Below are 72,089 nucleotides of genomic sequence, written 5' to 3' on the forward strand. Positions count from 1 at the left end.
TTTCCCAGTATTCGAGTTAGGATCTATAAGATCCCGTCCCATAGGTATGTCAGTTTGGGACATGACCACCATATCTGTGACATTGTTCCCCTTTACTCACATTGCCTTCAACATAATGGTGATACCGATGGAAATATTTTGTTAATTAGCCAGTGTATAGTACCACTGGTACCGTATTTTCTACGAGTTCTCTTTAGCTATTGTACCTATAGATACCTTTGATGTTGCCTCCCATACAGTAGAGGCAACGTTTATTCTAACATTTGCCGTAAACTAGCCGGGTTACATTCTGGGTATGTGCTGGGTATGTGCTGGGTATGTTCTGGGCTAGTTTGAGGCACGTTTAAGGCATTTCTGCATTGACTAACGACCCATAGGATTAACACAGCAGGGATCCCTGGCAGTCCAATTCAGTTTGAATGGGACTGCCAGGGACCCCCGCTGTTAATCTGATAGGCCATTAATCAATGCAGAAATGCTGGGGCTAGTTTAAGGAAAGTTTAAGGCTTGTATTCAGAATGTACCTGGGTGTTTCCTGGGTTTTTTGGGGAATTGCCACTGGTTTTTGTTCGAATAAGAGTTGCCTCTACTGTATATCTCCCCAGTCCTCTACATCTCGGGCAGATCCTAACTTTCTCTCCCAGGCCAGCATGTGTGATTCTTTTGCTTCTCCACCTTCTGTAACTTGCATTCTGCATAGGGTTTGAAGTGATACCTTTTCCTTGTTCTCCTTCCTGACACATTAGTTCAAAGTGAGTCATGTCACCTTGGGGTTTAAGTTTAGTTATGAAGTGTCGCAATTATAGGAACTGTAGGAATTCAGAATTAGGGAGCATAAACTGGTCGCTTAACAAGCTAAATGATTTCATATCTTGTTTGTCTCTACGATCACACACACTGAGTATAGGCCTGCTTTCTCCCATAGTACATCTGCTAATCTGATACTGCCTGTTACGTTAGCTTCTATTTGTACCCATATTTAACCCTTCTCATCCCATGCCAGCACATTAGTTGATCTAGTTGTGCTGCCTCGTAATATTTGTTTAAATTTGGTAGTGCGAGACCTCCCAAGGCTGTAGGGCATTGTAGAATTAGTTGCTTTACCCCGTCCCTGGGTTTTTTATTATTCCATTATTTTGCGGCATTTTGATTATTTCCACGTTGGGTATTGGGAGAGTGTGAAAATAATATAAGTTTAGGCTGAATGTTCTTTCTGATTGCCGTAATACAACCTATCCAGGATACCATGTTATCTTTCCATTCCAGCAACAGTTGGCAATTTTTTAAAACATGTGTATGGGTAGTTTGCGCTATATAGAGAGTCGTAGGATGTGGTTATATGTATTCCTAAGTTTTTCATCAATTCCTCCTTCCATTTAAAATTCAATTCGTTTTTTGGTGTGGTTTGGGATGTTCATAGTGAGTGTTTTAGAATTATTTGTTTTTACATTTGAGAGTGCTCCAAATTGTTCTCCCAGAAGATATTTCGTATGGAGATCAAAAGGTTCAGTTAGTGTGAGTACTACTATTTTGAATTATTTTGTGCCTAGATTCCTGTGATATTTATATTTTGACATATCCTGGCTGCTAGCGATTCAATTACCATATCGAAGATTAACGGGATAGGGGGCACCCTTGTCTGGTACCATTTTTTTTATAGAGATCGACGTGGACATATAGCCTCCCACTCTCACTACCGCTGTCAGGTTGGTGTATAGAGCTTTAACTCCTGTCCGGAATGTATTGCCAAAGCTTACAGCTTTAAAGGTCTCGAACATGTAGGACCAGAGGATTCTGTCAAACGCTTTCTTGGTGTCCAGGCTCAAAACCACTGTTGGTGGGGTTTTTTTTGCATTTGCTTCTTCGATAAGGTCTATTATCCATCTAGTGTTATCTAGTGCGGTCTTTTGGGTACAAAGCCTACTTGATCTTGGTGTATGATTTGTGGTAACAACGCATTGAGCCTGGATGTCAGCATCTTCCCGTAAAGCTAGATAACTAAGTTTAATAAGGATATTGGCCGATAGCCTTTGCAGTTGGTGCTGTCCCTACCATCCTTAAATATTACAACAATACTTGCTTTAGTTATAGTTTCAGTGCATGTGGTACCTTCCATAAAGAGGTTGAATACCTTAAAAAGGTCGGGATGAGGCTTGCTTCAAATTTGTTGAATTTGTTGGATAGTCCGTCTGGTCCTGGTGATTTATTATTCTTAATTGTTTTAATTGCTTTTGTTTACTTCTTCAGGTTCGATTGGTTAGTCTAGGATTTGTATCGCTTCAGGGGTTCGTTTCTCTATGCCGTTATGCTTTATGTATGCCACTAGGGATGGGCATTTCTGCAGATTAAACTCTGAGGGTACTTTTAGATTGTATAGTGAGAAGTATTCCTCAAAGCTTTTGCATATTTTTGGGGAGGGTCAGAAGTTAGGGAGTTATCTTTATTTCAAATCTTTTGAATACTTTTGAATTTTTTGAGATTATTTCAGTTGGTGGCTTGGAGGGCGTCTGCTTTGTTGGCTTTAGAGTAATAGCACTGCTTGAGTCATCTAAACTCCCTCTCGGAGTAATAGGTTTAGTCCTCTCAGGTTTATAATTTGGGAGCATAGTTTCCTTTGTGAGTTTTTTGTGTGTTTCCTCTAATTTAGTTATTTTCTGAGTGAGTTCATCTATTCATTTGTTTCTCTTCTTCTTTTTTGTTTTTTTATGTGAGGCTATACTTATAAACGTTCCTCTGATAACCGCCTTCTGGGCTTCCCATACCATGGTATGTGGCATCTCAGGTGTATTATTTGTATTAAATTAGTTAATAATCTCCTCACCTATCTGGTCAATAACTTCTGGGTTTCAAAGCATGGTCTCATTGAGACGCCAATACATTTGGAGTTTGTCTGTAGAGATCTAAATGCAATTAAAGTGGGGCATGGTCAGATCACATGATTACGTGATATTTAGCACGAGTGATCGTACAAGGAATAATTCCGTGTAGTTGGGTTTTTAATTCTCCAGGTGCCTGATATGAATCGAGATTTGCAGAACATTCGAAAACTATTTGAGTTACGTGAATCCATATATTGGAACAATATACTCGAGACTCTAATAGCCGCCAACAGTCGAACCTCCTTACATCGAGGTACTTGGGCATGGATTTACTAATCTGCGATGTTCATATCACTGTGCGCTACTAATAAAAAAAAGTCATTTTTGCCGCTGTATTTACTAAAGGTTTACTCCTTAAATACGCAGTGATAACTCTCATTTGATCACAGCGATAAGTGTGGGCAAAAATTATGTATGCACCATCTCCTCCTTCTCTTACTGTGCACCCCACAACTGGGACAGTCTATTGTAGACTCTCACATCCACCACCAGTCTAAGTTCTTTCAAAACTAAAGCTGTCTCACATTTTAATCTGGTCTGTAACTGTTACATACGCCTATAACATATATTATCTTTAACTGTTCATGCAATGTCTTGTATATAATGTATACCCTATTCACTTATGTAACTATGTATATGTAACCATGTATTTGTCATCATAACTCTGTGCCCAGGACATACTTGAAAACGAGAGATAACTCTCAATGTATTACTTCCTGGTAACACATTTTTATAAATAATATTAGAGTTTGCATTACTTATATATATATTTTGTCAACAAAGGGGTCGTCTGTTCAGTTGAAGTGTTCCGCAACTATTATAATTCCCTTCCCAGTTTCGGATAGAATTTGTGTAATGTCTTCCAGGAATCACGCCTGTTCAGTATTAGGAGCGTAAATGTTGGCTAGCGACTTGTTGTTCTCGTACGGTGGCTATTAATATAACATATCTACCCTTTGTGTCTGTTTTGCAGGACTGGAGCTGGATTGGAAACAGTTCCGTGGATAAGTGTTGAGAAACGCTTATTGTTTAACAGCCGGGTATCATTGTTTTATGAGGCATTTCCTGTAGGAAGATGATCTGTCCCCTCATTTTCTGAATATCTGCTCATAAAGAATGTCTTGTGCATGGATTGTTAAGACCCTTCACGTTATACGTAATAAATCTGGTATTCATTTATATTTTGCATGTTTTCTTTGTGCAGTTTCTCTACAGAGTACTGTGTTTTTCCTTATGCGTGTCTGAGTACCTGGGGTAAAGAGGAGGGGGATAGGTAGGGGGTTTGAACCACAGCGATGAAAGTGAGAATGCATTGTTTTTACCCTTATATTGATTTGTGCCAAGAGCCTGGTCTGAGGTCTCACGATGCACTGCGGGTTTGGGGATGTTCACCTGTCAGGAGTTACCAGGCTGGCCCTCAAGGTCCCTAAGAGGACCGAGCCGTTTGGGGAGTGACTCTTTCTGAGTTTCTCAACCAACCTGAATCCAGGATCCCTGTTTGCTTGTTGGGGTACTTGTTGGGTCGGGAGGATGTTTTAGGTGCACATTCCCCCTCCATTATAAATGACTGCAATTGTAGCAATATGTAGGTGAGGTATAGGAGGTATAACATCATAAACATCATTCTAACAACCATAACGTCAGCATTAGTAACCACTCAAAAAGGATATGTTCCGTCTTGGTAGCCTTCGGTCTGGTGAGGAGATCTATTCTGACTCTCCTAAGGGAGGTGTCTTCTGTCTATTGGTTTCTCCCAGACCGTTTACAATGGGTTACATTCACCCACGGTAAGCTACTCAGGGCTCAGTTCAGTTCCTTATTCTAAACTTGCAAATTGTAAGTCGTTAACATGTTCTAGTTTCTTTTGACGTTTCCTCCTCAGTTGGAGGTCTAGAACTTGTCCCTCTCCGACTCGGGGTAATCCAGTACCTCTTGGGCGTTCTGCTTCTTTTCCATCCGTCAAAAGGTGTCTTGATGTGGGCTTGGTCTTCACCTTCCATTATCACCAGGCGAAATGGAAAGCCCCACTTGTATCTGATGTTATGGCTTCTTAGGGGTTGAGTTGCCGGCTGTAGGTCCTACCTCTTCACTAGTGTTATTAGTGCCAAGTCTGTGAAGATTTGGATCCTTCTTGCATGATTTCAGGCACGTCTGGTTTCACAGCGGCACTCAGAAGGCACCCTTTTTTAACCTATTACTCTAGGCAGTTCGTCATAGTCCCAGTAAGTTCCTTTATTTTATATTTATGATTAAGTTAGTACTATTGTTCATTCATTACACCTTCTGCACTTAATCACTAAAGAGTTATAGTGCTATATCGACTGGGATCTGTGTCTGTCTTTGCTGTATTCTTACAATTATCCCAGGTGAGCACCACTCTTATATACTCCTTCCATGTTTACTTTACAGGCAGAGCGAAGGTACCTGTCTAGAAGTAATGTAACCATAGGATAGTGACCTTATTTGGTGGGGCATTACCTGAAGCTCCTGCCTTGAGGATCCTCTCTATCAGCAGTAGTTCTTTGCTTTTGTCAGGGATAATAGCCCAGAACAGGGTAGTGGCATATTCTCGCAGCTGGGTCGAGTCTACCTACTCAGGGATCCCCTGTAGTCTAAGGTTATTTCTACGCGAGATCTGTTTTCTGAGTATTCTAGGCACTTTGTAACGTCACCACCTTATGGCGTAAATACCTTATCTCTGCGTCGGCCTCCTGCTGGTACTGTATTATCTCTTCTATTTTTATCTCAACAGCATCCGTTATACCATCCAAGATTCTGACATCTTTTTTTAACCTGTTTTATCTCCTGGTGGATGGAGCGCTTTATTTCCTGGAGGAGGTGTTCCAGATCTCTCCTATAAATTGGTGGCTCCTCATCTGAGCCGCCCTCTGAGTCCGCCTGCTTGCATTGTGAGCCGCAATTTTCTGACTCTGTGTGCCCCTCTCTCTCTTCCTAAGGCTACGGTCCCAGTCACTGCATGCACGCGCGCGTCAGAGCGCTTGGCGGTGCGTGCACCAGTTTCAGACTTGTGGTCTGTAGTTGCACGTCAGGAGGAGAGCAGATCATCGTGATGGGGTGCATGGTGGGTGCGTGGCCATGACCTCACGTGGCTGGTTCTTCCTCATTGGCTGAACCGCCACCGTGACGTGGCAAATGCTCAGTTGCCGCGCCAACAGACAAAAATCTTGTCTTTTGGCAAAGGTGGTCATGCATCATTCTGGGCGGTAGTGACTGGGGCCACCCCCATAGAGGGCCGTATCTTGTTCGCACCGCGCATGCCATTAGCAGTGCGGACGAAGCCTAAAGAAGGTTGAGACCTCATGCAAGGGGGTTTTCCGGGCTTCCGGGGTCATCTGCGGGTGTTCCCTTGTCTCTGGGAGTTGTATGATTCAAGGTTGCTGCCCGTTTGCCCGCCGCGTCAGCGTTTTGCTGCTCGTCTGTGCTGGAGCTCCTGGATTAGACGTCCCGCATGTGCCCCAAATTATCTTTTTTTTGAGACCCATCAAAACTTCACCAAATCAACAAAAAACTGCTTTTAGACCCTCACAATTAATCTATTCCAGGAACATAACCCCACTACTTCCAGGGCACCTGTAGGTTAACTATTTATTGTTGTGTGCCTCGTAGAGTCAGAGGAGCTAAAACCCACAACATTATCAATATGCTGTGCAGCCGTTTCCCAGTGCTGAAGAAGAACTCCGCCCCATTGAAATAAATGTGATTAAAATAATCCGCAGCATATTGAACGAGAGCCTGCATAAATTGGGTACTAAGGGCTAAGCTCGCCCGCTAACTCAGGGCTCATAACATGATGTTACCTAAAACAGTAACAAGAAATAGTGCGACAATGCAACAACCTGTGTACTGATATAGGACAAAAAACAATACTGTCCCACTCACGGGGTATCAGATCAAAGCAGAGAAACATATGTTGTATGCAGCTAGGACAGGGGTGTGGAACCTTTTTTCTGCCAAGGGCCATTTGGATATTTATAACATCGTTCGCGGGCCATACAGACACAGACAGGCAGGCACACGGCAGGCACACTGCAGGCATGCAGGCACACAGAACCCCGCCCCCCTACCTCTGGTAGTTGCTGCTGCTGCTGGGGGGATCGTGTAGGGCGGATGCTGGGGCAAGTGCGGCGGGAACTGCTGGAGAAGCATGGGGGAAGTGCGGGGAATGCTGTGGGGGGAGTACGGTGGCTGCTGGGGGATCGCTGAGGCCAGTACGGTGGCTGCTGGGGATCGTGTAGGGCTGCCCGCGCCTCACACCACCTCCTCCCTCCTCCCGATCAGACGCGCGGTGGCCATTTTTTTTTAATTAGCGCAACCCCGGTTATAGCAGTTGCCTTAGCAGGGCCAGACCAAATGATTTTGAGGGCCTTATACGGCCCTCGGGCCTGACGTTCCCCACCCCTGAGCTAGGACGATTGGGAAACATTTGACTACATCGGAGCAGCACTTATCCTTATGGCTGTGACTTACACATTTTTTTATTGTGGTTTATTTTCTACACAATGTTTCACAAAATACTTTTGTTGATTCACTTCCATTCTTCGAATAATAATTCTCTTTAAATATCACTTTGAATTCAAGTGAAATGTGCGCTTGAACTTTATCACTTGGCGTCTAAAACAGTATCAGACATATTTTCCCCGAGGCCAACGCACATACACAAAGATATTTATATGCAAAATTATCAGTCGTTGTATATCTCATTAGACTCTACTTAATGTCACATTATTGTAGCGCAACGTTGTGTTAGCTTCCAATAACGTGACTTATTCCCATCCAAGCCCTGAAGAGGGGCAGCAGGAGGAGTGGTAGTACCCATTGACTTATATATCGCCAAAAACGCTCCTCTATACAACATGTGGAGAGATACCTGTGAAAACACTTGAGGCATTTGGGAAATGTTCTAATTTGAATATACTTTGCATATTTTCCAGTTAACCCCAATGTATTCACAGGTATCCCTCTACATTATATACAGGAGTATTTTGCGAGGTATATAGGTCACTGGGTACTAAAATAGAAGATCTCCTCCCCTCCTCTACACCTTCTCCCCCTCCACACCACCTCCCGTGTCTGGATGAGAGTTACACCAATTTCCGATATGACTTAGCTAACATAAAGTTCAGTCCCTGCTCTAACAGCAGACTTTTTGTGGATAAGCAATGTTAGGGTAAATGCCTCTTTCTCCTCATTATCACTAATGGCTGTTGGTCAACACGACAACGCTCTTTATGGGAGAAACTATGACTTAATGTCACGTTTTGCGCTTTTGAGGTAATGTGGCAAGACTTAGTGTCACGCTGAGTTAGGATAACTCCCCTAACGGAGCTCTGTGAGTCCGGGACTCACATTGTATAAGGCTGATTTTCTATCTGGGGACTGGAGGCCTCAGTCTTCTGAATCTGACATCCATACTAACCATACTTTCCACCCCTGTGGAATTTGTTACTCCCCCCTCAACACACAGGACACCTACAAGCTCATATTGAACCCCCAAATCTAATACAGAGTGCTTTTCCTGGCAATGTACAGGTTAATAAGAGCTTCAATCAGACTTAGAACTGCGCAACTAATTTTGACAGATTTATTATAAATCATTCTTCCTGGTAATGCACAGGTTATTAATAATTTATATTAGTGTTAGGTATCCTTAAGATGTGGTCTGCCGTGTAGTGGTTCAAGGGCTTACAACACTTTGGCCAAAATGTTAAACTAAAAGACCATTTATTTAATAGATATCTATACATATATATTTAGGCACTGTACTGTGTATAAGTTTCATTGGATGTGCACTGAGCTCTGTCTGTGTTTCATGTTCTGTCTCTGGTTTTAAATATATATTGCCATGCTCAGTAGCACTCCTCTGTGACACTTATATGCTTATATATATATATGTTGTGGTTATTTTGGGGGTTCAATATGAGCTTGTAGGTGTCCTGTATGTTTTACAATTCTTGTTCAGCTGGTCGTAGCTGATTGGAGGGTGGCTCCTCCTACCTAGTTTGAAGCTCACCCCCTCCCACTTTTAAATGGTTAAAAGCTCACTCCATTGCATCTCCCACTCTCAGGGGAACTTTCTTGCTTGCAGTTTGATTATGACAAATCTAATACAGAGTGCTTTTCCTGGCAATGTACAGGTTAATAAGAGCTTCAATCAGACTTAGAACTATGCAACTAATTTTGACAGATTTATTATAAATCATTCTTCCTGGTAATGCACAGGTTATTAAGAATTTATATTAGTGTTAGGTACCCTTGAGATGTGGTCTGCCGTGTAGTGGCTCAAGGGCTTACAACACTTTGGCCAAAGAGTTAAACTAAAAGACCATTTTATTCAAAAGATATCTACTATACATATATATTTAGGCACTGCCCCATGTATAAGTTTCATTGGATGTGCACTGAGCTCTGTCTGTGTTTCATGTTCTGTCTCTGGTTTTAAATATATATCCCCCCTCAACACCTAAGGAGTTCATTGTATCAATGTTGGAAATATACACAATGAAGTCAACAATGCATCAACTTCCATTGACCTGTTACCCCACTTCTCACTTTATTGAATAGAGGGGTGCGGATATCAAACTCAAGAAATATCATTTTTGGCAATCATTCCATTTAAAATCTGTCAATCTTTGTTCCTATGGATGTTTCTATTCAGATTTTGATAGAAGAGACCCCGGAGAATTCTACTTTATCAAAGTGGCTCTTTTGTTTGGACTTCAAAATGTTTCCTGCAATAGATTGGCCAACTTTACCTTCATTAGTATACTTGCAGCTTGCCACCTGGAATATTCTAAAAATCAGCTCAGATATTAACAAGTTTTATAGATATTTTTTATTGTTCCGCATATTTGTCTTACGTCAAAAAAATTTCATTACCACGACAAGGCATCATTTTTTTAGTTAATGTTAAAGGAGCAGTTCCTCCTACTTTTTTTCACCCCTCATTTGTTTAATTTACAGGGTATGAACCGAGGTCCACCTGAGCCAAACGCCCCTATTTTCAGCTCCGGAGATGCTCCGGTTCCCGAGATACTTAACAGTGAAGTTACCAGGTTCAAATTGCCCTGATGGGGAAACAAAATGGCTGCTAAATCCCTGACCATTAGGAAGCTGCAACATCATCGGTGGTCGCTTCCTATTGGATAACCATTTACATCCCCTTTAAAAAGCAGGAAGTCACTTCACAAGTAAGTATCTCAGGAACTGGGACGTCCCCAGGGCTGAAAACAGTGTGGTTCAACTCTGGACGACCCACGCATCCAATCCTATAATAAAAATGGAGGTTAGTTAGGGCGGATTGTTCCTTTAAGGGGCAAAAGGAAAGGGAATTCTATGTTAACTACCTTGGTTCACATGCTTTGCAGAGGGTCCTACTATACACGAACGCAGAGATCGGAATCCGTTACAACAAAGAGGGGCCCACTTATTTGCAAACAATTTACAGATGGATAGTCTAGGAGAATTAAAATGTAGATTTAGGGATAAAGGTCGCTGTACTCTTTAGCTCGCAGTACTACCACTTTAACCCAAAAATGTACAGTGAGTAGAAGAGAAAAAGACACAAAAAAAGGAATAAAAATGCAGTAACCCCTTGGCTGCCTTGCTAAGCATTGGAACAAAAACAAGAGGAAAAAGTGCACAACTCATAGTGTAGTATGCAAAATAATATATTAGTGCACATGTTTCATAAGACAACACTTACTTCATCAGGGAGGTGTTGTCTTACGAAACGCGTTGGATGCCATACTTGAGTATTTTATATTTTGACTCCCTTTCCCCCTTCTGGCAATTTGCTAGCGCTCTGGTTCCTATGTGCAGAGTTTAAAGGGCTTTCCTAGTACGTCTACTACCCAGCGCTGCAGTGCTTGAAGTGACGTAGGTGGATTCTACCCTCTGCTTGAACAGCTGAACCTCGCTAACCGCCGACATGGGATATTTGCTCCGTTTATACAGTTTTGCTTACAATGGGACTCTGTTATGCTCCAAATATTACTATATTGTATGTTTAATACCTTGTAGCCTCGGTGCTGGGCTGTTAAACTGTGAGCCATCTTTTCGTGGCCTAGCAGCCAACTCATCACCTTCACCTTGGTTTAAGGTCATGTATCCAGTATTTAGTTGGCACACTGCTGTCACTTATTTACTCTTATTTCTGTACTCCTCGCTTACATTGACATTTTATACACGTTTTTATATTTACACGGCATTTTGTGCGCTGGGTATTTGTTTTTTTCACTACGTAATACATTACATGAAAATATCCTGTGCATTGTATACATGGAAATCATGGAATATTGAGCGTCCCATTTGTGTTCTCCCAAAACCCTCGACCCCCACTCCCCCCCCCCCCCCCAACGAACTCCTGGTGGCACAGAGAGAGCCCTCATCATATTACTTCTGTTTACGGCTAGCAGTGAGAGATGATGTCCCATCAGATGGGCCAATGCCCCACAGTCTGGGCTTGGGCCAGCTGAGCGCTTCCACCTGCAGCTGACTGATGCTGGCCGGGCTGATGTGCTGAGAGATGGGGCAGTGGGAGAGGAGGGAGAGGCGGGCAGACAGGAGACCCATCCGGACGCTAGTGTTTGTGTCCAATCCGGCAAGTACCCCCGACAGGAGACCGGCCATGAGACTGCAGGGGAGAAAGGAAGATCCACAGCATGAGTGCAAGCAGAAAACCCCAGCATTCAAACACATTTACACTACCCACTCACGGGTCAACTTATCAGTGGGAGAAACGTATCCACGGAAAGAAAGTGCGAATATGAGTTCGGTTTGCCGCTTTGCTCAATTTTCTGTGCCAGAAAAGTGTACAACACGCATGACCTGGCGGATTATAGACACAAATACAAGGTAAAAAAGAGACACGCAGAGAAGTAGTTTGATACATCACATTATAATCATGTAAACTCCTCCTACTGGCATTTAAATTCGCAAGCTGGGCACATGGCACAAAACCTGGAGCAAAGACCTTGATACACTGATGCCGACACCAGATAAAAATCTTGTCATCTGTTTAAATTTTGCTCCAAATTTGCCTTGATATATCACCCCCCCCAACAGGTCAGGTTTTCAGGATATCCCAGCTTCAGCACAGGTGGCTCAATCAGAGGCTCAGTCGAAGACAGAGCCTTTGATTGAGCCACCTGTGCTGAAGCAGGAACTGATTGAGCCACCTGTGCTGAAGCAGAGACTGATTGAGCCACCTGTGCTGAAGCAGAGACTGATTGAGCCACCTGTGCTAAAGAAGGGACTGATTGTGCTGAAGTATGGATTGATTGAGCTACATGTGCTAAAGCTGGGATATCGTGAAAACCTGACCTGTTGGGGGGATGGGGCTTGAGGACTGAAGTTGAGCCCTCCTGGGCTAGCACACAAAGGTGTTTTCCGGCTCTCTATCAATGATATAACCGCGCAGACTTCCCAGAATCCCAGGCTCACAGCATATCGTGCGGCTGAATTGTTTATTGACGGTTTGGAAATGTTTCCACAGTCACTGTAATAATGTCTTCTTAGCAGCAAACACACGCAAGATGATTTCAGGGATGTTTTGGAAAGATAATGAAAGGAAACCTCTTCTTGTTCTATTAACATGCAGTTGGCTAAGAGAACCGCAGAGAAAAACGGAAAACAAAACATAGTTTTGCCTGATAGCCCCTAATGTTACAGATAAGCGGTGGGAGCTGTCCCTTATCTAGGCCCCACAGCTACTTAAAGCAGCAATCTTCTTTACTGGCCTTAAAAGGGAAAAAAAGCCTTTCTTTTTACCACTGTCACGCACTTTTGAAGTTTCACTCTGGATATCCTTTGCCAACAAATTCTTCTCCCAGGGAAATGAACATGGCAGCTCCCACCGCACACATTAAGACAACTAGGGTTGCCAGGTGTCCAGTATTGAACCGGACTGTCCTGTATTTGGACACTCTGTCCAGTGAAAAATAAGAGGTACTGTAATACTGGACATGTATGTGTCCGGTATTACCTCCCTGGACATAGTGACCTGACGCAACTTTCACCATTGAGTCCAGTATTTTTGGAGAAGCCACCTGGCTACCCTAAAGACAACTTTAGGTTGCCATCGTAACTTCTGAAGCCGGAGATATAATAAACGGGGGCGAACCAGCAAAAACTAACATTTCTGGAGAAAATGAAAAGCAAAAAAACATAATAATAAATAGCTAGATCAGCACAATGTGACCGATTTGTTTGTTATGATTTCACTTTTGTTTTTTTTAGGGTGATTTCTGCTGGATGGGTTGGATGAGGATCCCATATAACCCTGTGTAGGATGCTCGATTGACTGGCCCCACCTTCGAACTTCCCCTCTACCCCTGTCCTTCAGGAATTTTCCAAATCCCTCCCACCATGGAAAATTAAACGTTTTTTTCTCCCCAGCAGGTGTTTCTTATTCCCTTTTATGTAAGAGGTTTTTCAAAGCTATAATGATGTCACTCCTCTCCCACTTCAATTGTTCTTAGGTCCCTATTTGAATCCTCTCACACACGCACTCTTAAGGCTGCACGTATAGTGCCCGCGACGCAACGCAACGTCGCTCCAAAACAAATTAATTGACTCTGTCGCAAGCGCTTATAGTAAGCGCAACGGAGCAACGAGTCACGGAGCAACGTCGCGTCTAAAAATTTGGAAGCCGGGTAAATTTGATTTTTTTAGAGACAGTCGCCACATGTGACTATATCTAAACCAATCAAATTGCGCGGCCCACCCCTTTTAGTGAAGTCACCGGCCTTGTCGCCAGCGACGTCGCTAAAAGTAAAATTACAACTTTCGCCAGTGGTGACGGGTGACATAATCGGTCGCGTCGCCAGCACTATAAGTGCAGCCTAATGCCTCTTCCTCTCTCCCATTTTCAACACAAACCCGCAGATTAAATGCAGTAACCAGCCCTTGGATGACCGCCTCTAACCCATCCCAGGCCTCCCAATCCTCATTGCTTTGTATTGTTACTGGTCACTGCAGCCCTCAAGCACTTAGCTGCAGTTCTAATTTCAAGGTTATGTGGCTCATCAAGGTCGATGTGTTGATCCATGTATGAACCCTGCCTAGTTTTCTTTGTAATATATCTTTTGAGTTTAGCTCATCTTAAATAGCTTTGTACAATTTCTACCACACAAACAAAAAACATACAAGCCAACATAATGCCTGTAATAAGAACTTGAATAACTTTATTTCATGTAGCGCTTTTCTCCCAATAGGAGTCAAAGCGCGTCACAATGACAGCATAGCGCGCGGTACGCAGCACATAGAAATGTTACAGACACAGTCCCTGCCAAAACAATAGAATATTTACTTTAAATATATGAACTTTTTTTATGGAAGATAATTACCCTGGGTTTTCAAGCAGTACTTGTTTTAATAACATATGTATACACTATTTTAATAGGCTTTAATTGCTACTATAGATATAACTTTCCTACACTCTCCACTCTCCACCCTCCTTATCTTTATGTATAATAAATAATAACTTTATTGCATACAGTATAGCGCTTTTCTCCTAGTTCTCTTAACTACAATAATGCGCGCGGTACGCAGAACATAGGAATGTTACAGGCACAGGTCCCTGCCCAGATGATCTTACAATCTATGATTTTGGTGCCTGCGGCACAGGGAAATAAATTGACTTGCCCATGGTCACAAGGAGCCGACATGGGGAATTGAACCAGGGTCCAGTCAGTCTTTACTCACTGAGCCGCTCCTTCTCCCCAGCCAGGAGTGGCGTTGAAGTACAGTAGCTGTATAGTATTAACTCTGATTGTGTTTGCAGACACAACACTGTATTTTGTTTTTCCAGTGAAGACGTTTTAAAATATAAACAAGTTATTCTGCACAGGCCCCGCCATTAGTTATAATATAACTGCTCATTCTAAAAATTAATTAAGCAGAAACATTAAGGGGTCATTTAAGGGCCTAGTGAATATGCTGTGGAGAGATCTTCCCTGAAGAGTGCAGCTCCTTTCAAAGAAATGGGGCTAAAATATTCTACAGTCTAACTCAAAAGGAGGTTTAATATGCCATAAAGTCCAACGTTCGGCATTCTAATACTGCCTTTATCAAGGTGAAGGCAGTATTAGACTGCCGAAATGTTGGACTTTATGGCATATTAAACCTCCTTTTGAGTTAGACCGTGTGCCTGCTTCTTCTTTGTACTGGAACATTTGGGACTACAGGAACTACTGGAGCTCCCCAGGACCAGCGCACCGGCAGCTAAGTACCCCACCTCTATTACCATTGATATTGAGTTCTTGTCTCATCCTCTGTCTGGCTAAAATATTCTACAGCATGGGGAAGACATAAACAGCATGTTATATTAGGGTCAATTATATCAAGGTTAACTGCTGCCCCCAGCTTTCAATATGTGGCTGGAACTAAGACGAGCTGTGGAGGTGTCACATGGCACACATAATATAATGGGATATATCAAATTCTGCATCTCATTTTCTCCCTCGTCTTTGCATTTTAAAAAAATGGTTTGAGGTGGTGTACATTTTATTAACCATTTTCTTACATATGGCTCAACCAGGAGGAATAAAATGGTGCAAATGCAAAGTTTTCTTTGAGTTGATATTCAGACTCCATATACATTATAATAATCGATAATGTATTAATAATGTAAAAATGTAAGTGGATTTTGATGAGAGCACTTGTTGGTAAGGCCTCCGACAGGGGGGAGGGGGAGGAGCCGGGACAAGTGTCCCGGGCCCATTGGCTATTGGGGAGCCCGAACAGTCGGTGCTGGATGTTGGGCCTGATCAGAGGTCAAGCCCAACTTCTGGGTCTGGCAACCGGGCCTCTGGCTGCTGTCGGGCCCACGCTCTCCCCTGTTCCTGCGGGTGGTGGGGGCATTTTGTGTGGGAAGAGGGGTATTGCATTTTGTGTTTGGGAAGGGAAGGGGGGTATTGTATTTTATGAGTGACAAGGGAGGTGCAGGGATTGTGGGTGATAATTACTGTGGGGGAGGGGGATGTGTGTGACGAGGAGGAGGAGGGTATCAGTGTGAGGAGGGGGGTTGAGGAAGCAGGATTGAGTGAGAGGTTGGTAATTAAGTGATAGTGGAGGGGGGAAGTGTGAGAGAGGGGGTGGACTGAGGGAGGTGGGGGACAACAGAGAGTGGAAGGGGGGACATAGGAGGGAGAGTGAGCGAAGTAGAGAGGTGGGAGAGTGAGAGAAATAGGGGAGAGGGGGGGGGAAAGAGGAGGTGGCTCGCGAGGAGGTGTGAAAGAGGATGGGGGCTCACAAGACCATCGACACAGAGGGGCCCCAGTCGAAGCTCTAAGTCCTAGGCCCTGGGAAATCTGGCAGCAGCCCTGCTTGTGGGTACCTGTAACACACATGGGGCTTGCTGCTTTCTTTACCATGTCTACACCACTGTGTACCATATTGTTTGCGCTATAGGCCTCAATTTACCTGTCCCCAGCTCCGGATACATTGATGATTTCCTGTGGAGATGTACTGGCTGCTGGGTAATGTGCAGCGCACAGCTCACCCGGATCCATCTAAAAGAGAGAAGGAATAAGCAGAGGGATCGTGCAGAAAACCATACCATAGAAAACTAGATTATTTTCTGAAACTAAAACCATCATTACAATTAATACTTAGTAACAAATTCTAAAGTAAGTCAGCTACACAGCACTTTTCTGAAACTAAAATAAAATACCCCATATGAAACTAAAATTAAATCCTAAAAATAAAATTCCCTTTGAAAGCCAAACGACCTATTTGCTTTTCATCTTAAAACCAAGCAAGCGACAGGTCAGCGACACTCACCTTGGTGTTTGGGCTAAGGGACAAAGCTCCCCCGTAGCTGTGACCGCACAAGAGCACTCCATGAGGCCCCAGAGTGACAACTACACAACGCAAATGCTGCAGCAGCGGCAGGGAGAGAGTCATCGCTGTATCGATAATATCATCTAACTCACGCGGGGTATCTGAAGCGAGAAACCGTGTAACATCAGATATTTAGGAACGCAGGCGTAGGTCAGTGGTAATGTCACTACCTTTAAAGTGGGTGAATGGTCTAAACACCAGTATCAGCCCCTTGTGACCTTGGCCAAGGTCACATTATCTCCCTGTACCTCTGGTGCCAAAATTAGGCTCATTCTCAGGGATTCATTCTACATGCAAACGTTCCCTATAAAGCGCTGTGTGCACCACGGTCAGCACTATACCGAAAAAGATATTGAATATTATTATTTGGCAGTTTGGATGTAATGCTTTAGAATGAGGCCTGTTACTTTGTTACAATAGGTGAACTGCGTGTAACCAGAACCACAAAACAAATAAATCAGTGCTACCGGGTTCAACCCTGCCCCCTCTCATATATCTGGTCATTTGTGTGTGAAACTGCCTCTGCCCCGCTAACAGATAAAACACTCTGCATTACAACGTTGCCACTGTGAGACATTAACTTTTAACATTGGTGATTTATTTGTACACTTTTATCCTCCAGTACCTTGGATCTCTCTCCTCCTGCATCTCACTAGGCCCTCCCTATTTCTTTTTCAGTTTACTGTTTCCTCACTCCTTTGTGAGCATTTCTGTTCTCTACAACATCCCCACTCCCCACTGCACCATTATTTATACACCTCTCTCCCAACAACTTCTTTACCCCTCAATAAAAAAACACCCACACAAATTCTCTATTCACACCCTCTATCTACTCCTTCCTGCTGCTGGGGATCTTCCCTAAGCCTTAAGCCAGATCTCACTCATGCCTCCCTGCCACCTCTTCCCCTGTAAATGGTGTTAACCTTTTCATTTAACACTGACCTTCCTTAAATTTTATCCCACAAATTAAGCATCCCAATAGCCTGCCCTCATGGCTAGTGTCCCACACTCAGTCACTCCTACCACCCATTGTGACCAAGCACTGCCATCTACAGCACTTACTCCCTCACCTGCTGTCTCTGTAAGTTTCCCATTAAACCTCTTAGATTGTAAGCTCTTCGGGGCAGGGATTTCCTTTCCTATTGTCTGATTGTCCTGCACTTATTGTATAATTATAATTCCCTGTACTGTATTCTTTGTGAAGCGCTGAGTACACTTTTGACGCTATATAAAGACATACAATACAATACAATACAATACAACACCTTTAAAAACAAAACAGTGTGAATCACAAATCCTATTTAAAAAAATCAGTTGTTTTTCAGCTTAAAAAAAATAAATGGTAAAAAAACAAACCACAGATTAATAAGAAATAGCTAGATAATTGGTTTCGATAAAGGGATATTTCCATGAAGTTAATGAGACACAGAGGGTCCCATTTAGTAAGCCGTTATAAGGCACCTTCCATTGCTGGAAGAAACCTACATAATATTCAAGACAATGGGCAATAAAGTGTTTTATGACAGAAGGGTGCTACATATGGACCATAAACTCTACCAGGCAGACCTGCAGCCCAAGTTAATCCAGGTCAGGAAATCATAATTAAATGCTATGTATTTGCATGTTTGAAAAATCTCAAGGGTAGGGAAATATTATTTTAGGCATATAATGTATGTATATTTATGCTTATGTTTAAAGACATGTGCATAAAGTGTGCTGCATTTTGCAAGTCCACAAAGCCAATACTTAGGATATATAATTAGTTTACAAGTGAAACCCACGAACACAAGGCAAAAACTAATTCAAAAAAAGTATATTCTGTAGTCTAAGGTGTGGATAAGAAAGGTGACTAAGCGCGCACGCCATGTTATAGCGCTATATTTGTCTTTATTATTGTAGTGATAGTAGCTCATTATCCGTTATTTCTAATGCCAATAAAAATACCCCTTGTGAGCACATTGACACGTCTCAGACAAGTCCCCGAACCTGCCTTTCCCCATTATCTCTTCGCATACACTGCTTCCACTGCAAGTGACAGTGTCACCTTTTGCTTCTTGTCCATTTTGACATGAGACCCCTATAAGCTGATGCCTGCCGTATTACATAGCTTTTCAGCACATCCGGGGTTAAAGAAGTGCATAGTCAGTAACCCTACTCACAGAGCGCTGTTTCGACCTGTTGGGTCTCGTCAGTGCGAGGTTGGTTACCGGGAATGTAATGATTGGTAAAGACCTGACACTCTACCTTCTATCGTTGGGATTCACAAGGCTCCCATAGCAGCACTAGAGCTCGATCCGGTGTTAATTGCCATTGACTTGAGCTCTGATATTCCTGCAGGGAACGTTCATTCTGTCCATGTGAGCCTCTTTCATGAAATCATCAGGTCCACATATGATCAAATACAACTAACTGCAGTGACGTGTGTATTAGGTTAAAACTGGGTGGTTGACACCTTTAAAATAAATAATGAGAAAAGTCAAAGTGTTTCTGAATCATTTTTTGAAGTGTATCCTTATCATGTTTTACTGCCCTTATCATTGCCACTTTCCTAACTGGTGCTCACACATGGAGGCTGCATCAATAAATTAGAACCAGAAGTCCGGCAGACATTGTATTCTTTTGCTTTGGAAAGTTACAAGCAAAGTGGCACAGAAATATTCCAATGAAACAGCCCGACTCTTTCACTGCAGAAGAGGTTTGCAACACTGCGTTGCAAGGCTCTGTCTGCAACGCCTGTCAGGTCTCTTGTGGAAGAATCATGAAGTCAATGCACGGAAAAGAGCAATTACTCACAAGGTGTAAGGGTTCCAGCCCAGGGTTTTGCTGGAACTTGCCCTTACCTGGCTGTTGTGGCCATATTGGTTTCTAGCAAATCTCTCCCTGGGCTTAGTAGTTGCCTGCATCTGTTCCTGAAGCCATCCTTGTTCCTGCCTGCTGTGCAGCTCAGCGCCTGATTGGCTCGTCTTGCTATTTTGGCTAAGCCTTTCCCACCAGGAAGTTGGATGAACATAGTCTCACATGACTATCAATTTGCAAGATCCTAAAATGTAATTAACAATTTGGTGGGTCTGAGTTGATTAGGCAGACCCCTCCCTTAATTATTAGTCAATGTGGCTGTGTTTTAGAATACTTAAGGCAGGATACCATGGCTGTGAGCCACATGGCTGTGTAACATTTAAGTGTGTGGCAGAGTTAATCTTGGAGTTGAGATTGGAGGAAGATCTGGACTCTGAACAACAACTTTACAACTGTGAGAACTTTACTTTCTAACACTGACTAACCTGAAAACTCACCCAACAAATAAAGCATCCCAAAACCTGCACTCATGGCTATTGTCCCACAGTCACTTATACCACCCATTGTGGCCAAGCACACCCATCTACAGCACTTATTCCCTCACCTGCTGTCTCTGTAAGTTCCCCTCAAACCTCTTCGATTGTAAGCTCTTCGGGGCAGGGATTTCCTTTCCCATTGTCTGATTTTTGCTGCACTTATTGTATTATTATAATTCCCTGCACTGTATTCTTTGTGAAGTGCTGAGTACACTTTTGGCGCTATATAAATAAAGACATACAATACAATACATGACGTGCTGGTCACAAGGCCTAGCCTTGGCTGCTTTCTCCAATCCTGGACCCTAATGACCTGTACCTCCCCACTACTTCGACCTTGTCTTGTCCTCCTACCACTCTGCTCTTCTAACCTGACCCAGCTACCCAAGACGACGAGTCCCGCATCCGGACGGTGTATCGACATTCCCACCTCGGCTTCGCGGTCGCGCCCTGTTTGTGGCGAGCACCCGTTACACAAGGCAGCTGTGTCTCTTACCATAGGGTATCGGGTACCTCAAGGTCCTGTTGATGGAGATGAGCTCTCTCAGGTTGGGGGAGATGTAGGTCAGTGCTGTCCAGCCATCTGAGAGGAAAGGTTTGGAAGCTTTGTTCTCATCTGTGGGCTCATAGCAAACTATAAAACAAGAATGCATCAGGTTGCACTTCCCCTATAGCTTTCTAATAATGGGGACAGGGGACAGTAAATCTCATCAATATCTGGCATTAGACTAAAAGCCAGGGGAATAACGTAATAGGAGGAAGCATCTTTGACACCCCATCTGCATTCAACATAAGGCAGAGAAAGATGGCTACAGACCTATAGAGTGGCACTAACATGTGGGGTTACCCCCATGTAATACCGCCCACCGGTTATTACCCAATTACTGACATCCGGTTTTCTGTACGTTGGCAGTAACTTTGTTTCACAGGAGCACAGGGAGCACACATAGAATGCACAGGGAGCACACACAGTGAGCACACGCACAGGGAGCACACATAGAATGCACAGGGAGCACACACAGTAAGCACACATAGAAAGCACAGGGAGCACACACAGTGAGCAAGCACAGGGAGCACACATAGAATGCACAAGGAGCACACACAGTGAGCACGCACACAGGGAGCACACATAGAATGCACAGGGAGCACACACAGTGAGCACGCACACAGGGAGCACACATAGAATGCACAGGGAGCACACACAGTGAGCACGCACACAGGGAGCACACATAGAATGCACAGGGAGCACACACAGTGAGCACGCACACAGGGAGCACACATAGAATGCACAGGGAGCACACACAGTGAGCACACACAGTGAGCACGCACACAGAGCGATCGCAGGGAGCACACACATGGGGTGCGCGCAGGGTGCGAGTGCAGGGAGCACACACGGAGTGAGCACAGGGAGCACACACAGGGTGCGAGCGCAGGGTGCACACAAGGACCGAGAACAGGGTGCACAGGGAATACGCATGGGGTGCACACACGGAGCGAGCACAGGGTACACATATAGAGCGAGCACAGGGTGCACATATAGAGCGAGCACAGGGTACACATATGGAGCGAGCACAGGGTGCACAGGGAATACGCATGGGGTGCACACACGGAGCGAGCACAGGGTACACATATGGAGCGAGCACAGGGAGTACGCACGGGGAGCATCTACTTTTATTTCCAGACCTAAAATTTCCATTTCTTTTTAAAGAATAAGGGACCTGTGTTTAACACGTCGGTCTCTGTTATCACTGCGTAAAAGTATTAGGAAGCTTTTTAAAATGGCGTCCCCCTAATTGTCCCAAAGATCCTAACTAACGCCAGGTCACCCGCATTATAATGAGCCAGTCCTGGTTTGGTATTCCCATCAGCGGGTCTGTTAACCGAGTAAGATGTGAAGTTCTGGCCAGTTATACCACTGCTGATCTGGAGTTGATAGCCGGTATATGCTGATTTCACTTACATTATACGTAGGATAACGATTTTAGGTTTTAACCGTAAAACACCATCAGCTGATCCCCTTGCACTTTTGGTTAAAACCGATGAAAAATGGAAATGAAGCATCATTTCCCATGAGTTACCCCTGTTCCTGCAGCCTAGCTACCAGTAGAAGACAAAGGTAACACAAGGACCCATATGGAAATGTTATATAGGTGCATAAATAAACACCAAATTAAAATGCGTCCATTTTTTTCATTGTTAACGCTGATAAACCCAGATTTTTTTTTTTATAAAAAAAAAACATTCAGAAAAACAAAAAAAGGGAAAAGGAAACATAGAAAAAAAACAATCCCTGGTGATAACAGTGTTTTTTTTTTGTGCCGTGCCCCATTATTAGGGCCCGGCGTTCATTGTTGCCGGGTCAGTATTGTGCTGCTTGAAATAGACAACCGGCAATGCCAGGTATATGGGCGCACTTAGGGACGCCAACAGGGGGGGAAATAGCTGGGACTGCCCGGTTGCCCGGTCAGTCAAGTGGCCCGGCCCCCCAAACGGCGACCCTCCCGTTAATGGCCCGCACCTCCGCTTCTCTTGCCGCAGTCCCTTTAGGCTCGGGCCCCCCCCTTCTGTGGCCCTCCAGGGGTCCTGTAGGTCCTCCAGAGTCCCTCTACCCCTCGCCCCCTTTCGTAGGGACTCCAATGGGCAAAACCAAGTGCCTCAGGTAAGCCCATGCTGCACCTATGTGCACTATGCTCCCTGCCCCCAGGCCCATGACCTCCTTATCCCCCCAAGCGCATTACCTCCTTAACCCCCCCCCCCACATTACCTCCTTATACCCCCCAACCTCCAGGCCCATTACCTCCCTATATGCCCCTAGGCCCAGTACCTCCCTATACTCCCTTCCTGCCCCCTCCCCAGTGCTCATACCTTCTATTTTCTTTCCCCTCCCTCCCCCAGGTCCATACTTTCTCCTCTCCCTAGTATGCCTGAGCCCAATTACTTCAGTTGGCAATTCTGGCGCCCACTGACCTGGCACTGAGCTCTGCCGGGCGATTTCACACACATACTGGATGGTGGACACAGGGACGTTCCCATCTATACACACCAGCCGAGCTCTGCGGAGGCTGTCTTCAAACTGAGACACCTGAGAGATAATACAGATTTAGGGGAACAGAGAACTGGAGCATCCAAAACCAAATAGCCATCAAGTCATCTTCAGTCTTCGTCGCACTTCTATTTCATCCCATCCCCTTCCTGAGAGGGCACCACAAAATCCCACATGAAACAACAGATATTCATAACAGTAATAATAGTTCCAGCACTCACTGACTAGTAGAATGAATCTCTGGAGTATTTAATTGCCAAATCAAAAAAAGATATGTAATGTCAACACAAGTCAAATCCACGGGGAGATGTGACCAACACAAAAGCGTCTAAAATACATACTGCAAAAAAACATTGTATGCAAAAAACAGAATATCACATAATGGGAGGTGGGGGTGGGGTGGAGTTAGAAACAAGGGGGGGGGGTCACCCTTGCAGCAGGAGAGGAGAAGTGCTTGTGATTATGCTAGATGTCTTATGCCCTGTGGTCTGATTTCACACTAGTTATATTCTCTCTGCTTTTTCTCTGTCATAGTCTTAGATTGATTACTTAGAGGTGCTTTGTGTGCTAATCTGCTAGGGTTGCTGTTTCATTGTGTTTTGGCTTTGGGGAAGGGAAGTACCTCTGTGTTCCTTTTTGGGGTCCTGAGGGAACGGGCTTGAGGAAGGTGTTTGTCCCCGAAACGTTGCCCCCCTGCTTATCCCCATTTTTTGCCCCCCCCCCCCCTTGTTTCTCCCTCCACCCCACTCCCACCTCCCATTGTGTGATATTCTGGTTTTTGCATACTATATTTTTTTGCAGTATCTGTTTTAGACGCTTTTGTGTTGGTCACATCGCTCCGTGGATTTGACTTGTGTTGACATTAAATATCTTTTTTTGATTTGGCAATTACCTACTCTTGAGATTCATTCTACTAGTCAGTGAGTGCTGGAACTATTATTACTGTTTTGTAATTATTTAGGAGGAATTGGGTCCTTCTTTTTGTTCCTTTATTTGCACCCTGCAACCTGCATGAGATTATCTTATTTTGTGAGTGCTGTCTATCACTTGTTTTTTCTCAACAGATATTCATGAGACAGTTTATCAGTCAGATGTTAGCAGGCTCTGAAACATTTTTGCTTCCCCCCTATTGTCGTCACAGGTGTCATTGCAAAGAGTTGTGCAAATGGAAGCCAAGCACACCAAACGATTGGAAAATTCACAATGTAGCAAAAAAGCTTATTTAATGACTAAAAGTCAGAGTTGCATCCAACGTCTCGGTTCACATGCACCTTCATCAGGCATCACTCCTTGACCAGGATTTCTTGCTTAGCGCCCATTTTTGTACTCTCCTTTACCACAGACCCCCTTTTTAGGGCATCCCAAGTTACTTTACCTGATTCTCCTCTTTCTTTACATTGCAAAGGGTTAAACATCCCCGTTAAAAATTAGAGGCGATAACAGAGGAAAGTTGGTATTCTGGCACTTAAAGAAGCTATACTGGGTTAAGTTCCCAAATGAAGCGTATAGCAAGTAGAAATCACCAGCAGGCCCTAAAGATTTCATCTGAAGACAGACTTGTATGGCCGGCACCGAAACGCGTTGGCCGCCGGCCCTAATTCTACCTCATGTAATTCAATAAAAAGCTGCCTTTGGATGAAATCTGTAGTGTTTAATTTCCACTTCCAGGACTATGAGGCTGTAACAGGGCAGTCCGAGCATCCTGGCGTGTGACTGCGTTCTTAACTTTTACTCACATCTGGATCCCTAATCAAGTGCAGATCCCTGGAGGGGCGACCTCCCAGGCTCCATCACCTCACAGTTTCCATCTTCCATGTGTGTGTGTGTGTGGGGGGGGGGGAGGGATGGGGGGTCTGCGTGAAGCGCGTTTGTTTGGTTAGCTCTGTGGTTTGCAAAGCGTGTCAGGATAACTCCGTCATCAGGAAGCTTGGCTGCTTCTTTATTCTTAGCAACAAAGTGGGTGTTGGGGAGCGCGGCTTCGTGCCCACTGCATTCCTGAGAGCCCAGGATTTGGGAGTAGGGATCATTACTGGTTCATCTTCTCAGAGCTAATGGATGCCATTTTAATCTATTTAATCTATCTGTTGACAGTACTTGGGATAGACTCATTGCTTATGTAACACTGTCTACACACACTATTCATTATCCAATCCCTTTTATCTCCATCATTCCCTCTCTCTCGCTCTCCCCCTCTTCACTTGTGTCACTCTTTTAATCGTAGACGCTCTCTCCATTAAAGACTTTTCCTTACACTGCGAGATTTCTCGTGCGAAATCGCCCAGAAACGCTATGCACAAAAAAAAAAAAGCAATTTTGTGGAATTCATCAAAAATTATTTATTTCGTAAAACTGGCTAAAAATGTCTGCTCTTTCACCCGATTTGTCTTTCTCAGAGAAGGGGGAACTAATTCAACTCTGGTAGTGCCAATCGGGGCACTACCACACAGGAAACTCCCTACAATAGAAGTTGCCATACCTTTGAGCTGTTCAATGCAACAAAGATAACCAGATGTGGCCGGAAAACATCCCACCGGTCATCATTTTGCAGGCGCCATGGGTGGTCATCATATACTCGCTGCGCAAAGCGCACCCCGAGTGCAACACTTATTAGGAAACGGTTACTTCTTCGAACCTCGGACAACTCTCATTGGCTTGCTGATAGAAAGGCCAACTCTCATTGGCTTGCTGATAGAAAGGCTAACTCTCATTGGCTTGCTTATAGAAAGGCCAACTCTCATTGGCTTGCTGATAGAAAGGCCAACTCTCATTGGCTTGCTGATAGAAAGGCCAACTCTCATTGGCTTGCTGATAGAAAGGCTAACTCTCATTGGCTTGCTGATAGAAAGGCTAACTCTCATTGGCTTGCTGATAGAAAGGCTAACTCTCATTGGCTTGCTGATAGACCAACTCTCATTATCAATGGGAACCAACAGGCTGGGAATTCCCAATCCCGATCACATACCTCCCGATCACGTGTACATTACCCCTAATGCAATAGAAGCAGCAGATCTGTCTTGTTTGTTGGCATGCTTAAAATCTGCCCTGTGTGCGAGCTTGCTACAGTTACCACTGATACAAGGCATATGAAAGTGTGTCATTCTTACGTAGGTCTCTGTTATCTGTTGGTGGATGGCGAAATCCCCAAGGCCGAGGTTCACCTCCCCACTCTCCGTGATCACCGCACAGTACGTGGCTGAGCTGTGCCCCTTTAAGCGCGCCACGCCAGCCATGTCCTGCAACAGGAAGAGTTATTCTAACAGCCGCGGACAACATTGCAGCCGCTCCGTGTCTTGTCATTTACCCTTTGATGCTTTCAGGCATCAATCCCACGTACTCAGGCTTAATAAGTAAATCAAGTGAACAAAACGCCACCATGCAATTCTTCCCTGAAAAGTAGTGGACGCACTGAACAGCCTCCCGGCAGAGGGTATTAAACAAATACAGTAAAGACTTTACAAAGGGCTTGTGATACAGGCAAACGCTAGCTAAATAAGCAAAATAATGCAATAAATCAAAAAGTACCGCTTTCTTTTTTTTTTTTTTTTTTTACAATAAGTGGCTCAGTCTGTGCTGAAGCAGGGATATCCTTAAAATCTGACCTGCTGGTGGCCCTTGAAGACTGACGTTGGCCACTCCTATGTCATGGATGTGAGTCTATGTCGGAAGTTGACTCTGTGTCATGGATCTTATCTGCACACATGCAGGACCGGCTTGGAAAACTATGGGGCCCGGGTGCAAACCAGGAGTGTGGGGCCACTTACACTCCCCGGAGTCATACTCGAGGGGCGGTTGGGACGGCGGCGCTGGAGGGAGACCATCCGGAAGTGACCCAAGGAAGAGCGTGGGGCTTCTGTAGTTGCTCCGATGGCCCTGCCATCAAGCCGGCCCTGTGACAGATGTATCTCCCAGGATTTAAAAAGCTCTCTACACTACTATTTTCCATCTATGACCAACTCCATTGTTGGTTCATCAACCGCATTAGTGCCATGGGGGCCTGCCAAGATTGGAATGGAACCCAGTGCCGACGCGCACAGACTCACCATGTGACCGCAGTATCGCATTACAGAGTGTGAGTGCTCATCCTGTCCCAGGGCTGATATAAAGAGCGGCTTCATTCCCAGGCGGCTTAAACCATCTGCAAATGGAACAGATACAGTTACCGTGCAGAAACCATGGGCATCATCTGTGGTTGGGGGTGGCTAACCCCGGTCCTCAAGTGCTGCCAATGGGTCAGGTGTTCAGGATATCCGTGCTGCAGCACAGGTGGTTCAATCAGTCTCTGCTTCAGCACATGTGACTCAATCACAGGCTCAGTCTTCGATTGAGCCACCCGTGCTGAAGCAGGGATATCCCGAACACCTGACCTGTTGGTAGCTCTTGAGGACTGGAGTTGGCCGCCTCTGATCTATGGTTATTCACTGTGCTTCAGCTGGTTAGGTAATAGCCATTGGCTTTGCTGTACGACTGGGTTTTGGCATAGAAAACAGAATATGCACGTCGTTCTTTTCTATGTATTAACCCCTACATTGCCAGGGAGGCTACAATGCTTTACAAAGATTAGTGATGCACTGCAGCCTCCACAGGCAGTGACGGTGTTAATCGCTTGCTTAAGGGGGGGAATCACATTAGACATTCATGAGCTAGGAAGGTGATGTTAACTGAGTTTTATTTCCTTTAAACTACAGATTTATATCATTAGGGAAGTGTTTGTGTAGGAGAACGAGTCCCTTTAGCGCAGGCGTGGCCAACTCCAATCTTCAAGGGCTACCAACAGGTCAGGTTTTCAGGATATCCCTGCCTTAGCACAGGTTGCGCAGTCTTCGACTGAGCCACCTGTGCTGAAGCAGGGATATCCTGAAAACCTGACCTGTTCGTGGCTCTTGAGGACCGGAGTTGGCCACGCCTGGATTAGATAGATGTAATATTGCGTGCTGGTGATGTCACCGGAGACTTCCCCCGCTGTCCTGCTCACCTGCCAGGTTCTTGCCCACACCCCCGATACATTGGTGAACTCTGCCAGGGTTGGTCTGTCCTCCAAACTGCAAGAACAAATCACATAGCAGAATCAGGAGGGATGCTCCTCCCATTGGCACTTCTCTGCGCTCTCGTAGGCACTTACGCAATATGCTGAGGCCTGCACCCCAGGGCTGGGAATTCCAGCTGGGAAATAATGGATGTCCTTGTTTTGTTTTGGTCTCAATTAGTGAGCATCAAAGCCACAATGTGTCCCTCTGTCTGCCTATTCTTTGTGAATCATGTTGCATGACTGCACCCCTCATTCTTCTAGGACAGGGGCGGCCAAGTCCAGTCTTCAAGGGCCACCAACAGGCCATGTATGAGGAATATTCCTGCTTCAGCACAGGTGGCTCAATCAGTGGCTCAGTCTGATAAAAAATCCATACGGGACCTGGAACGTTGTTTCTCCTCTCTTCTTGGCTGTCACAATAAACGAAGAGTTGCATTGGGAACTTGAGAGTAGCGCGCTACTTTGTACCTCTGTCCTAGAGGAGACTTGCATTTGAGGAATTTGTAAGGCACTGATTGAGCCACCTGTGCTGAAGCAGGAATACCCCTCATACTGGGTCTGTTGGTGACCCTTGAAGACTGGAGTTGGCCCTCCCGTGTTCTAGGAGATCCCCAGGTCTGGGCTAAGGTAAAAATAGTCATCCTCAGCTTCTGTTTCAGCATTGGGAAGACATGTGGCCCACCAAATGTGTGCAGTGAAGTTGGAGCTGCTGATCGACTTGCCAACAAGGCAAGACTGGTGGGCATTTAAAACCCATGAACCGAAACTTCCCGAAGCATGACCAGTGCAGCCGAGGCGTCTGGAGGCTGAACCAGGGTCAGGAAGAGGTTTCATAAAAATACATGTTTGCTTTACATTTGCTTGAAAATCGGGATCAGCAAAGTATATGTCAAATAAATATAGGTGCTCCCAATACAGGTAGTAACAAGATGGACTAAAGCCCAAGCACCATTTGTGTGGCACGACTGGGGCACACTGTATGCACACTCAGGCCTTTAATAAAATTAATATTTCTTATGCCAGCGTCTAAATCCACCCGATTATTCAGCAGGAAGATTTGCTGCTTCTCTTCCGTGTGTTTTTAATATATTTACTACAGTTTCTATTTAAGTCGCTGGGAAAATAGTCTTTTGTTGCTTGATGATCTTGGCTAGAAAAATGGAATGGCCGGAGAAATACGTACTTTATTTAACGCCACAGCGCAGGTTTAATTTTTTTATTACAGGATGGAAGAGGGACGTCTCTGGAGCTGAACTGCGTTATTTTCAGCTTTGGGGACCCACAGCTTCCAGAGATACTTAACTCTGTAGCGGGGCCAGTATCTCTGCGGAGTTTAAATATCCCGTTCACGCGGGCCAATAGGAAGCCGCACTGGATGACGCCACAGATTCCTATTGGACCGCATGCCGGGGAGATTTCAACGCCGCCATTATGGTAGGCACACAGTTCCTCTGCCTGCATAGATACCGGCACAGCTACGGAAGTGAGTATCTCAGGAAGCAGGGGGTCCCTGGAGCTGAAATTAACAGAGTTCATCTCCGGAGACCCCCTGCTTAAAACCTGTAATAATAAATAAATTAAACCTGTATTGCTGCTTTAAGGATCGAGTTTGCATATTGTCCACTGATCAATGCCATACAAATGGTGTTCTGAACATATGCTCAGTAATACAAGTAATATGCTCTGTAATAAAGGTCATATGCTGTGTAATAAAGGTCATATGCTCAGTAATAAAGGTCATATGCGCAGTAATAAAGGTCATATACACAGTAATAAAAGCCATATACACAGTAATAAAGGCAATATGCTCAGGTAATGTTGTACAGTATGAAAGCTCTCAGCCTGTTCGTTCACTTATTAGTAATGTTTCTGATCATCCCATTGGAAGTCTGTAGGTGGACCTGTTGGTTCTGCCTTTGAAGAGGATGATCCCAGGTAAATGGAATCTCTGTGTAAGGCCGAGTCCACGGTCCCTGCTGGCGTGCTGAGGCGCGCTGAGGCGCAGGGAAAGCGGGTGCTTTCCCTGGCCTTGCGGTTGCTTACCGCAAGCGCTCTCAGCAGCCGTCAGGGGGCGGTCCGGGGGCGGTCCGGGGGCGGGCGCGTCACTGGCCGGGGGCGGGCCAGTGACGTCACGGAGCTGGTTCGCCCTCATTGGGCGAACCGCTCACGTGACCGGCCTGTCTCGCCGGCAAGCGGGGGAATTTTAAATTCCCCTAAGACCTGCGCTTCCGCAAGCGCGCGGAAGCGCAGGTGAGCCCCTACTAAAGCCGCTCTAATTGCGGCTGTAGGGGCTCAGTGCTGAGCGGGAGCGTGCCTCAGCGCGCTTCCGCCAGCAAGCAAGTAACATGGCCGAGGCCTAGAAGGTGATCGTGATGACAATTTGGGAGGTTCCACTGACATGAGGATGATGATCTGAGAGTAATACTGCTACTCAAAAGCAAAGAGCGGCCCCTACTGGTGCATAGAATTACTGCAGTACCGTATGGTGCAGTTATCTTGCCACAGTCTTTGGCTGAAAAGGTATCTAATTTTTGTGTCAATGATATGGTGTGCTCATTTGCATGTCATTACCCAGAATCCCTGGCTGCAGTGGAAGCACTGTATGCTAAGAGATAATGGGGAAAGGCCGGGTTGCAGACCTGTGAGACGTGAACGTGCTCACAAGTGATATTTTTTATTTCAGGTCAATGCCGTGTTTTTGAATGAAATGTGAAGGGATTTTGGATAGTATAGAGTAGTGAAGTGTCATACCACCATATTATTATTAACGGCCTTTGCTACGAAGTCAATGTTGATGCCTCCAATCACCACCTGGAAAATGGAAGATGTCTGTTGTTACCTACAGAAAGATATATACTGCGCATTCAATGAGAACGTATGGACAGACGTTGCTACTACTGAGATTTGATCCATAACACAATGTAAGACATTTCGCCCGCATTCATTTATTTCAGTTTCTGATAGCAGGAACTGATCTCTTGGGTAAGGACGTTCTTGCCACCTCAGATCTGGTGGATTTAAAGGGGCAGTTTCCCCTCCTCGATCCTCCTTCCGCCCACCCCCCCTTTATTTTTTACCAAGGGACTTTGGAGCTAAACCGCACAATTTTCAGATCTGTGGATCCCCTGGTTCCCAAGATACGTACATCTAGGTCATTTGGTCACTTCCACCGGCGTTGAGCCACCACTTTGCTGCAAGGACATCTCTCCTCTGGCCATTTTGCCGCCAAGGTAAGTCCCTAACCTTACTCTTTACCGCAAAACCCCTAATCTTAACCCTTAATACTAACGCTACCCCCTTCCCTAAAAACCTTAACCCCTTACCCTAAGGCCACGGTGACCAGATGTCCCGGTTTAGTCGGGACAGTCCCGGTTTTTCGCCATTTGTCCCGGGTCCAGACTTTTCTGGTCACTGTCCTGGTTTTTTTCTGCACACACACACTTGACGGCCCCTCACTGTGCCCATTCCCAGATCTCTCATTGATAGGGTGACCAGATGTCCCAGTTTTTAGGGCTCTGTCTCGACTTTTTGGGGTGCTGTCCCTTTTTTTTATCCTGTTGGCCACACATGCATGCTCGGCACTTGCTGGCTGCTCCTGTGCATGTCATCAACACTTGCAGACCACGCATGCGCGATAACCATTTGCCGGTCGCTCATGCGCATGCGCGACCGGCAAGCACCAATCGTGCATGCGTGATGCGTGACATTTTCCCGGTTTTTGAAAGGACAAATATAGTCACCCTACTCATTGACAAAGTTATTATTACAGGGTCCCTCGATGCACAGGAACCCCACATTGAATGAAGGCTCCCACAGACCAACTTTAGTTATCATAATATTCCTAAGCCGAGCTTTCATTCCTATCCTCATCAAAGCCGAAGGACCAACCCTTTCCTGCAGACTGCGCGTTGATCTATTTGAACGTTTTAAACAGTCTATTTTTGTAGGAATTTCAGAAAAATAGATCGTGTCACTATTTGTGAAACGAGGTCAGAAGTAATTAAGCTCAATTTTTCGCAGACAGAATTTCTTGAAAATCAGGCACAGGATCAGTACTTTTTTAACCCCTTAAGTGCAAAGCAATGCGTTACAAGCCCCTCTATGCCCGAAGGAGTTAAGTCACTTACAATCACTTCAGCGGATCTTCTTTGCAGGTCACTTACCGGCCTGGAATCAGCAGGAGATGCTTCGTGCCCCACGCGTGGGTGCATTTTCCTTCTGTGACCCCCACTAGGTTTTTGGATCTTGCTCAGAGCCACTGCAATACGGCTGCCCACTTTGGCGTTGTTTTTCACGAGCGCAATATCTGGGAAGGGACGATGTATGGAAACATTTCTCTCAAGGTCAAACCACAACTACTCCATCTGCTCAACCTTTTCTGGGGCTTCCCACCCCTGCCTCATGCTTGCCTTTGGCTATTCACTTGCCAGGCCTTAGCTCCATTTATCTGGGCCAAGTTAGTAGTCATAATATTAATATTTTATCTTACATAGTGTATGCAGTGCTATATATAACATTTTTGCACAATGACACTGTTGCTGTCTTGAACAGCATACAATCTAATTTTTGGTGCATGAGGCACAGGGGAAAGTGACTCGATCACACGGAGCTGACATTGGGATTGAACCGGGTTAGCTTACTTCAATGGCAGTGACATTACCGGTAACCTACTCCTTACGCACAAAGTGTTTCGTATATTAACCTCCGTCCTGGGTATGAAAGGATACTGGATTCCAACGACTTGCCTCCAGTCAGCTCATTCACCCGTCGCAGCACAAAGGGAGTCAGTTCCTTGCCCAGAATCCCCTGCAGCCTGACAAGCAAAACAACGGATATCATTTCACACCTTGGAGAGCAGAATAACACTGACTAGACCAGTGGTTATCACACTTCTATGACCTGTGCAACCACTTAAAGGTGCAATCCCGCTTAGGACCAAAGAGAACTAATTCCAGTAACACGTTTAATTGATTTCATCTGGGTCATTGATACCTTTTTTTTACCCAAATCTAACACCTGTAAATATTTGTTATTTTAAAAGTATTTATACTGTAATATATAGTAATGTTACATTTGTCCATGGGAGGGGTATCTCTGGCATATCCCTTCTATGTGATATGAATGTGTGCTCATGTAGTGCTTGTACAACCAGACCCCCCCTCCCCTTATCTTTATTGGCTCTCTGATAAGAACAGGGTGGGTTAAGGGGAAAGAAAACACTTGGCTTGACAAACACTCCCCCATTAAGAGACCCTTAAGAAATACAACTGTCCGCCTATGTGGGATTGCAGCTTTAAGAATGTATTGTGATTTACTGTGTCCCCAGCCTACCACTACTATGGCTGGGATCTACTAAGCTTCTACAAAGGATATCGGTGCTCGATTCCAAGTTACCTGCCATTGACTTAAATGGGAGTTAACAGGGGATCAATCTCCAATATCACTTACTGAATCTCTCTGTATGGACCTAATCTTTGCCTGCCTTTCTGCCATTTCCACCTGGATATCCTCCCACTTCCTACAAATTAAACCAGTGTAGCCCCGAGGTATTTTTTCACTTACTGGCCCCCCTCCGCGAGTGTCGTGCGGTAGCGGGTGCCGCCAGAGGCTGCGACGGACCCGCCGGCACTTCACGAGGGTGGGGGCCAGTGAAGGGAGCGCTCGGCATCCCTGGAGGTCCGGGCGGCTGCGAGAGCAGGGCGCCGCCATTGCGCGTTAGTTCGCACATGCGCAGGGACAGGCAGGCGCAGGGAAGGCCCCAGAGGGATCGCGCATGCGCAGAGAGGGGTAGAAAGTTAAAGCAGCCCCAGAGAGATCGCGCGAGGGCAGGACAGGGAAGAGAGAAGTTGCGGCGGCCATTAGGGGTTCGCGCATGCGCAGGGCAAGTGCGCACGTGGCCCCAATACACAGACAGCCCCCTGGGAACTACAATTCCCAGGAGGCATAGGGAGACAGGCACCAGGTGCCTGAGTGTGGCCAATGGGGCTGGAGGATGCTCAGCCCGGGAATATAGATACATTTCCCGGGCTTTGCACGCGTCAGTCAGGCAGAGGAGAAGGAAGGAGTAGGAAGGGTGCAGGGAGCGAGTGGCTCCTGTACCAGGTAAGGGTTCTCCTTAGGTCCCCAGGCAGGCCCCAATTCCCGGTAAGGGCAGGGGGTAACTGAAGAGGGACGGCCCTAGATAGGGAAGGTCACCCTTAGGTGTGTGAGGGTGCAGGTTTGGTAGTGCCACAGCGGGTAGTGCTGTGCGCACTGGCAAATAGGCACAGTGTGAGCAGTGGGTATTTGCTGCGGGTTCCAGGTGTGGTGTATTGTGTTGTGTAGGACTGTTTGCTGTGTGTGCACGCTGCATGTACTGGGCGCAGTGTGTGCAGCGTGTGTGGATGTCTGCAGGCTGACTGTGTTAGCTGTGTGTCTGCTGCAGGCTGTTAGTATCTGGGAGTTAGTACCTAGTTGTTAGTGAGTTACAGATAGGACTGGGACGAGCGAGGGGAGGGGGGCAGGTTATTACTCCGCAGGCCCTAGGAGTTTTCCCCAAGCCACCCCAGGTTGCGGTTCATCAGGGACAGGCCCTAGGTTAGGGTTCCTGTCACGTTAGGGATAGATAGGGATAGCGGCAGTTGCTGTTCCCGTGAGACGGTGTGTTACCGAGAGACGGTTGTGTTCCCGTGAAGCGGTGGGACCCTCGTTGGGGTCCTGGAGAAGTACCTGGATAGGATCAGACGGAGGCTTCGCACGTCTGACCCTTGTAGAAGAGTGTAGCAGGCCCGAGCATCGGAGTGCTCGGAAGGTATTTCTACACATGTGCACCAACAGGCCTAATAGATAATTTAGTGACTGCGCAGTCACCCACGACCTCCGTAGGAGTACGGGACATTGGGTGTGGGGGATCACAGGACACTGGGTGGGAACACCAGACATTGGGCTGAGGTGATATGGTTAAGGTGATGCGGATAGAGCATGATGTTATGTAATGTGTTATATGTTCTCAAGTAAAGTGTTAGTTATTGTTTTATCGTATACGTGTGTTATTGTATTTCTTACCCAGGGCTATCTTTCATAACGGGGATCCTGGGTAAGTGGAGGCGCTGCACCAGGTAAATGGTAAGGGTTTCCCCAGGCTCCCAGCTAGCGGAGGCTCAGATCTCCTGGAGCCACAGGTGTGATACAGTTACCAGTAGTCCCTTAGAGCAGGTGTGCCGCAAGGAAAGGAACCAGTTAGACCACAAGGGGCCAATGTGAGATTGGGTGGGTCAGGCCGGTTCACAAAAAGGGCTACACCAGTTAAGACTGAAGTCCTCTACTTTCCTGCTTCTTCCTCCTATCCTCCCCAATCCCCACTATCTCCTCTCCTCACACTACCCCTTCTGCTCGCAAACTTGGAGTCACCTTTTACCCTTCCCTCCTCTTCGCCCGACCCATCACCTCATCACTACCACCCGTCGTTACCACCTATACAACATAAGAAAAATATGTCCACTCATTTCCTTCTCCTCTGCCAAACTTCTCATCCAATCCCTCATCTTCACCCATCTCGACTACTGTAACTCCCTTCTCCTTGGTCTCCCCGTCTACTCCTCCATACCCCTCCAATAAATCCCAAAACACTGCACAACATACATTTCTCAATCTCCCCCGCTCTGCCCATGCCACCCCTCTCTTCTCCAAACTCCAGTGGCTACTCATCCACCAGCGTTCCCTTTTCAAATTCCTCACCCTGGTCTACACATCTCTCCATGGTCTTGCCCACTCTTACCTTGCAGCACTCATCTCTCGCTACTCCTCTTCCCCTCCTCTTCGCTCCATGACTGCCACAACCTTCACTCTCCCCCAGCGCCTCCTCTCGATTCCGATCATTTGCCTTACTTGCCCCTCTCCACAGGAACAAGCACCCACATCACATCCAATCTGCCCCCCCCCCCCACTACCTATCTTCAGAAGCCAACTCAAAACTCATCTCTTCTCTATCACATTCCATGATCCCCTGTAAACCTCCTATCCCATTCCCTCCCTCGGCCCACCCTCCCTAACGCCCATGATCTCCCATATCCTCACCCCTTCCTAAAATTTCTCCAAAAGCCTCCCAAGTCACCAAGCTCACAGATTCAATCGCCTCCACTGTCCCACTGTCAGACCCATCACCACACCACTGACAAGACTAAATCCAGAGACCTGACCCCCAACCCCTGCCCACCAACCACGCAAGCTCTCAATGCATCTAACCCAAAGCCCGACCATAATATTCCTACCCCTACCCACCAACCACGCAAGCTCTCAATGCACCCAACCCATAGCCCGACCATAATGTTCCCACCTCTGCCCACCACAAAGACATCTTAACAATTACTCTATGCCCATCACACAAAAAGTTCCATATGTAACCCCACCACTGTTTTACTAAGTAATGCACAGTGCCCTGGATAGGGACGCTATATAAATGTTATAAATAATCAGTGAATTCTATAATAGGGCTTACTTTTATTTCAATAAACTTCTTTCTATATCAAATCATTTACAACATTAGAACATAACATTTAATAATCTTTTGACCCTAAATTATCAACTTAGCTTTAGTAGAAACTTCTTGGTTACTTTTCACAGGACCCCAGGAATGCAGCATTAGAAACCATTGCACTAAACCAGGGATGGACAACTGCAGTCCTCAAGGGCCACCAACAGGCCAGGTATGAGGGATAGCCCTGATTCAGCACAGGTGGCTCGTCGACTGAGCCACTGATTGAGCCACCTGTGCTGAAGCAGGGATATCCCTAATACCTGGCCTGATGGTGGCCCTTGAGGACTGGAGTTGGTCACCCTTGGTCTGGAGGACTACACAAAGTCCTACTTCAGAAACCAACCTGGGAATTGAGACGCACAAGCTTAATAAGCAAACTACTGATCCAGTAAAAGATATCGCACAACCTGCTCCTATTTACTTTATTGTTTATCATCTCTCTTTTACCGGAAGAATCTAAAACACCTTGTTTGCCAGTATGCTTCCTTCGCTCTGCTCTGCTAGCCACTGACTGATCCACCTTGGCTGAAGCAGGGATAGCCTTAAAACCTGACCTGTCGGTGGCCCTTAAGGCCTGGAGTGGGACACCCCTGATATAGAAAGATGTGCAGATGTGATAGAAAGCAGCCAAACTCCAAGGGCTCTGCCACTTCATCTTATAAATAAACAAGCATCCGTGCCGAGTGCAGCTGCAGTCGATGGCATCTGCATATCTATACACGGGATGAGGCAGGACGCTCGTGACAAGCCAGCACCAGCGGACTGAGAAGAAGCGGCAGCCACAAGTTGCAACCCAATGCTGCCTATCACATGTCGCATAGAGCTGATCGCCACTGACCTGGCCTCTTCCAGGGCTCGCTGCACCGCTTCCTCTATCATCTGTCCACATGCTGCATGCTCAGTAGGGACGGGGACTGCAATGAGGAGGCCGCTGCCCAGCCTGAGCTCCAAGGAGTGCGCTGATGGGAAGCAAAGTTACTCAATGAGGTCTGAAGATCTCTACTGACGCACACACAGCAGTGTGCAGTTTCAGCAACAATATTGCTGCTTATATCTTTAAATTCTTTATATGTGGGGGGAAGGAAAGTCTCATGGTTCATGTAAGGCCTCGGTCCCGCTGCGCTCGTTGGCGCGGGCGGCCATGTCGCGAGTTCCCCACCAGCAGGGGAATCCTCGCGAGCCGGTCCCGGTCCCCCCTGGCGGCACAGAGCACTACACGCTGTGGCGCGTCAGCCGCTATGGGATACAAGAGAATGGTGATCCCTAGCGTTGACGCGTCACGTGGTGTGGCTGTGAGCCAATGAGGAGGGGAGGCTTCGGGAGGAGGAGAGGCTTAGGGGAGCGGGGAGGAGTGTGGAGTGAAAGCGTGAGTGCCTGTCTGTGTGTGTGTCTGAGTGCGTGCGTGCCTGTCTGTGTGTGTGTATGTGCGTGCCTGAGTGCGTGAGTGCCTGCCTCTGTCTGTGTGTGTGTATGAGTGCGTGAGTGCCTGCGCGTGTGTGTATGAGTGCGTGAGTGCCTGCCTGCCTGTGTGTGTGTGTATGAGTGTGTGTGTGTGTGTGTGTGTGTGTGTGTGTGTGTGTGTGTGTGTGTGTGTGTGTGTGTGTGTGTGTGTGTGTGTGTGTGTGTGTGTGTGTGTGTGTTTAATACTTACCCTCAGCAGCTCCAGCCCGAGTCCGTGGAGGGAGGGGGGGGGAGTAGCGGGTCCCTCCGCTCAAGCCACGCCCCCCCTCCCTGTCAAACCTCCCACTCCCGCCCACCTCCCGCTCCGGCTCCCGCTCCCTACAGACCGCATATTGCGGTCTGTGTATGTCAGCGCACCGCCTGTCTGCAGTGCGGGCGCGCTGACTCTGGGAGCGGGGCCTTAGCCTAAGACTGGTCCTTATCTTGAGAGGTGACGAAAAGATTGTCCCATCAAATGGGCAAAAAAAAAAGTAGCTTTTCAGCAAAATTTGAATGCAAGTTGCTTTCTTGGCCGGATTCAATCCCCCCGCTAAAGCAGCACTCCCTCCTATTTTTATTTTTAATGGTTATAAAGCAGAGGGTCTCTCGGAGCTGAACTGCGTTAATTTCAACTCCAGGGACCCCCTGCACGCGCGAGATACTTAGCACTTACGTGGCGCCGGTACTCCCTGTTTCTTAAATCTCCCGCTGCCTGTGGGCCAATAGGAAGCAGTGACGGGTGACACCGGGTGATTTAAAACTCAATTGTTTTCCCCAGCAAGGGATATTATGGGGGCACATTAAAAAAATAATATATCTCTATTTTATTTGGGTCCACGTCATTCTAATATTATCTGGTACTTTTCACCCGCAGCTCTTGGCTGACGATGGCAGCATAATTAGCCTTTCGTGTTGCTCAAATAAACATACCAAAGTCTGCGAAGAACCTAGCGAGACACACGAGGGAGCCGTCTAAAATGGAATCCCTTTCGGAAAGCTATTAACGTACTCCTGACGAAGCACTACGTGCGAAACGCGTAGAGGTCATGTGTGACAGTTCCTGTGGAGTTTTGCAGTCGGAAGGAGCGGGTCTTCACTCTTCACTTCCCTCATTGAAACAGGGTATGTACTCAGACTGGTCCGGATCCTTAATGTAGTGCTAGTGTGATTTAAATTTTACCCGGTGCCATCCCCCGATCGTACCAGTTATTTTAACACATTTTACCCTCATTTCATTGGACCTTGGTTGTCCACTGTCTGATTACCCTTTTCCTTATTAATAAAGTTTACTATCCCTTAGTGCACCTATTTGTCACTTGTTTTCCTATTAACTCTTTCGTTGCATTGCAGGCCTGTCTTGCAGAGAAAAGGTTAATGTCACACAGCGTGTCACGTGTCATTCCCACCGTGCTTTTGTGGAGAGGTCTAGCTACTCTGCCTCTGACTTGTATGACACACTAGAGGGTTTGTGTTATTTAGAACAGATGGTTCAAGCTTACTCCTCAACAACCAACTGGCCTGGTTTTCAGGGCAATACCTGCCTAAGTATGTCGTCTTACGGATCATTTTACTTCGGTTAATTATGTGTCAATTAGAGAAATCTCAAAAGCCTGACCTGTTGGTGCAGTGGCCCCTAGAGGGCTGGACTTAGAATAACATGGTTTAGAATATGTGCCACTTTGGATGGAGATATTTTGACAGTTCCAAGATGTCCTTGTAAAGGAGCAATCCATTGCCGGATGATGTCATGGCTTCCTATTGGCCCGGCAGGATGCAGGTGTTTTGAAACTCTGCCACAACGTGAAGCCTGCAGGCCGAGTGGCTACCTGCACCCCCTACAAAGGTAAGTAATTCGGAAACGGGGGGTCACCGTAGCTGAAATGAGTGAGGTTCAGCTTTGGAGACCCCCTGCTTCAAACCAATGGAGAAAAAAAAATGGAAAAAAATATAACTGCTTGGATTGCCACTTTAAACGAGCTCATTAAATATAAGGACACTGGTCACTAACCAATGAGTTGTGCAGCCTCTTCCTCATTCCGGACGTGACACGGAGCCTGAAATCCACTGCGTGGGGTAAAGAAGGCTGGGAAGTCCCTGGAATCCCCAAAGGTAGAAACACAGACACCTTCTGTCTCCTACCATCAAGACCAGCCGAAGAGAACAAGTGTAAGAGACACGTGTAGAGGTTACAGATCATGCCCACATATTGTATACTGATAGAAATGCCTGTTGGGTTTCCACCAGTAAGATGATGCAGCTATTCACTCACTTACCAGATACTCGAGCGTCCGCCCAATATCTAGGATGGACTTCACCCCAGCAGATACCACAGCAACGGATGTCCTGCCCAGCTCCGTCAGGTCTGCGCTAATATCCATGGCTAAATAAGGGAAGGAAACCACGGGTAAAGATTTCTACGTACAAAGGGTCCCAGTCTAGTAGCTGCGATAAGTGCATTTCTGTGCGCCATGAGCCCTTTTCGAGCGGATTTGCATGTCGCGGTTTTCTAAAAGCACTTCTCGTATGTCCAAACCATGCAAAATGCAGCTTTTTTTAGAAGTGATTTCATTCCGACTCTGCAAATCCGTGTGATATGGTCAAAATATCTCAATCTGACAGATACTGCCAATTTGCTGCGTTCTCGTACCTCCGTTAGGTGAAAATGCAAAAGCGCAAGGAAATACTCGCAAATTCTATCTTGCCGCCTCCATATTGGCGAGATTAGCTGTTTTTGCTCTGTTGGGCACGGACTCCTTAATTCAATTATCTTAATTACATTCATACACTTTTTTTTACCTTTCTCTGTACGCTCTACCTCGTTATGTAGATTACTGCAACAATTAGATTGTAAGCTCTTTGGGGCAGGGACTCCTTTTCCTAAATGTTAATTTTATGTCTGAAGCGCTTCTTCCCATTATGTGTTATTTGCATTATTTGTTATTTATATTATGTCACGTGTAGTACTGCTTTGAAGCTCTATGTACATTAGTGGCCAGTAATGCTCTTTTCTATGTGAATTATTAATATAATAGTTTAAATGTGTGTTTTATGATTTTTTTTTTATTACATTAAAAATAAAGTTATTATTATAAATAAAGATAAGGAGGGAGGAGAGAGCAGGAAATGTATACCTATAGTAGGCAAATGGAACCTTATTCAAATAGTGTATATATATATCTTATTAAAACAAGTAATGCTGCAAACCCCAGTATTGTAATTACAAATCACCACTAAACTGTCTAGCAGCTCAATGGTTAAATATATCTAGCAGCCATTAATGCTATGGTTGGCGCCGCACAGCAGGACACACAATGCACCAGCAGACGCCATCGTACTACACGTTAGCCAAGTGCGGAACAGGGGCGGAACTATTGCACCCGCAGGCACACGCCAGCTCGATCTGTACCTGAGCCACAGTGCCAGTCGGCAAATATCCTTTCATTCATTCTAGCTGCATGCACAGAACTCCTCCCCTTACTTTTCTCTCCTTCACGATGGACTCCGCCTATACCTCCCGTCACAAACACGGGGATTCCAGCTCGGTGAGCAGCTATCATGGTCCCAGACACTGTGCTGCCTCCTGAAAGGCCCTGGCAAAAAAAGAGACACCTTACTGCAAAACTGCCCCTTTACCTTATACAGATTACATATGTAACACCTTCCCCTCCCCCCCCCCCCCCCCCCATCCTGCAGGATGTGCATTGGTATTTTCTACTTTTGCATCCTGATCAACTGCTTGTGAGCACACGGACCATCTATCCCACGTTTAGGGAGACGCCTAACTTATTTACATGATAAATGTTTCTAGTTTCTCTTTGATAAAAGTTCTTCATCTCAATGCAAGTCGTCAAAATGAAGAGATCCTCCCTCATTTGCCTCCTAAATTTCCCTGGTCAGATCATTTCTCTCAACACTGCTCTGACACCATATGGTATGTTGTTACAATGCGCTGTTACCAGTAAGGCCTGGGACATAGTAAGTTCAACCTCGCTGAGGCGGGCTGAGCCGCGCTGAGCAGATGCACTAACCCCCTGCATCTGTCATCAGCGCGGCTATAGTTTCCCCCTCCGCATGCGTGCTGATGCGTGCGGAGGCTCAGAAACTTTGCCGAGACAGGCAAGTTTCAAATTTGCCGCTCGGGGAAGCGAAGGAGCGGTCACGTGACCAATGGGAGCGGGGGACTAGCCCCGCCTCCCGCTCCGCCTCCTGACACCCCTCAGCCCCGCCCCCAGAGCGCGCTCACTGCCTCGCCTGCAAGGACAGAAAAAAGCACCATTTTCAGCAGGCGAGGCAGAGCAGGAGCGCGGTTCAGCGCGGCTGAACCCTCTATGTTCCAGGCCTAACAAATAAAATATCACTTGTGAGCACATTCACGTCCCAGACAGGTCAGCAACCCTGCCTTTCCCCATCATGGCTTATTGGGAAAAGAGAGAAAATTTGCGCCAGAAAATTAAGCCTACTATTTGATGTGTGGCTTCAGTCCTTTCCACAGAGTGGTTCCGCTGCCTGAGTCTTTCAGAGGTGATTCACCAACCTTTGTATGAATATGGGTAGAAAAAAGGGTGTCCTCGGGCGCGTCACTCTGCTTGCGGCTCCACGACGTAGATACGTGCAAAGTAGTGGAGAAAAAGGGGGGGGGGGGCACAGTAAGAAACAGCACCAGATTCTCCACGCTACAGCAGCATATACCCAAGCATACAGACGGAAAGAACCTTTGTCAGCAGGGATCAGCCGAGACGAAACACCCCAATCCAGAGAGGGACACGTTGTGGAGTCTGGCGGCATCTCCTTCCTATGCCTAATAATACCGGTCGCTTGTAAGTTTTTAATCTCATTCACCCACTGTTTAATTAAATCGTATTGCACTATTTTTTTCCTTTTTATTTTTTGTCAAGGAAGACACGAGAGGGCATTTCCCCACCTACAACCCACCTAATCTTATATAGAGGAGGAGACATCAGATCAAGATACTAGAGATTTGATGTGAGTGTCTCCACCTAAAAAGTTTGCTTCAACATCTCTCTTCCCTTGTCTTCTCCTCCCACCCCTCCCTCCCCCTCTCCCTATCCTAATGAAGAAGTGTGCATAATTTGGTGCTGTTTCTTACTGTGGCCCCCCCCCCCCTTTTTCTCCACTACTTTGCACGTATCTACGTCGTGGAGCCGCAAGCAGAGTGACGCGCCCGAGGACACCCTTTTTTCTACCCATCATGGCTTAGCATACAATACTTCCACTGCAACAAGGGATTCTGGGAACACTAAGCACAGTGTTCTTACTGCAGGAAGACTATGAGACTACACTTTCATTAAGGCTGGAACAGCATATATTGAAGGATACTTGTTCATTATTCAGATACGCATGGTAAGTACTGTATATGTGAATTGCTATTGTAAGTAAATGTGAATTGTTATTGTAAGTACATGTGAATTGTTATCTTTCTTACCCTATGTGAATAAATACAGATCATCCGTTCAGGTTGGAGAAAAGAAGATTTCAACAGCAACATAGGAAAGGATTCTTTACAGTAAGGGCAGATACTATGTGGAATTCATTACCCATGGATACTGTGATGGCAGATACAATAGATCTGTTCAAAAAAATGTTGGACATCTTTTTAGAAATGAAAGATATACAGGGATATACCAAATAAGAAAACATGGGAAAGATGTTAATCCAGGGAGAAATCTGATTGCCATTGCTAGAGTCAGGAAGGAATTTAATTTTCCCCTTATGAGATATCATTGGATGATATTTAACTGGGGTTTTTTGTTTGCCTTCCTCTGGATCAAAATACTGTAATTACAAATACAGGGTGAAGTATCTGTCGTCGAAATTTTGAACTGGATGGGCATATGTCTATTTTCAATCTTATCACTATGTAACTATGTAACATCATAGACTAGATTTATTTGCAATGTGGTGTCTGAATCTTTATTGCACTTTTTTGGAGATGGACAGATGGATATTCTTCCTGGAGTAGGATGTGGGAACATTTCTCCTAATTCTGCTAAAACTATGCGCGCGTATGAAAATGTTCTCAAACGTTGAAACTACTGTGCAAAAGGGCATAACTTTATTTTGTGTATAAGCGAGTATACATAATAGAATTCTTCTGGGACTGATATGAAGGATATTTGTGGTGTAATCCACATATGAATATAACATTCATTTACATAACCAAATAACACTTTTTATTTTTTCTACACCGATTTATTTCATTTATGTTTATGAAATATCACTTCATAGATTTATTCTTTTTTTTTCAGGTCGCTGATGTTAAAGGGTAAAGACTAATTTGTTTGCCATAAATTAACATTGCATGATTTCTAAAAGGGGGAAAAAAACAAAGGTGAAAAATCAATTTTTTTTTTATTTATAAAAATAATTATAGAGGGACTGAGGATTCAGTTTGGCTATGTACAGCTAAATTACACTGATCTGAACGCCATTGAACATGTTAATGTGACCACTGATTGTAGGGTGGGGTATGATGGAATACCTGGCTTAGAACGTACGGGAGGTCCCTCCGGGAGACTTTAACACAGTCTTTGCATCTTGCCAGGAACTGCAGCTCCTCCTCACTGAGGCCAATGTGAACACTGCCCCTTAAAATGCCAACCGTGGCCGGCACTGACCCATTTCTCCTAACTATTTCCTCCACTTCTTTGGCCATGCTGGAAATATGATAAAAGAGGATGAAGAGCATCAGTCTATAGACCTGGGTATCTATGATGTCTCACCTGGAAGTCACAGTTTTCATGAATGACGCTAAGCCAGGAGTGGGCAACTCCAGTCCTCAAGGGCAACCATCAGGTTTTCAGGATAAGCCTGCTTCAGCACAGGTGGCTCAATCATTGGCTCAGTCAAAGATTGAGCCACCTGTGCTGAAGCAGGCTTATCCTGAAAACCTGACCTGTTGGTGGTCCTTGGGTTCTGGAGTTGCCCACCCCTGCACTAAGCCCTTCACAGCCAGAGGGGCCAGAGAACACGTTATCCTGTGTAATTCATACCTAAAGTTGCCCATATTCCCATCCTGAACCTGAAATGGGGAGATAAGAGAGAGAGAGAGAGAGAGAGAGAGAGAACGCCTAGAATAGATTCTAAAGTTAATTAAATAAACTTAGCTTTTTTATATATATATATTGTGACAGAGTCACTCTCTCTGGCGGCGCGCCCGCCCTGCGCCACGCTCCTCGTGCGCGCGCACGCTAACGAACACAAGCAGCATCAGCTGTGTTACATCTGCAGCCAATCCAGCACTACCCTATCGGATGGTGGCTTATGTGTGAGGTCATCATCTGCTGGTTCCCGATTGGTGCTTTCCCCTTTAAATGCCTTCCTGTTTCACTTTCACTTTGCTGAGCTCGCTGCTTGAAGATTGTTGCAGTGCCTTGTCTGAACCTGTGCCTTGACCCTTGCTTTTACCCAGACCCGCCTCTTCTCTAACCCTGAACTTCGGCTTGCCTTTGGACTCCTGCTCTCTCCTCTCCCTGACCTCGGCTTACGGATATCGACCACTCTTCTCTCTCCAACCCCGGATCATGGCAAGTACCACGACATACCCGAGCTCTCCTTCCCCGACCCGGCTTCACGACTCTGGCTACGCACTCCGGACCTGGCTCTGTGGTTGTAGGGCGGCGGTTATATACATCCCCACCTCAGCCCCGTGGTCTAGTCCTGTTTGTGGTGAGCGCAGCGTGACAACTATATAATAAACTTGTATTGTCTAGGTTTTCTGTGTAACGGTCACACCCCCACCCAATCTCATATTGGCCCCTGTGGGTGTAATCTGCTCCCAATTACATGTATGTGTGTTGTGGTGCACCTGCTGGGAACAGGACTCCTGAGTCTCCCGCGGGTTGGTAATGGGGAATATCACCATGACAGGCGTCTGAGGTAGTGTTCTGAGTCCTACTCACATTTGGTACAGTGCCTCCACCCCATCAGGATCCCTACGACAGCAGGGAGGAGTATCTGACAGGGAACTCCTTGGTGCATCTTCCTGGGGAATAACTCCAAACTCACTCAGGAAGGATCTCTTGAACCAGGGCATCTTTAATAGCATGTTACGTGGCAGACTGCCCATCATAGCGGCCGACACTTAGCCGCTCATTTCGTTGAGGTACTCCATGCAGAAGGTTCCTCCTCTCTTAATTGAGTTGCTCTCCACCTCTCCCCTAAGGGAGATCACCAGCTGTGCCAGGTCCCTGGACACAGTGTGTATTCAGCTTGTCACTTGCCCCTCCGACCAGCAGAGCTTAACCTTGAACCTCACACTCTTAGGCCGAGTCCATACAAGGACAGGCCGTGCTGAGGCGTGCGGACGCTCAGCGCTGAGCCCCTGCATGCTCAATGAGGATGCCTTGAGAGGGGGCTCACGCGAGCGTCCGCAGGTGTGCGGAGGCTTTGGAGTTTTCAGCCGACCGCCAAGCTATTTTTCAGCGCGCTGTCGGCTAAAAACCTCCAAAGAGAGTGGGGCTGCGTCAACGTCACGGCGCCGTGACGTCGACGTCAGTGCGTCGCGGGCGATTGGCCCAGCGACGTTACTGCCCCGCCTCCCTCAGTCTCCCCCCACCTCCGATCGCGGACGCTGGCTCGCCTGTATGTGGAATCGCACAGCTTCTGCAGGCGAGCCTCAGCGTCCGCGCGGTTCAACCAGGCTCCCCCCCTCTATGGCCCGGGCCTTAGAACTGACTAAGAACAGTTAAACCAACTCACTAACTTTAGGCAGTGCTGTGTAATATATAGACTCCAGAAAGACCCACCTCTGTGTCACTAACAGTGGACACAAAGCATGCTGTCACTTCCTTTGCTACATATGACACTTCACCAGGTTTTAAGGGCAAACCTCCATGATCACTACTGGCAACCCTGCCTTCTTACCAGGTCTACTGCCAGCAAGAGAGAGATCTGTACACCAATTTTACACATGGCTACATCTGTCTCCCTCTCCTCTCCAACAAAGGCCTCTTTACTGGGTCTATATGGGTGCAAGTCCAGGACTTAAATAAACTGATATAATGTGACCTTAACTCTACTGTAAGGAGATCAATTACAGACATTATATTGAAATACAATCACCTTTGTGAATAAGTCACTGGAAGGAATACAGTCTGATTCTGTCTCTGATTCATGCTTGCAAATATTAAGTCAAAGTTTTTGTTCAGTAACTGTTTCAGTAACATTCTAGGCCCCAGAAATAACAGGTGGAATGTTGGCAGAATTAAGTTTGTCTTGTTTCTGATGGCCTAGGCATGTAAGGGGTTAAACTTAGACATGTAATGGGTTAACTAATAATGATTACTCTACTGTAATGGTAAATAGCTTGTTTTTGTTTGAGGATCGGTCTTAGATCCCGCCCCCGCGACAGGTCATGTGACGGCACAGGTAAATCACCTCAAGCCAAGGAAGCTACGCGCAAGCGCTGCACTATCAGGCAAGGGGATACCACAGGGTTCGGGTTTAGGCTCCGCCCCTGCGACACGTCCCGTGATTACACGGGTAACGCGCCACTCGCGGAGGAAACTACACACAGGCGTTGCGCTACCAGGATCCCGTGAGGGATTAATTCCAACACGCAGTGCTGACCCAGGATCACTTGACATTCTGCACCTGCACCACACTCCGCCCCCTGATTACCGTGTGGGCGGATGATGTTAGCAGTGGCAGCTGCGTACACCCTGCTCATTGGCTATCAGGCCTTTATATGCTCTCCAATCCCTCTTGCAAATTGGCTGAGCATAATCTTCGTTCGTAACGTAGTGCTTACCCAAGCATCCTGCTGTCTTGTCCTGTTGCCTTGTGCATTCTGCGCCTGTCTTGTTCTCCTAGTGTTTTGACCTCGGCTTGTACCTGGACCCCTGACTTCTCCAATCCTAGACATCGGCTTGCATCTGGACCTCTACCTTCTCTACCCCTGCACCCCGGCTATCCTCAATGACCATCCGACTTCTCCAACCCTTGACCACGGCAAGTATCATGACTATTCTAACTTCTCCAACCCTGACCCGGCTATACGACTATCACACTGCACTCTGGGCGCGGTCTCGCGGCTGGAGGTCGGTGTACCTTAACATCCCCACCTCAGCCTCACGGTTCCATCCTGTTTGTGGTGAGCACCCGTTACAGTATACTCAGCCCTACAAACATGGACCCCGCTGAAGTGTGTCGAGTCTTGAGCACACACACCACCATGTTTGACAGACTGGAAAACTATCTGGAGCAAAATAACCAACATATGGAGCTACTCCAACAGACAGTTCAATCCATTACTGATCAGACGCGTCCCTCTTTCCACTCCGTTTCCTCTGCGACGCCTGTCCCTGCACCCATTCCTTTGGCCACAGCTTCCGAACCACGACTGCCTACACCCAACCGCTATGGCGGTGATCCGCATGGCTGTCGCGGTTTTCTTAACCAGTGCTTCATCCAATTTGAACTGATGCCTTCTTGTTTCATGTCTCGGCGATCTAAGGTGGCATATATCGACCTGTCTCCCTCCTGCCTTTTGCCTCTAAACTCCTTGAACATCTTGTATTCTCTAGCTTGCTCCATTTTCTCAACACATATTCTCTCCTAGACCCTCTACAATCTGGCTTCCGCACTGCTCACTCCACGGAAACAGCCCTCACTAAAATAACTGACGACCTCCATGCTGCCAAAGACAGAGGTCATTACACTCTGCTCATATTACTCGACCTCTCTGCAGCATTTGACACCGTGGACCACCCTCTTCTCCTTCACATTCTCCATACTCTTGGTATTCGGAACAAAGCTCTATCCTGGATCTCATCCTACCTCTCCCATCGTACTTTCAGTGTCTCTTCTGCTAACACCTCCTCCTCCTCTATTGATCTCTCTGTGGGGGTACCCCAGGGCTCTGTCCTGGGACCTCTTCTCTTTTCTCTGTATACACTCTCTCTAGGTGACCTAATAACATCTTTTGGGTTTAAATATCACCTCTATGCTGACGACACACAAATATACTTTTCAACACCCGACCTTACACCTGCTGTACTAACCAAAGTTTCTGAATGTCTCTGCTATATCATCCTGGATGGCCCTCCGCCGCCTTAAACTCAACATGGCTAAAACAGAGCTCCTCATACTTCCTCCCAAACCTGGCCCTACTACCTCCTTCCACATTACTGTTGGAACTACGGTCATTCACCCAGTAGCCCAAGCACGCTGCCATGGGGTCACACTCGACTCCTCTTTCACATTCGCCCCTCACATTCAAAACATTTCTAAAACCTGTCACTTTTTCCTCCGCAATATAATAAAGATACGCCCTTTCCTCTGTTGCTCGACTGCTAAGAGTCTGACTCAGGCCCTCATTCTCTCCCATCTTGATTACTGTGACCTCCTGCTGTGCGGCCTTCCTGCCTCTCACCTGTCTCCCCTTCAATCTATCCTAAACGCTGCTGCCAGAATCACTCTACTCTTTCCGAGATCTGTCTCAGCATCTCCCCTCATGAAATCCCTCTCCTGGCTTCCGATCAAATCCCGCATCTCACACTCCATTCTTCTCCTCACTTTTAATAAAGCTTTACACTCTTCTGCCCCTCCTTACATCTCAGCCCTAATTTCTCGTTATGCACCATCCAGACTCTTGCGTTCTTCTCAAGGATGTCTTCTTTCTACCCCCTTTGTATCTAAAGCCCTCTCCCTCCTTAAACCTTTTTCGCTGACTGCCCCACACCTCTGGAATGCCCTTCCCCTCAGTACCCGACTAGCACCCTCTCTATCCACCTTTAAGACTCACCTTAAGACACACTTGCTTAAAGAAGCATATGAATAGCACTGTGGATATTCTGAACACATGATATATAAAGCTTGGCCCCCTGCAGACGCACTTATCAGAACTCCCTCCTACTGTCTCTGTACGTTCTTCCTACCTACCAATTAGACTGTAAGCTCCTCGGGGCAGGGACCTCTTCCTTGATGTCTAAAGCACTTATTCCCATGATCTGTTATTTATTTGATTACCACGTGTATTACTGCTGTGAAGCGCTATGTACATTAATGGCGCTATATAAATAAAGACATACAATACAATACATAATTTCTTTGTTGATTGATGACACTCTGGCGTGGGCTTCACCCATCTGGGAACAGAGGTCGGACCTCACCAGCGACATCGCATGCTTCACCAAGGACTTCCGCAGAGTATTCGACACACCCGGACACAAGGTAACTGCTGCCTCATCACTTTTACATATCTTCCAAGGTAGCCGTCCCGTGGCCCAGTACGCACTCGAGTTTCAGACCACAGCTGCGAAGACCGGTTGGAATGATGACGTGTTAATAGCAGCCTTCTGGCAAGGCCTGTCCGAGAATCTGAAGGACGAACTCGCTGCACAGGAACGTCCCACAGAACTGGAGGAGCTTGTCGCCCTATGCATCCAGGTGGACCAGCGGCTACAGGAAAGATGAGCTGAAAGAACCCGGCGTAAGCAAGTATACAGCCTTTTCACAGTCCTTACACAGGGGCTCTCAATCCTTCTCCGCCGGACCTGGAAGAACCCATGCAACTATCGGCCAGCATAAAACAACGCAGATGCAATGCCAGACTCTGTCTATATTGCGGTAACATCGGACATCAGGTACTTGCTTGCCCCTCTAAATCGGGAATCACCAAGTCCCAGTGAGAGCCGGGAGAATAACACTGGGAACATTATCTTCTTCTCCTTCCAAAAAAATGCCAACCAGGCTGTTAATCCCCATCACACTAATCGGTGATACTTTCAAGACCACCACACAGGCTTTTCTGGACTCCAGGTCAGGGGGTAATTTCATTGACCAGGAATTCACGGAAAGAAATAAAATTCCCTTGGTACACAAGAATTATTCATTAGGACTGGAGGCTAATGACGGTCGACCCTTACAACCTGCCTTTATATCTCTGCAAACCATTAACTTTCAGTTGCAGACAGGAAAGCTTCACACAGAGAGGATCCAATTGGATGTCATCCATACCCCTACAGTCGACGTCATTCTTGGACTTCCATGGCTGTAAGTGCATAACCCTCGGATAAACTGGACTGAATCAGAGCCCTTCCAATGGAGCTCTCATTGCTCTGTTTCTTCCAAAAAACTATGCGGGGTTTCAGTACCGGAACAGGTACACAAACAGTTACCTGAAATCTACTCAGTTTCAGGATGTATTCAACAGGGCACAATCTGAGGAACTACCGCCTCACCGGGCATTCGACTGTCCCATCAATCTATTGCCCGGCTCAGTTCCCCCGCGAGGATGTTCCTACCCGTTATCTCCTCCTAAAACCAAGGCCATGAAGGAATACATTCAAGAGAACTTACAAAAGAGATTCATCCGGAAGTCCTCGTCCCCAGCAGGTGCGGGTTTTTTCTTTGTAAAGAAAAAGGATGGATCTCTCAGACCCTGCATCGATTACCGGGGACTTAACAAGATCACGATAAAGAACCGGTACCCCTTACCGTTCATTTCGGAACTTTTTGATAGACTGCAGGGGTCCACAATCGTCACCAAGTTGAACTTACGGGGAGCTTACAATCTAGTAAGAATCCGCCAGGGGGACGAGTGGAAGACAGCCTTTAACACCCGGGATGGACATTACCAATACCTTGTTATGCCATTCGGACTTTGTAATGCTTTAGCTGTATTCCAGGACTTTGTTAACAAAGTTTTCAGAGACCTTCTTGACCAATACATCATTGTCTACCTAGATGATATCTTAATCTTCTCCAAGGCCGTACGGGAACATTCTAGTCATGTAAAACAGATACTTCAACGTCTACGGGAGAATCATCTATTTGCTAAATTAGATAAGTGTCACTTTCATCAGACCACGACGGCGTTTTTAGGTTACATAATCTCTGATACTGGTCTTGCCATGGACCCAGCCAAGGTAAAAGCAGTTCTGGAGCAGATCCCGCGTTATGGCCTCCTACAGCTTTCAAGCATTCGAGAGACTGAAAACAGCCTTCGTACAGTTCCTGTTCTCGTGCACCCGGAACTAGGATTACCCTTCACCCTTGAAGTGGATGCACCTGATGTCGGGGCCGGAGCAGTATTGTCCCAGAGGAAGACGCCTCAGGCCAAACTTCAACCGTGTGATTTCTTCTTCAATAAATTTTCTTAGGCCGAACAAAACTATGATGTAGGCAATCGTGAACTCCTGCCCACCAAAATGGCTTTAGAGAAATGGAGGCATTTGTTCGAGGGCACTGAAAATCCAGTCACCATACTTACGGATCAGAAAAATCTCCTATACATTGAAGGCGCTCATCAGTTGGGGTCACGACAAGCACGATGGTTACTTTTTTTTTTTGGTTCAATTTTATTATTTCGTATCTACCAGGATCAAAGAACGTGAAGGCAGATGCCATCTCGTCAATTTCTGGTGGAAGACAAGGCTGAGGACCAAGAGAAAACTCTACTTCCCCCATTATGCATAATTTCCGCTAATACCTTTGATTCCTTGGAGAACATCACTCAAGGTCTGTCTGAGATTCCTGAGGGCCTCGAAGTCCCAGACGTCTTTTCACTGCACCAGCATATCATAGGAAGCTACAGGAATGGGGTAATTCGTCCAAGAGCTCCGGACATCCAGGTACTAGGAGAACCATCGACCTTCTGGAACTGACCTTTTGGTGGCTGAGAATGCGGGAGATAAAGGAATTTGTCACCGCGTGTCCCACATGTGCTCAAAATAAGACTCCCCATAGCAGACCCACAGGGTTGCTCCAGCCTCTTCCGATTCCAGATCGCCCGTGGAATTACCGATATCCAAAAGGTATGAATACCATCCTGGTAGTGGAAGACCGATTCTCCAAACAAGCCAATTTCATTCTCCTTATGGGACTACCCAAGGCCCTCAAATTATCAGAGGTATTCATCAAAGAGGTCTTTCGTCTCCATGGGGTGCCCCAAGTTATTTTCTCGGATAGGGGGACTCAATTAATCTCAAAATGTTGGCAGGCTTTTGCCGACAATTAGGGATCTCTCTCCACTTCCGGTTATCATCCTCAGACCAATGGTCAGACAGAACGGACAAATCAATCACTAGAACAATTCATCCGATCCTTTATTTCAGATACCCAGGACAACTGGACAGATCTCTTGCCTTGGGCCGAATTCTCTCACAACAACTTACATAGTGAGTCGACAATGGATTCTCCGTTCTTTACCAATGATAGGTTTCACACTTCAGCTCTTCCCACTACAGGACCCAGATTCGGGGTGCCAGCAGCGGACAACAGGATTCTGCAACTACAAAACTCATGGGAAAAGATACACGAGAATCTCAAAAAAGCAGTATCCATGCAGAAAAAACAAGTGGATGAGCATCGACGTGAAACTCCAGCATACAATCCAGGGGAAAAGGTATGGCTGTCCACGAAAAATATTCGCCTGAAGGTACCCGCAGCAAAATTGGCATCTAGATATATTGGCCTATTTGCCATCATCGAGAAGGTCAATACGGTGGCCTACCGGTTTCGGTTGACAGCTTCCATGAGGATTCCATCTGTCTTTCACACTTCTCTCCTTAAACCATTTATACAGGACCCCCTGTCTTCTGCTCCGGTGTCACCTCGTGGAGGGACAACAAGAATTTGAAGTCCTGGATTCCAGGATAACCAGGGGAAGTCTCCAGTGTCTGGTCCATTGGAGGGGTTTTGGTCCCGAAGAGCGCTCTTGGATCCCCAGGGACCAATTACATGCTCCCAGGCTTGTTCGAGTCTTCCACTTGAAGTATCCCTTCAAACCATACTTGAAACACCCGGAGGTTTTTCCTGAAGAGGGGGGTACCCTCAACAACCACCCGACTTCTCCAACCCTTGACCACGGCGTGTATCAAGACTGTTCTAATTTCTCCAACCCTGACCCCGGCTATACGACTATCACATTGCATCAGGTACAAGGTCGGTGTACCTTAACATCCCCACCTCTGTCTCGCAGTTCCGTCCTGTTTTTGTGGTGAGCACCCGTTACATTTTGTATGTCAAATAGTTTAGTTCCCCTTTTTCCGCCTGTTCAGCTTCAAACAGTTTAGTTCCTCTTTTACAGTGACTGTCTTAGCGCTCACAACACCACGCAAAAGTCCAAAGATAAAGTTCATCAGTTGTAAGAAACAATCGTTAGGAGAAGCCCGAGCCAAAGTTTAAGGAAAATTAAATGCACTCACTCGGCAGCAACTAACCAGACGCCATTACGTGAGACACTGAGGAGAAGAATTACTTTGCTGAACATAACGTTATTGCACTTTCATTTTCCTTAAACGTAAACTTTGGCTCTGGCTTTTCGTCACTATTGCATTGTTTTCTTTTTCGGACTTGTGAGCGCTGTTAGCTCTTATTTAGTGACGAGTAGGACTGTGCTGCATTGTACCGGTGACATGTGTTGACTTTCTGGGGACCTTGTCTTGGGTGTATTTCGCCGTGTGTGGATACCACAGTGTAGGGATCACATATAATTCCTGTCATCAAAGAGTTTGTTTTATCCCAGGGTTTAAGGGAAGTACCACTGATCTTTTGTATCTCTGGGAACAGGCCTGAAGAAGGGGCTCACCCCCCGAAACATTGCACCCCTTATTTCCCTGTATCCCCTCTTTTCCTTGTCTTTCCTTCCCCTACCCTGGTTTCCTCCCTCTCCTTGTGTTGCATTCCCTTCAGATATTCTTTATGTTGTTTACACTTGAGACTGACGTGAACATTATACATTACACTTTCCACAAACTTCAGTGTGCTTATGTTTACACATATGATATTAAAACTTGATTTGGCTTGTCCCTATATTTTTCCTTGAATCCTTATTTAGTGTTGGGAACTTCCCTATTTTCTCAAATATTTAACATTCCAGTGGTTTTGCTAGGGGAGGCTCACCCCTACTGTTCTATGAGAAGGGTATTTAAGCTTTGTCTTGGGAGCAGGGGGGCAGAACCTCATCCCGGGACAAGGCTAACGGTGAAGCCCCTTGTGTCTGGGAATACGCGATCGCAGATTTACTTTTCCTAACTGCCAGACACCTGAGCAGAGGTGTAGGTGCTACCCTGGTAAAACCGTGCGTGTGATATCCTGACGCTGTGACTCGAAGCTAAGTATTTCAATAAACAATATTTGACTACCCATTGGTGTGGGCGTGTCCATGTGTGTACTCGTGGGTGATATTGACAATCCGAATAAGCATTTCTATCAGTAAATTTTGAATAAGTATTTCCTGTCAGAACAGGCACTAAACACTAAAACCCGGTTTTAGGTAATGTTATTTGCTCTGAATGAAAGGAGCTTAGTGAATCTGGCCCCATTTGTGTTTTTTTTTTATGTTTGACAATATGGGCCATACAACATGAGACCTCTAAGTTCCAGAGGTAAAAAGTGAACAAAAATTTAAGCAACAAAGATCATGGCCAGTCAGTAAATGCAACATGGAGGGGAAAATGTTACAATGTTGATGTGTTCCTCTGGATGGCCCAAGTGATCTCTTATACTGGGATTGAAATATTTAAACATTAATATCTCCAGAACTGGGGCGTTCCAAGAGAAACTGTTATAGTCATAGAGCAGGAGACCACCTGGCGCTCTTGTTTATGCCCTCGTTGGTACCATCCACTATTACAGCCCTGAGCCAACATCAGCAGATAACTACAATACATACATAATGATAATTCCCTCTTGGTGAGTAAATGTTTGGTTACAGATGGAATGCACTGGACGAGAGCAAAGCAGCTTCCCACATTGCAGACCTGATGTTGTGTGGATAAGGCATTCCATGTGTTATGATTGTGCTCTCCAGGGCTACGACTGGCTCTCCTTCATCCAAAGCTTCCTGTACGTTGGGGTGAATCCTGAAGGAAGAGCCTGGACAGAAGACAAGTATGCAAACATGTGATTGCTACCACTCGGGGAATTGTCTCTTATCTGTACTTGGCAGAATGAGTTTTAAAGCACCAAGTCATGCTGGAAGGATAAATGAACGTCTATATGGGATCCTCACAGTTGATGGATGTCTTATTATTTCATCTCCGTACTTACCGTGGAGCAGTCTGCACTCCGCCACAGCACCACTCGCTCTGATTGCTGCATTGGATAGTTCAACAGGGCGTCTCCTTACGGCAGAGGCCAACATCACAATCACCCTGGGAGTAAGGAATACAAGGACCATTAGCAGCGGAATGTTCATGTCACATCAGAGGTGGTTGTAGACATAACAATAAGTGAATTCTCGGACCTCTAAGCAGTACCACTATACTCTACCACTGACTTCCGTTTAATTCGTTTTTAATTTACCTATGTAACATGCCTATTAAAGTATATTGACTTTAATTAAATTAAATCAAGCATCCAAATCAGTTTTCTAACCACGAGCGCTGGGATTGGCCCAGCCTTGAAGTGATTACTTCTTAAACACATGTTAAAGCCCGGATACCCAGTGTGGGATTTGAATACATAATCCACAATGTGGCCATCTGGAATGGAAATAATGAAAGGTGCCTTCCAATGAGCTAGACTGCATCGTTACTTAATATTGTAATAAGAGTTTTGTAGTACAATATTCAAATCTTCTTAAAGCAGCAGCCTGCAATGATATATATATATATATATATATATATATATATATATATATATATATATATATATATACATATATATATACATATACATATACATATACATATACACACACACACACACACATAAGACATGTGAATGTGCTCTCAAGTGTTACATAGTTACATAGTAGATGAGGTTGAAAAAGACTTCCGTCCATCAAGTTCAACGTATGCTAAATTTAGCCAACAGATATAGGATAAAATATCTATACTTATTGATCCAGAGGAAGGCAAACAAAAAATCCCAGAGTCATATCATCCAATGATATCTCATAAGGGGAAAAATAAATTCCTTCCTGCCTCCAAGAATTGGCAATCAGATTAATCCCTGGATCAACATCCTTCCCATGTATACTTATTTGGTATATCCCTGTATACCTTTCCTATCCATCAAGGATTCCCCCAATTTATCCCCATTTAATTTGTAATTCGCCTTTTTATTCTTGCATCCCAAATGCATAACCTTACATTTATCTGTATTAAACCTCATCTGCCATTTACCTGCCCACGTTTCCAGTCTCTCCAAGTCCTTCTGACGAGAATTTACATCCTGCTCTGATTCTATTACCTTACACAATTTAGTATCATCAGCAAAGATGGAGACTTTGGTATTGAGAGCAACCTCAAGGTAATTAATAAACAAGTTAAAAAGCAGGGGTCCCAGTACCGATCCCTGAGGTACTCCACTCACGACTTTAGCCCAACCTGAAAAAGTTATATTTATGACAACCCTGTGTTGTCTGTCCTTTAATCAGTTTTCAATCCAGGTGCATATATTATTACTGAGTCCAATTTTATTTATTTTGTACACCAACCTCTTGTGTGGAACCGTATCAAAAGCATTTGCAAAATCTAAGTAGACCACATCAACTGCATTACCCTGGTCTAAATTCCTACTTACCTCCTCAAGAAACAAATAAGGTTAGTTTAGCATGATCTATCCTTCATAAATCCATGCTGACTATTACTAATAATTTTGTTTTCCATTAGGTATTCCTAAATATTATCCCGTATTAAACCTTCAAGTAGCTTCTCGACTATTGAAGTCAGGCTTACAGGTCTGTAATTCCCCGGTTGTGATCTAGCTCCCTTTTTAAATATAGGCACCACATCTGCTTTACGCCAATCTTGTGGTAATGAGCTTGTGGAAAGGGAGTCCTTGAATATTAAATATAATGGTTTGGCTATTACTGAGCTTAACTCCTTGAGAACTCTTGGATGCATGTCATCTGGGCCAGGTGCCTTATTTACTTTAATGTTTTACTTAAAACGTGATGGTACACATACATAAATACACACACACACTTTAAGTGGGTGAAAAAGGCGACGGCAACGCGAATTCGCCCAAAAACAAAAGCATTGCCGCTGCTGCATGTGCTTATAGTGCATGCGATGGCGACAAGCGACGGAGCAACGTCACCATCGCGAAAACTCGCCGCCAGCAAAATTTGATTTGTTCAAGGGCCGTCGCGTCACGTGACGGCCCTTGAACAAATCAAATTGCGGGAATCCCGCGATGCGGCCGACCGGCGAAACATAACTTTCGCCGGTGGCGACGGCGACGTCACCCATCGTGTCGCCGTCGCCGGCACTATAGGCAAAGCCTTAGACAGGTCTGCAGCAAGTCATTCTGGGAAATGACATGCAAATGAGCACACAATGTGATGAGAGAGAGAGAATAAATATATATATATATATATATATATTTATATATATATATATACGAGACACAGCTATTCTCCGTTGTGGGTTCCCTTTTCTAGATATAATTTAAAGCAGCAGTCCCAGCTGCTCTTTTTTTTAATTCTTTTTTTTTTTTTTTAACCAATTATTTTTTACAGGATAGTAACTTGCGGGTTTCTGTAAATGAACTTCAGACCCCCTGGATTCCAAAATACTTACCATTTGAAGGTACCAACGTTCAGTCCCCTCCAAAGCAAACAAAACAACTGTTTACATCTCGATAATAAAAATAATAATAAAGAGATCCCTCACATCTCATTGGAAGGAGTTTAACTGGTTTGGCAGAGTTTCTGGGGGGGCTTCTGAGATCTAATGGGTTTGACGTACACAGTGAATGAGACCACGAATCCTCTCATTCTACTCCTATGTCCATTTAATGCTGTGCTCTTCAAAAAGGGATCTATGTACGTATGTATGTACGTATGTATGTATGTATGTATGTACGTATGTATGTATGTATGTATGTCTTTATTTATACAGCACCATGCATGTACATAGCGCTTCACAGCAGTAATACACGTGACTAATAATATAGCACATAATGGGAATAAGATGTTGAGACATAAAAGTGACATTAGGAAAAGGAGTCCCTGCCCCGAAGAGCTTACAATCTAAGTGGTAAGTAGGAAGAACGTACAGAGACAGTAGGTGGGTGTTATGGAGGTAAAAGTTAATCTGGAGGCCACAGCTTTGTTAAGGTCCCATTCTTACCTCTTTGGTTCAGCCACACAAGGGGGGTTGCTGGTGTGGGCTGCACTAAACGTGTTGCGTACAGGGGGCGGGGCCAGCCAGAACCCCCCTCCTCCCCAGCGTGTGCTCTCTGTCATTCCAAGTACAGATACGGTGGCTCCTGGCTTATCATTAACAGCAAAAGCAGATGTCCTGATAGGCACCCTGCCTGCTTCCTAACATAGACTGGGAGGGGGAGGGCACCCTGCTCTGATGTAGGGTCTGCATTACATACATAGTACCAGCGTGAAACTTCTTCACTGATGTAGTAACAGAGGAGGGAGAGGGAGGAGGGGGTATGATACCTTTTATTGAGGGAGGAGGGGGTATGATACCTTTTATTGAGGGAGGAGGGGGTGTGATACCTTTTATTGAGGGAGGAGGGGGTGTGATACCTTTTATTGAGGGAGGAGGGGGTATGATACCTTTTATTGAGGGAGGAGGGGGTATGAAACCTTTTATTGAGGGAGGAGGGGTATGATACCTTTTATTGAGGGAGGAGGGGGTGTGATACCTTTTATTGAACCAACAAGTAGTTGAAATGTTACAAGCTTTCGAAACTCTCAGGGGCCTTGTACGGCAGAAATACAGAAACAAAATGTATTTATTTATCAAATGTGTTACCAGGAAGTAATACATTGAGAGTTACCTTTTGTTTTCATGTATGTCCTGGGCACAGAGCTATGGTTACAAATACATAGTTACATAAGTGAGAAAGGTTATACATTATATACAAGACATTGCATGCCCAGTAAGAGATAATATATGTTACAGACCAGATTAACTGTTACATATACCTATAACATATACTGGGCCTCATGCAGAGAGCATCGTTATTTCAAAACTCGCCATTTTTTGTTCAATTTCCTTCAGAAAACGGCATAAAATGGCGAGTTGCGAAAAACGCGCCATTTTTTTATTTCTATGTTTAAAACTCGCCTCGCGGCTGGCGAGAACCTCCATCGCGCCATTTTTAAAACTCTCCGAATGCAGAGAGGTGCGAACGGCAAGTAGCGGCTGTTCGCGCCAAAAAAAGGCGCGATTCTCGCATTTTTGCCGCGCCACGAAAATATGGCAAGATGGCGCTCGCCGCCTATAGTAAAGGGGAAAAAAAAGGCGCGAATTTGTTTTTACACGTTTCTGAAGCGCGCATCTCGCCAATTTAAACTCGCCACACGCATCCATGTTAAACATAGCAGAATTCGCACTTTTCTGCATATGGAGAATAAAACTCTCCAAAAAAGCTACTTTTTATGAAATTCGACATTTTTAAAATTCTATGCTCTCTGCATGAGGCCCACTATCTCCTACCTACAGTATTTGCAAGAGGGGTATCTGGGTACAATGGATATTGTGAGGAACTGGGAAATAAGATAAAGCAGAAACAGGAATCTTAGTGGGAAAACCGAACAGTAGAGACATAAAAGGTTTTTTTTTGGAAATGCTAAATGTGGCTAGAGAGTCAGCGGAAATGAGGGGGGGGGGTGGAATGGGTCAAAAAAGTGTATGTGTATAAACATCAATCTATATATTATCCCTCCATAACTATTTTAATGTCTGGTTAACTATATAAAGAATGTTTACCAAGAAATGTGTGCATACATACACACTCGTATACTGTATGCGCATATACACAATACATTTATATGCATGGATTCACATTATATATATATATACACACACACAAACACACGCATACATAGATATACACACACATACATACATACATACATACATACATACATACATAGATACACATGCATATACATAGAAATACTAAGTGAACAAACACAGAAATATACATGTATACATATCAATGGTTCGTGCATTTTTTGTGTCCATGTCACATTTTTCAAGTGTCTGTACTTTTTATTCAGGTGTATGTTATTTTGCATTTTCCCTTTACATAAACCTTAATTTTTTTTACTTTCAAGATTCATTTGCCTTTCTATTATGAGTGCGGGATCCCCCTTTTGTGAATGGTTTGGGGTAAATCCCTAAAAGTTTGTTTACATTGTTAGCGCAGAATAAAAAGTGCATTTGTTTTATATATCAACTGAACCTTTTTTTGACACAGCACGGATGTTTCACTATGTACAAAACATTAATAAAATATAAACAGTAATTTATGTGTAATTAAGGTTATGAACTTATTTCTGTTATATATCGTAAGAAATGGAAGGAGAAAAACGGAGCACTAACAGATAGAACAATCAGAAAAATATTCGGGGAGAGTGCGTTTCCATAAAAAATATGATTATTTATTGGTCATGAAGACAAAAAAAGTGGTGTGTATTGTAGCCCCGGCAGTGTGTATACTGTGAACAACGCAGAGTTAGTCGGCTCCACCTATCACGTGGTGCAATGGGGAATAGGAGACGCTGTCCTGGTCTGCCTGGCAACGCATGACAGGAGGTATGGGATTGGATGGCAGGAAGAACGGATGGAATGTTGGAGCAGGCTGTCACTTTTGAAAGACGCAGAGAAAGTTCAACTGCCATTCTGAGACAGTCACAGAGAGACAGCAAGTGACAGTCTGAGACACAGACACAGAGAGACAGCAAGTGAGAGTCTGAGACAGAGACACAGAGAGACAGATATAAGCAGGGCCATTCTGAGACAGACACAGAGACAGCAAGTGACAGTCTGGGACAGACACATAGAGACAGCAAGTAACCGTCTGAGACAGAGACACAGAGACAGCAAGTGACAGTCTGAGACAGAGTCACAGAGAGACAGCAAGTGACAGTTTGAGAAAGAGACACTAAGAGACAGCAAGTGACAGTCTGAGACAGACACAGATAGACAGCAAGTGACAGATATAAGCAGGGCCATTCTGAGACAGACACAGGGACAGCAAGTGACAGTCTGAAACAGAGACACAGAGAGACAGCAAGTGAGAGTCTGAGACAGTCACAGAGAGACAGCAAGTGAGAGTCTGAGACAGAGACACAGAGAGACAGCAAGTGACAGTCTGAGACAGACACAGATAGACAGCAAGTGACAGATATAAGCAGGGCCATTCTGAGACAGACACAGAGACAGCAAGTGACAGTCTGAGACAGAGTCACAGAGAGACAGAAAGTGGCAGTCTGAGACCAGACACAGATATAAGCAGGGCCATTCTGAGAGACAGCCCAGAAACAGAGAGAGGAGAATAGATCAGAGAAAGAGAGATCGAGATGCAAAGCGTTACATGTATATATACAAAAAAAAAGAAATCCGATATGACGTCACCATGTAAACGTATTTAAAGACGTGAATATCTGATGAAGCAGTTTGCGAAACGACCGTTGGGCGTGTGGCTTTCCGCACTGAAGTCCCATGCAGCATGGAGTTTTGCTGCTCAGCCTACATGGGGGCGCCATTGTTATCCGGGTGGCAATACTGCTGAGTATTACAAGCTATCAGAGAGACTATGTCGTTTTTCAACTTACTATCTTTTTTCCAGATCTCTCAGCTGTGATTATATATATTTGTTTGTATTGAGTGATATTCTATCACTATATACTATATTGTGGGTATATTGTATATGATTGATTTAATACCATCTGCACTATACTCAGCACCCGGATACTTTACTCATATGTGGATCCAATTGGTTTCCTATATTGAGTACACACTCTGCTATAGGATTTATCATACTATATGAGGTTATATGAGTTATGGGATTGTCTCTTTATATGTGTTTTTAAATGTTATTAAGTATGTTTGCGTCAACTATTATATAAATAAATATTTTTGATAAATCTTCCAAAAATGGATTTGCAAAAATTATCTGTTTGCCTCTCACTCACAGGTGTTTTTTTCTGTGTACATTAACAAAATGTAATTTTGTCACAGTATGGCTATTAAAAAATGTATTCAACTAATAATTAATACGAATCCTATTGACAAAATGTAAAATGCACAATTCATTTTAATTGTATCAATTAGGTATGCAACATGACGCAATGCGTCAAATGTCATTTCACCTTCATACATAACAAGTAAATTTTATTAAGGCGTGTACTTATCATCTGAGATCTGACTCCAACAGACTGTTCGTGGTCCCAAGGTTCCGCAAAGTATCCGTCCGCTCCTCCTCGTACCGTGCCCCCCAAAACTGGAACAATCTGCCGGAGACTCTCACAGTCGCCACCGGTCTAAAGTCTTTCAAATCTAAAGCTGTCTCACATTTTAATCTGGTCTGTAACTGTTACATACGTCCATAACATATATTTTCTTTAACTGTGTATGCAATGTCTTGTATATAATGTATAACCCTGTTCACTTATGTAACTATTTGTAACCATGTATTATTTGTCATCTTAACTCTGTGCCCAGGACATACTTGAAAACGAGAGGTAACTCTCAATGTATTACTTCCTGGTAAAACATTTTATAAATAAATACATAAATACTTCTTTTTAGCAGAAATCTTGATGCAATAAGATCATGTTATTATACATTGGACACATTGCTATTGAACGTCACTGCAACTTTGCAGTCTCATAGAATACAAAGAGAGAGAGAGAGTGAGTGAGAGAGAAAGAGAGGGTCACAGGGTGTCTGACCTCCACATTCTCAGACAGACTCTCTGGTTACCAATCAAGACTCACACTGAAGGGGCTGCCATCTGTCCCAAGTGTATGAGATAGGAGGAGGGCAGTCCCACATTTTGCCATGTGCTGCAGTTGGAATAAAGGCGCCAGTGGTGGATGTGCCGTTAATAAAGAAATGATACTGTGTCAGCTCCTAAAGCTACAACCTATAACCCTGTTCACCTAACGTACCCATGTATTTGTAACCATGTATCTGTCATCATAACTCCGTGCCCAGCACACGCTTGAAAACAAGAGGTAACTCAATGTATTACTTCCTGGTAACACATTTTATGAATACTGGAGCAGGGAAGCCGCGCTCGTGCTGTCGGACGTAATGATAGAAATAAGCCCCCTGCTGCTGGATGCGTGGAGCTATGCCAAATCACTCCTGCGTTAAAAAAAAAACGCCCAACGGCGTTTTTACCAGCTAATGAAAAACAAAAAGGTGCACATTTTAACATTTCATTACATTTTAGGAATACATTAAAAAAAAAAATAATGCTGTTGAGTCCTTCGAGTTTCTGGACCCTCTGTCAGCGAAGGGTTTAAACAAAGTACCGGACCCCTTAATACACTGCCTTTGCAAGTTGTATGTTGCACTTACAGACAGGTCCGCCGACAGATTCCCTGGGGCCTAGGACTAGAGCTTTGCCCGCCCCGTGTCGACAACCCATCCCCCCCATTGACATCACCATGCCCCCCCTCCCACTCGTGTCAGCGGCCTTCCGAGCCCTCTCCTTCTCACACCTATATTTCTCTCCCTCAATCCACTCCTCCTCACTCACACACATTTCCCCCTTCTCCCCTTGCCACACACACAATTGCCCCTCCAACACGGCGCCCACAACCCACGTCCCAACCACAAACATACCTCCTCCCAATACAAAACTACCCCTCAAATGCAGACACCACTACCCCCCCAAGATACAGACACACTACACCCCCCCCCAGGTACAAACAACCCTGCCCCCCCAGATACAAACACATCACCACTACCCCCCAAGATACAGACAAACTACACCCCCCCCCCCAGGTACAAACACCCCTGCCCCCCCCCCCCCCCCAGATACAAACACATCACCACTAACCCCCAAGATACAGACAAACAACACTACCCCCCCCCCCCCCCATGTACAAACACCCCTGCCCCCCACCCCAGATACAAACACATCACTACTACTGCCCCAGATACAATTACCATCACTACCTCCCCAGATACAATTACCACCACTTAACCCTCCCCCCCCCCCCCCGAGATACAATTACCATTACCCCCTCAGATATATGTAACAGGGTATGTCTATTCTGCCTGTCCTTCTCCCTGTTATGTAAGTTCCTGCCGGCTTCAGGCTGTGACAGGTTAATTCTGTGGTCTTGTGGCCCCCCTACATGCTCCTCTCTGATGGACAGGAGTGTGGTGGTGACTCATGGCCTGTGTAAGTCTGTCAGGGATAGGTATAGACCATGAGCCCGTCCCTTCTGGTTCCTGATGAGGGGCAGTGCCAAATTTAGTCAGTCCTGGTCTGGAGGAGGAAGAGACCAGTAGAGCTGTGAGTCTCTCCCATCAGGGATGAGCGTACTCACCACCAGCCCTTGGGGCTGGGGGAACAGCTGATTAGACCAACAGATGCCCTGTACTATCTGGGGCCAACACCATCCAGAGGCCTGGAGCCTCTGAGACCCTGCACCGCTGTATGTGGAACATCTGCAGTGATGGCCAGAATAAAGACCCTTGTTCATCATACTCCTGTCTAAATGTCAGTCCCTGGGCAGGAAGGAAGAAGCATGCAATAGTGGGGACTGACCTCCGGACACCCTGGAGCCCACAACTGCTGGAGGCGCTAAGCACCCTGAGAAGAAGCTCAGAGAAAGAACCTAAGCCTGTCCTCCCTATCGCCGCAGATCAGCTCAGCACTCCTGACCCTAACAGATATACCTCAGCACCACACTAGTCGTTTCTTCCAGAGAGTGGGGGAAACCGTGCTACATACAATTACCACAACCACCCTAAATACAATTACCTCCCCCTCAAATACAATTACCACTGCCCCCCCAATAAAATTACCCCCCTACAACAAATACAATGAATCCCCTTTCCCCGACAAATACAGTTACCCCTTACCTCTGGTTGCTGCTGCCGGGCCCCAGCTCTCCCCAGCTGCTGCTGCCTCTCTCCATGCCGGGCCTAGCTCTCTCCCCCGCCGGTGCTGGGCCTGAGTTCTGGGTACACCCAGCTTCCGGTACGCACCGGCAGGAGAGAGCTTGGCCCGGCAGTTGGATGCAGACATTCCAGCGCCGGCCGGCTGTGCCCCCCACAGCCACCAGGGTTGCAACCTCTCCGGGTTTGAGTCGGCGACTCCAGGAACTTATCTCTGGGCTATGGGTTGCCATGCTCAATCGCCGGGTGGCGGCGGGTGTGTTGCGGCAGCGTCTCCGGCATCCTTTCTTAGCCTGCTGCAATTTCGCCCTCCAACTGCAGTGGAGATGGCTGCGCGGCGTCAAATGATGCCACGTTGCCACACAACCGGACGCTACATTACGTCATGATGATACGCGGCATCATGTTATGGTGCAGCGGCGCCACGTAGCTTCAGGACGTCACATAGCGTCCGGTTGCCATGGCAACGCAGCGACATTTGACACCACGCAGCCATCTTCACTGCAGCTGGAGGGAGAAATTGTAGCAGGATGCCAGGAGACGCTGCCGCACCACCACCGCACACCAATTAGGGGATTTCTCCCCCCCCCGGGTTGGCCTTCAGTAGAATGTGGCAACCCTGACAGCCACCAGTCCCAGGACACTTGTCCCCACTCCCCCCCCCCCCCCATCTCGGCGGCCCTTCTTACAGACATTCCAACATATGTGCAAAGAGTAATGCTCTTTAACACTAAAGCAAGAGGACTTAATGCTGATATGGGGGTTTCTTACACACTAATGTGTGGCCGCATCTTTATCGGGGGCACCAAGAAACTGCAGACAGGTTCGTTGAGTATCAAGGAATGTTTATTGTGTTATATACTGAATGATCATACAGGAGGGTCAGCAAACGACTGCTAGGGGAGGTCCCAGGCAGCCTTTTTATACACATTTGATTTCCTTTGTCTAACATAAGTTGCTAGGTAGAATACAAAAATCTCCTCCCTATTCTAAACCAATCATAAAGGTCACTACAGCAATTGAAAATTAACAAAAAAATATAATGAGATACATGTTATCCAATTATTTAATTATAATTGGAGAGTGCTACTTCTGGGCGTTGAGCCACATACCGGATCTTTTGGTTCCCTGATAACAAAGCTGCAACAAGCGCATTCTTTCACACACAGATAGTAAGTTGTGTTGCCAAAGTTACGTTTTAACCTCTCTAGAAAGCACCTAATGTTCCGAAATTTTCTCAGAGCAAACCCCGCCCAACCGGACACTCTCTCATACATGTACTGGATATATTCCTTGGGCACCCTCTACACCCTTTTGGTATCACCATCGATTGGGAACTCAAGCATTTTGTGAGGGGTTGAGTACCCCATGGGGGTGGTGCCCGGGATATATTACTTACGGATGGAGTTTGGCTGTCTCTTATCTCTATCATGATGATTAACTATATTATTTATAAATTATTTCTTTATTCAAATATATGTTAACGCCATTTGAGTTTCTTATAAATCTACTATTATGTGTCTTTGTTTTGGTTTATCTATCACATATATTATATTATCATCTTTATTACTGTTACATAGAATTTCCTTTTCTTCCTTATCCTACTTCCATTATAATATTATCATTTCATTGTATTTTATTTTTTCTCCTTGTGGTTCATATTTTATGGATACAATTAAGCTAGTTTAGTTCTTATTCTTTTTAGACATCACACATTGCTATTTTTGTTTAATTATTTTTAAAAAAATTTCATTCAAGTTTTGTCTTATTTTATAGTGTGTAATATGTATGTGTTTAATGTTGTTCGTTCACCATACAGAGGAGAACCTTACATGGGTATATCCGATCCGGAGCTCCAGTATCATGGTTTCATATACAGTAGGCTGTGAGGAGTTTCATTAATCAGCAGATGTGTATTCACAGACTCACCTCTTGTGTTTAACCAATCTGATTGTGATTATACCTATTTAAGGATCACCTGTTGGTTAGGATTTTTTACTCTTTGATCAAGTCCTTTTACCAGGACGAAACGTGTCAGAGTACCTTTTGCTCTGTGGATGTCTATTTTTAATTAATAAAGGATTTTGTTTTAATCAATTGCGCTTGGTTTGTTCACATGTAAGGAGGGCAGTGACCGCCTTTGCAAACAACATTTTTACTCTTTCATGCAGAACAGACAAAATGGAGAACAGACAAAATGGACGACAAGTAACCCCAGGCCCAATCCCTCTTCCTTCGGTATAACCCTCCTGTGCATAATTATTTCACAAATGTTTCTCCCTACCTTTTTGTTCATTTTAATTTCCAACCCTTTTCCCCTTCACACTGCTGATGGATATATAGTCCCCCACAAGCTGTCCACTTTTCTCACTGTCCCTTTCAGCCATTTATTGCCCTGTCTGTTTATTTAACCATTCATGTTGCCATGAATTCTCCACATCTCTTGCTTTTTTATATCTGTGTTAAACTCCTGGAATCTCTGTAAATCAGTATTGCTGAACTGAGGAAGAGGGAGAACTCTCCAAAGCGCTTGTCTTATAATACCTATTGTTAATCCAAATAAAACAGGTATCACCTATACTCAAGTACTCATTTCATCTGCACTAGCATAAGTACACATACAATTGACTATATTTACAGATGGTTTGACCAATAAAACATTTGTATTTATTTGTACTTTTGTGTATATGTATTTGTTACATAGTAGATTATGTTAAAAGACATACGTCCATCAAGTTCAACCTATGCTAAATTTAGACGACAGATACGTTATCCTATATCCGTACTTACAGTATATTGTATATAACATAAATATATATATATTTAAAGTGTTTGTTTTATCCCTGTGTTTCTGTCTCTACTTGAGATCTCAGATCCTCCTATGGTTTTACCATTCTGTCTGGCTGGTTATACGTGCTATAGCCTCCTTATCTAGTTTTCTAAGTTTTCTTAGAAACCACTTCACTGTGTTAACATTATTACACCATGTAGATTTTGTTTTTATTTTAAGGTGCAACTGCTCCCCTGATTTCCTGTACACACAGTATATTGTATATACTCTGAATACACGCACAACAGAAGTGGGGATAAATTCCCTATAGCCTGCTGCAGAATGGAAGATTTGGTCACGGACGTTTCGTTGCGACTAAATGACCGCCGGCATTTTAATGGTTAGGGCAGGGGGTTAATTTAAGTGGCTTTTGTGATTAGGGTAGGGGGTTAATTTAATGGGTTTTAGCCGTTAGGGTAGGGGGTTAATTTAAGGGGTTTTAGCGGTAAGGGTAAGGGTTTAATTTAAGGGGCTTTAGTGGTTAGGGTAGGGGTTTAATAATTTAAGGGTGCTTTAGTGGTTAGGGTAGGGGTTTAATAATTTAAGGGTGCTTTAGTGGTTATGGTAGGGGGTTTTAGGGTAAGGTCCCAGCGGTCATTTGGTCATGGAGAAATTTCAGTGACCACTTGCCCTACACCGAGCCTGCTGATCATCATCCAATTAGCGTCAGTCGTAATCAGCTGAAGGTTCTGATTGGAGCTGTACAATATGCACACCGGGCTTTCAATAGATACAATACCTGCTAAATAGGCAAATTTGAAGACTATAAACCAATGCCTGAGAAACAGAAATAGATTTGTTACCTTTAGCTCAAATGGAGTATTGTAAAAAAAATTATAATAAATAATAATTTAAAGTAATAGTTACACTAGATATCTGCTTGTATCAATACACTATAACCACAACATAATAAACTACAGACCACCTGCATTTTCAAGCTCTTCTCTGTGGTGCCAGCAATGCATTGGAAGAGGATGGAAAGGTAACACGTTAGCCCATTTCTCTGGCTTGACTAGTGATACTGAGGTGTGGGGTATTTCACCTCTGTAAACGTGCTGAGGCTGGAGTTACTTGATACAGACAGAAACAGGCTAGGCCAGTTCGTCTAATATGAAATGCTTTGCTTTAACTCCCAGGACCAGGTGCAGCTGAAACACATTCCAGCCCCATTACAAAGGATTCATTGCCGGTGTGACCTGTAACATTACTCTTCAATCTCTCACGTAGCTCGCTGGCAACTAAGGTCGTGTGGACTTTATAGTTTGGCTTTAATATCTATTTATATGTAGGAACTGATTATTTGGACTAATATTAAATATAGAGCATGAATAATGATGCGTGGATGGATGTTTATTTATATAGCACCCACAGCTGTACTTAGTACTTTGCAAAAGAGACAATACAGTACAGGGAATTCTAATACAATAAGTGCAATAAACAAAATCAGACAATAGGAAAGGAAATTCCGTCCCCTGAAGAGCTTACAATCTAAGTGCTATGTTGGGAGAGTTACAGAGACAGTAGGTGAGGGAATAAGTGCAGTAGATGGCAGTGCTTGGCCACAATGGTTAGTGGGAGCAACTGTGGGTGTGGGACAGTAGCCACGAGTCTAGACTATGGATGCGCAAACTGGAGGGCGCACCCCCCAGGGAGGGCATGAGATTTTCTGGGGGGCGGGGAGTGCGGCACTTACAGAGGCCCCGTGCTCTTCCCCAAAGCATTTAAATTAAATGCCGGAGGACCGCGCGGGGCCTCTGTAAGTTCCCTTACCTCAGGCCTGCACCGCTTGTAAAGTGAGAAGGGCCGAACTGCTCCAAGGAAAACAGATTTGGGCCGCACTGCGACATTTTGCCAAGACAAGTGAATTGGTCTTCCAGGCTGCAGTCGCGTGATGTCAGCGTCACGTGGGCTGGTTCAGCCAATGAGGGGCAACCAGCTCCGTGATGCGTTCGCCATGTCCCCCGCCACGCCCCCGATCGCCTTCCTAATCTCCTGCAGCCCAATGCACACATCGCTGGGGCTGCATGTGTGCGCACGGTTTAGGGGGAAATATAAGGAGCTCAGTTTTAGACATATTTAAGGCGGCAGAGCACCATCCACAAGGATATTGCCAGGAGGCGATCAGAGACTTGGGACTGGACTGCAGGTGGGTAGGGGTGAATAGATATGTCTAAAGATGCACAAAAACAATTACATTAGCAACCTCCAACTCGTTATTTATAAATCAGATATCATTTTACCCCTTAATAAATTAACCAGTGGCCTGCAACATTTTACAATGTATCATCATTCCTAACATGTTTATCTTGTTTATTGTCTGTTGACGCTTCACCTATTCACCCACAGTAAAGATAAAAAGGTCATTCTCGCTGTTGGTTTCTGGAAAGGTTAAGACGTTGGGGGGGACAGCAGTTTGTTTTTTGGATCCTCGTTTCCAGCACAGTATTGCTTTATGTAGCAACTTGTTCATTACCCGAGGATTAGGGGGTAAAATGCATTGCACGTCCGTCACAAAAGTGGTTAAAAATGAATCCCTGCTGAAATGCAGGTGAAAGTGTCTGCTGTAATAAGAAAATAAGATCTGTGATAAGAAATAAAAACATCTTCAAATGTCCGAGAGAAGCTGAGAAAACCCTTTGCTATGTGACAATTCTAATAACAATGTGTCTGGAGAGCAGTTCTCTTCCCTCCAGAGAACGGTTCTTATGGAGAGAGAGGAATGCAATAACAACGCGGATACTGGGCAAGAGATAAAGATGGGACTGTATAAACCATTAGAAGTTTAATATATATATATATATGTGTGTGTATCTACATATATTTATATGTTGTTTCTTTTTTATTAGTAAAATCATCTTCACATTATATTAAGGATGTAGTTTATTATTATATGATTATTATTAAATGAATTACCTTTTTCACAGATGATATTCTGTTATTTTATCACATGTGAACAGATAGTATTGTTTTTATTATTATTTCCATTTAAGTCTGTAGCACTCACTGCTGTATGGACCTTATATTGTCTTGTTTAATCATAATTATGTTGTGCCTATCAAGTGAACATTCAGTACCAGTTGTGTTTCTGTAAGGAAAGAGGCGATGGAGCCCTAAGCAAAGAAAAAAAAACATTTATACCTAACCAACACTAAATATTTCAGTTTTAAACAAAGAAATGCATTAGAAAAAAAAAGCATTCATCCACTCCCATGTAACATTCTAACCCCATTCATAAACATTTCATTATCACTATATGGAGTTTCTTGTGTATTCCGAACAAAAACAAAAAGTGCTGAGACAATTAACAAAATTAGACCTGTCCAGAATGTTTTACACTATGCAACAATAAATA

At 45.2% G+C, this 72,089-nt stretch overlaps 1 protein-coding gene across 3 annotated transcripts; it reads right to left on the bottom strand.

Moving 5' to 3' along the window:
* Window positions 1–8,327: 8,327 nt before the first annotated feature.
* Window positions 8,328–59,326, bottom strand: LOC142496176 (uncharacterized). Of its 3 annotated transcripts, none has more exons than XM_075602659.1 (19): window positions 59,146–59,326; window positions 56,114–56,217; window positions 55,825–55,939; window positions 44,598–44,772; window positions 41,577–41,688; window positions 40,372–40,478; window positions 40,107–40,233; window positions 37,497–37,617; window positions 32,871–32,956; window positions 32,307–32,449; window positions 30,895–30,954; window positions 28,090–28,156; window positions 27,158–27,252; window positions 26,222–26,350; window positions 23,042–23,156; window positions 20,571–20,657; window positions 16,683–16,843; window positions 16,323–16,411; window positions 8,328–11,532 (listed from the first exon to the last, which is right to left on the bottom strand). In XM_075602659.1, the coding sequence occupies exons 1-19, from the start codon at window positions 59,259–59,261 to the stop codon at window positions 11,292–11,294; spliced, it is 2,250 nt and encodes a 749-aa protein (XP_075458774.1). In that variant the 5' UTR covers window positions 59,262–59,326; the 3' UTR covers window positions 8,328–11,291. The 3 variants fall into 3 exon arrangements, with proteins under 3 accessions (XP_075458774.1, XP_075458775.1, XP_075458773.1); XM_075602658.1 differs by having other exon boundaries at window positions 8,329–11,532; window positions 20,571–20,708; window positions 59,146–59,321; XM_075602660.1 differs by lacking the exon at window positions 59,146–59,326 and having other exon boundaries at window positions 20,571–20,708; window positions 55,737–55,939.
* Between the last annotated feature and the right edge of the window lie 12,763 nt (window positions 59,327–72,089).

The sequence above is a fragment of the Ascaphus truei genome, chromosome 5 (assembly GCF_040206685.1).
Source record: "Ascaphus truei isolate aAscTru1 chromosome 5, aAscTru1.hap1, whole genome shotgun sequence".
Classification (NCBI taxonomy): domain Eukaryota; kingdom Metazoa; phylum Chordata; class Amphibia; order Anura; family Ascaphidae; genus Ascaphus; species Ascaphus truei.

Coding starts and splice junctions, on each gene's coding strand:
- LOC142496176 (XM_075602658.1), bottom strand. CDS start 59,261: ATGACAGAGAGCACACGCTGGGGAGGAGGGGGGTTCTGGCTGGCCCCG. Junction 55,940..56,113: donor GGAGTGCAGACTGCTCCACG/GTAAGTACGGAG, acceptor TCTTCTGTCCAG/GCTCTTCCTTCAGGATTCAC. Junction 37,618..40,106: donor AGAGGCTGCACAACTCATTG/GTTAGTGACCAG, acceptor GCTTCCCATCAG/CGCACTCCTTGGAGCTCAGG.